General features: G+C 34.2%; 4 protein-coding genes across 6 annotated transcripts; 2 read left to right on the top strand and 2 right to left on the bottom strand.

The window, feature by feature from the left end:
- Positions 1-13,029: 13,029 nt before the first annotated feature.
- Positions 13,030-21,440, bottom strand: LOC145639049 (uncharacterized). Its single transcript, XM_081690159.1, has 7 exons — positions 20,883-21,440; positions 20,522-20,610; positions 20,189-20,327; positions 14,995-15,093; positions 14,738-14,860; positions 14,278-14,540; positions 13,030-13,580 (listed from the first exon to the last, which is right to left on the bottom strand). Exons 1-7 carry the CDS (start codon positions 21,049-21,051, stop codon positions 13,470-13,472), a joined length of 993 nt encoding a protein of 330 aa, XP_081546285.1. The 5' UTR covers positions 21,052-21,440; the 3' UTR covers positions 13,030-13,469.
- Positions 21,441-33,346: 11,906 nt separating this feature from the next.
- On the bottom strand, positions 33,347-36,470 carry LOC145640287 (PKS-NRPS hybrid synthetase cheA-like). Its single transcript, XM_081691586.1, has 4 exons — positions 36,399-36,470; positions 34,813-35,987; positions 34,067-34,755; positions 33,347-33,984 (listed from the first exon to the last, which is right to left on the bottom strand). Exons 1-4 carry the CDS (start codon positions 36,468-36,470, stop codon positions 33,347-33,349), a joined length of 2,574 nt encoding a protein of 857 aa, XP_081547712.1.
- A 1,183-nt stretch (positions 36,471-37,653) lies between these two features.
- LOC145637894 (uncharacterized) lies at positions 37,654-45,169 on the top strand. The gene is made up of 8 exons (XM_081688899.1): positions 37,654-38,163; positions 38,327-38,415; positions 38,745-38,808; positions 39,160-39,237; positions 42,098-42,174; positions 42,261-42,327; positions 42,416-42,523; positions 44,784-45,169. Exons 1-8 carry the CDS (start codon positions 38,092-38,094, stop codon positions 44,811-44,813), a joined length of 585 nt encoding a protein of 194 aa, XP_081545025.1. The 5' UTR covers positions 37,654-38,091; the 3' UTR covers positions 44,814-45,169.
- Positions 45,170-54,156: 8,987 nt separating this feature from the next.
- Positions 54,157-58,809, top strand: LOC145639047 (uncharacterized). 3 transcript variants are annotated; one of them, XM_081690156.1, is made up of 4 exons: positions 54,157-54,321; positions 54,726-55,061; positions 55,630-57,599; positions 57,718-58,809. In XM_081690156.1, exons 3-4 carry the CDS (start codon positions 57,423-57,425, stop codon positions 58,231-58,233), a joined length of 693 nt encoding a protein of 230 aa, XP_081546282.1. In that variant the 5' UTR covers positions 54,157-54,321; positions 54,726-55,061; positions 55,630-57,422; the 3' UTR covers positions 58,234-58,809. The 3 variants fall into 3 exon arrangements, with proteins under 3 accessions (XP_081546282.1, XP_081546284.1, XP_081546283.1); XM_081690158.1 differs by lacking the exon at positions 57,718-58,809 and having other exon boundaries at positions 55,630-56,084; XM_081690157.1 differs by lacking the exons at positions 55,630-57,599; positions 57,718-58,809 and having other exon boundaries at positions 54,726-55,359.
- Positions 58,810-72,089: the final 13,280 nt, after the last annotated feature.

Raw genomic sequence — 72,089 nt, 5'->3', positions numbered from 1 at the left:
ATCCCACTAGCTTGAACCCCACTGTGATCATACACTAAAGTACGGTGGCGTCCAAAAGTGAAGAAGATAGAGCAAAAGAGTCGCCAACAAGTTTTTAAGGAACTTGTAAACCGTTCACGAGGTGAAGGTTACACCCCTTAACGATCCAAGAGATCGTCAACTCCATAAGGTCATGAACCAAATAAGGGTTCGGGGATGATGGTACAAATCCAACCTAAAAGAGATTGAACCTGCCCTAATAATAGGCCTCTACTTTATTCTGCTCGTATTCATGTGCGCTTTCTGATTAACATACAATCAATAGTATTAACCCTAAACCTGTTTAATCTATGTTGGTTGAATATTAATGCACAAATAAACTATTATTGGCGATCACTTGAATTATAATCACAATTAACCTAACAAGATTATTAATTATCTTATTAAGCGTGATTGCAAATACCAATTCCCTTTAACATGCAATAAAGGTGATCAAGCAATAACAATATAAAATATGATACATATCAAGCAACATAATAAATAAATAATCAATATCATGAATAATAATAATAATAATAATATCAATCATAATCATAATAATCATAATCATGTTAAAGCATAGCAAGATCCTAGGCATGATACTAACAAGATTAATAACAAACCCTAGCATGTCACTAAGCAATAAAAATCAAGTCTTTAACCCTAACATGATACTAACAATCATAAATATTAGGAAGAAAATAAAAGACATCATACTTTTAATCATACTTGATATTAGAGTTACCCTAGACATGATACTAGGAATTAAAATAACAATCTAAGCATGATATCTATATCATAAAATCAATTAATCAATTAAAGCACTTACTTGGATGCCTCGTACCTCTTTCTAATAACAAAATACACACGTCAGTAACTTCAAGGAAAAATAATAAACAAAACAATTAAATTAAATAATTGAAATAGAGATTTGGGACCAAACCCTCAGAAATTAAAACCTTTCACGTCTAAGGCGAAGGCAACTTCGAATATAGCTAGGTGTTTCTAGATCTTGTGAATGCGGAATTTTGTATGAAAAAGCAAAGAAGAAAGAATGCATAAATTAATGTTATTGAAAATTGATGAATGAATGATGTAAAAAAGAATTGAATATTGGTAATTGAAAAAAGTGATTGTTGATGATTGAAAACGGAGTTTTTGATACGATATTTATAGAGAAAATCATCCAAAAAAGATAATTTATCAAAACAGAGTCTGAAGACCACAAAAACACATTGGCGCCAGCCCTGGCTCATTGGCGCCAGGACTAGTGGCTAGCGCCAGGCGCCAAGGCCTGGGGTTGGACGCCAATTCGGAATTCAACGCGTTTTCGAAAATCTGATAATTTTACCGTACTGGAAGATAAAATAATATAATTTCAGTCGAAAATGCTATTTGATCTAATTAAAACTCTGAAGAGTCCTAACTGAATTAAGAATGATAAAAACCTTCTAGAATGTTCTAGAAGACTAAAACCATTCCTAATTGCATTAGGAATGATAAATCATATTAGGCCCTCCCCTAGATCATTGGGCCGTACTTAAAGCTCAAATCGGGCCCAGTTTAGTAAATTGGCCATAAATTCCTCAATATTCATCGGAATTGGGCTTATAATATATCGTTGGAAAGGTCTTTGCAAACCCCATCCAACTACACCACTATTGGACCCATATCATGGACCAACCAAACTGTATTGGCTGTTTTCTTAAAATAAAGTTTTCAAAAATAGAGAGAAGAGAAAAGAAAAGAAAAGAAATAAAACTTTCCGCAACACTAGACCTTTCCACACTTTCGTTTCATTCGATTATGATTCGACGTGAAAGGTACTCATCACCGGGTTTGGTTTTGGGGAGACACAAATGGGTGTCTACAATTGAGTATGATGTAGAGCTTCTAGTCTTTTTTCATCAAGTAGAATTAGCTCCTCATATCTCGCCCTAGTCCATTCAACTTCATCGAGTTTACTTTCTAATGCAATGCGTAGAGATGGTATCTCTAGCTCTACAGGTTGTACGGCATCCACTCCATAAACCAAGGAAAATGGCGTATTTACAGTTGATGTGCGAATTGACGTACGATAACCCCACAATGCGAAGTGGAGTTTGTCAGGCCAATCCTTGTAATTTTCTGTCATTTTCTCGATGATAGTCTTTAAATTTTTATTAGCCGCTTCGACTACTCCGTTTGCCTGAGGTCTATAAGGAGAAGAATGATGGTGTTGGATGCCATATTTTTGTAACAATTCTTCACACTCAGCTTGAAAGTGAGTTCCATTGTCACTTATCATTTCATGTGGGACTCCATATCGACAAATAATATTTCTTGCGATAAAGAGTGCTACATGTTTTGCAGTGAGTTTAGTGTATGATCGTGCTTCGACCCACTTTGTGAAGTAATCAATTGCTACTAGGATATATTCGTGACCTCCTGTTCCTAGGGGAGTGATTTTAACAATAATGTCGATTCCCCATGTAGAGAATGGCCATGGCGAAGTGTAGGTGTATAGTAGGGATGAAGGAACATGTTGTAAATTGGCGTAGATTTGGCATTTAGGGCATCTTTTTACGTATTGATGACAATCTTTATTCATGGTAGTCCAATAGTATCCTTCTCGCATTATCTTTTGGACTAGCATTTTGCCATTTACGTGAGTTCCACAAATGCCTTCGTGGACTATCCTCATTGCTCTTTGAGCGTCCTTTTTTCCTACACATAAGAGAGCTCGACCCTTAGGTACCCTTTTGTGTAACTCGTTGTCTATGAGTACGTATTGGGAAGTCAAGAGTCTTAATGCTCGTTTTTCTCTTTTTTCAGCATGGGGAGGGTATTCTCCTTTGGTGACATAGTTAAGTATATCTGTATACCACGGTTCTTCTTCTTCTTCATCTTGGATCACTTCATCATCTTCTATAGCTTGAATATAAGCCGGTTTATGCCTTTTTTCTATAGTTAGAGGCATTTGCTCGATTTCCGGGAATCCTAACCATTGAGGCTAGTCTTGCTAAGGCATCAGCAAATTGATTTTCTTCTCTAGGTAGATACGTGTATTCCACCTTCTCTAACTGATTAATAAGAGTTTCCAGATAAGTTTGGTAAGGGGCTAGACTTTCGATCCTTACTTTCCATCTCTAAGAGATATGGTTGATGATTAATGAAGAGTCTCTGAATATTCATAATTTTTTCACTCCCAATGCCAAAGTCGTTTCAAGGCCTACCATGCATGCTTCGTATTCAGCACCATTGTTGGTAACATCGAAATCAAGCTTTATGGAGATTGGAATATGCTCTTCTTTAGGTGATACTAGTAGTACTCCAACGCCACATCCTTTTTGGTTCGAGGCTCCATCGAAGTATAAGGTCCAAGTATCATCCTCCGTGACCATCAAGTCTTCGTCTGGAAATTCATTGTCATGTATTGGCGTTGAATCTTCTATTGGAAAGTCCGCTAGAAAGTCTGAAACCACGGATCCTTTGATAGCTTTTTGAGGCATGAATCTTACGTCAAATTGGGCTAAGTTGACTATCCATCTTGATATGCGCCCATTGAGTGTAGACTTCTCGAATAAATATTTGAGTGGTTCCAATCGGGAAACTACAAAAACTGTATGCACGAGCATGTAATGTCTTAACTTGGTTGTGGCCCACACCAATGCGAAGCACAATTTCTCAAGTGATGTATAGCGTACCTCATACTCGAGCATCTTCTTACTTAGATAGTAGATTGCATTTTCTTTGCCTTCTACTTCTTGTGCTAGCATGGCTCCCATTGTTTCTTTGGTGACTATTAAGTACAACCTAAGAGGTATTCCCGGAAGTGTTGGTGCCAATACGGGAGGATTTGCGAGATAGGCTTTGATCTTTTCAAAGGCTTTTTGACACTCGTCAACCCATATTACTGGTACATTCTTTTTTAGATTTTTGAATATTGGTTCACATATTGTTGTCAATTTTGATATGAACCTGCTTATGTATTGCAACCGGCCAATAAATCCTCGAATTTGTTTCTCAGTTTTTGGCGGTGGCATTGACATGATTGCCTTGATCTTGGTTGGGTCTATCTCTATTCCTCTAGAGCTTATGACATAACCCAAAAGCTTGCCTGAGGTGACTCCAAAAGCACACTTGGATCTATTCAACCTCATGTTGTTTTTTCTTAGCCTTTCGAAGAATTTTCTCAAGGCTATTTGATGGCCTGGGCGATCTTTTGACTTCAAAATCATATCTTCCACTTATACTTCAACTTCTTTGTGCATCATGTCATGAAGCAAGGCAGTCGCTGCTCGTTGGTAAGTAGCACCCGCGTTTTTCAACCCGAATGGCATTACCGTGTAGCAGTAAGTACCCCATGGTGTTATGAAGGTTGTTTTCTCCATGTCTTCTTCCGCCATGAGAATTTGATTGTACCCAGCGTATCCATCCATAAACGAGAGAAGTTCATGATTCGTTGTATTATCTACTAGAATGTCATAGACGGCCTTGAAGGTATGAAGATTATTCTGGTATTTGAGATGCTTGGAGTACTTCTCTTGAAGGTTTTTTATGAATAATCTTACAGATTCTTTTTCGCTTGGTACTTCATTCATCTTAGCAGAGGTTTCTCTCCATTTGTTGAAGAAAGAAGTGAAACCTTCATTCTCCTTCTTCTTGAGGATTTCAAGTTCCCTATAGTCAATTTCAACTTGAATGTTGCACTTGTACCTATCAATGAAAGCGTTTATTATAGACTCCCAAGTAGAGGTTCTTTCTTTCTCAAGGGAGAAGAACCATTGTTGGCAAACGGTTTTGAGAGATAGGGAGAACAAAGAGGGAAACACCTTCTTGTCAATACCCTTAATACTCATTATTGTTTCGAAGCCTCTTAGGTGAAAGTAAGGGTTGTCCGTCGCTTTGAATTTCAGGATGTCGTTGGCATTGAACTTCTGCGGAAGAAGATCCTTGTCCACCGAGACCCCTTGTGAGCTAATTCCTTGAAACTTATAGTCACTAAACAGTTTTCTCAGACTTTCTTGCATGAGGTCCATCTGTTGTTGCTTCACAGGATCATCGATTTTGAGGGTTAAAACCTTTAACGCCTCAGTCACAGTAATCAATTGGTTCCTGAGCTCATTAACTTCCTCTTGAGTTGCCATTATTGTCTTAGCTTTCCTTTTACGATCGATCGGTTTGTCGAAAAGTTGAACTTGAATAAAAAGGTTGTCTTTGATCAAACGCCCTTCTTTTCTTGACCACGCGCTGTAAATTAAACCATTTTTGTTTTAATGACTTGACTCAAATTGACTTTGACTTTTACGTTTTGAAAAATAAAAAAGAAAAAAATAGGGTGCATATTTTTGGCAAAAATAAGGTGTACATTTTTAGGAGTTAAGTATAAGGTTCAAACAAGTGGTTTAATTGGAGGATTAATATCCGACTTACCCCCCTAAAAAATATGACGGAAAATACGCGCATACAAGACTCCCTTAGACATGGTCAAAGTGTACTATGTATTGGTGTGTGCTTTATATGGTGAGTGTAAGTGACATGCTTTGACTCTTGTGTAAGACCATGGGACTTAGTGCTTAGACTCGATTAATGACATGACAAGGTATTATTACCAGTAAAAATTAGCTGAATTGACTAGAAAATTGTTCAATTAGACATAAGGTGATGACTCGAGCAACAAACCGAACTGTCGCAAAAACGACAGGACTGGCGCCTCTCTTTGCAGTGTAGCGCCAGACGACAAGACTGTCGCCAGGCGCTACGCTCCACAGAGTGGCGCTGAAGTTTTAATCTTATCGCCATTACTGGAACGTCGATCTGGAACTGCTTTCGGTATTATTACTCTACAGGGTATGCCTAAAGTCGTACTAAGTCAACTCTGATTAAATTATTAGACTTTAATTACTCTAATTAATTAATTAGGCAAAGTTCTTTTAGTCATAAATCAGTTTATTTAATCTTAAAACAAGTCAAACAAACGGTTAGGAAAAACACATAGAGTATGCACAACCAATAATGCACAATTAGTCAAGTAGGCACAACATGATGCAATGAGTTTGCAACCTAACCATGGCTCTAGTTCTCTAAAGTTCAGGATATGGGTTAGTCAATAGAGGGTTCATGGTTAATTGTCAGGATGCACCGCGCGGAAGCCTAACCGTGAAGGGTTGGCGCGAGTGGATGGGACACCGCGAGTTAAGAAAAACTCGCTTCCATGGTTTGGTGAATTCAACATTCTCGGATGTACCCTTTGTTGCTCAGAGCGTTCAATCAGGTAGATGGAGCATGAATTCCCATAGGGTTATGTCCATATGTAGAACACATATGGGTTTCAGTAAAGTGAGAAAAACACAATCAGGAAGTAGGATCGAGCAAACAGTGATAAAAACTGGTCAAAATTAAAACGCATATTTCTGGCTCGGTATTGGAAGAACTTGGGGCCAGCAAACAGAGGCCAGCGCCATAATTTGGCTTTAGCGCCTAGCGACAGAAGTTGTCGCCTGGCGCTAACGTCAAATTATTGGCACTAGACTTTGTTCCCTGACGCTAGTTCATACATGCCTCAGCAGCTTTCTGTGCTCGATAAAATTTTCCAGTTTCGCGCAACATTATTTCGATCCTAGTTATGAAAGATATTCCTCAAATTTCCTACGTGTAAAAATCCTATGTTTTAACTCATTATGGATGGTCTTTCCAATGAGATCTTTTTTATGCATATGACAATAATGTTAATCAGAATTACGCACATGAAATACTTAGAACTTTTCGTGTCTCATCCACTCATTCTAAATCATTGCCGAAATAAATTTCAGGAATTAAAATAGAAATCCTCCCCAGTGGAGTCGCCAAAAACTGTAGGGAATATTTCAAGCATTACCCCTAGCTTGAACCCCACTGCGATCATACACTAAAGTACGGTGTCGTCCAAAGGGAAAGAAGCTAGAGCAAAAGATTCGCCAACAAGTTTTAGGAACTTGTGAACCGTTCACGAGGTGAAGGTTACACCCTTTAACGATCCAGGAGATCGTCAACTCCAATAGGTCTGGAACCATGACTGGTAGTTCAGGGATGAAGGTACAAATCCAACCTAAAAAAGATTGAACCTGCCCTAATAATAGGCCTCTACTTTATTCTGATCGTATTCATGTGCGCTTTCTAACTAACATGCAATCAATAGGATTAACCCTAAACCTGTTTAATCTATGTTGGTTGAATATTAATGCACAAATAAATCTATTATTGGTGATCACTTGAATTATAATCAAATTAACCTTAAACAAGATTATTAATTATCTTATTAAGCATAATTACAAGTACGAATTCCCTTTAAACATGCATAAAAGGCGTGATCAAGCAATAACAATAAATATATAAAGCAACATAATAATAATAATAATCATAATTATTATAACAATAATTATAATAACAATAATAATCATAAAAATAAACATTTTATGTTAAAGCATAACAATAGCAAGAACCTAGGCATGATACTAATAAGATTAATAACAAACCCTAGCATGTCACTAAACAATAAAAATCAAAGCTTTAGCCCTAACATGATACTAACATGAATATTAGGAAGAGAATAGGAAGCATACTTTTAATCATACTTGATATTAAGAATTTTTAGTTGTTACCCTAAACATGATACTAGGAACTTATTGTTGTCATTCTAAACATCAAATTAAGAAAAACATCCTAACATGATACTAGGAATCAAAATAACAACCTAAACATGATTTCTATATCATAACAACAATAAATCAATTAAAGTACTTACTTGAATGCCTCGTATCTCTTTCTAATAACAAAATACATATGTTAGTAACTTCAAGGAAAATATAAAATAATATAATTAAATTAAATAATTGAAATAAAGATTTGGGACCAAACCCTCAAAAATTAAAAACCTTTCACGTCTAGGGCGAAGGCAACTTCGAACTTGGCTAGGTGTTTCTTGATCTTGTGAAGGCGGAATTTTGTATATAAAATTAGAGAGAAAAGAATTCTTAAAAAAAAAAAAAAAAAAAAAAAAAAAAAAAAAAAAAAAAAAAAAAAAACTAGAGAGAATAAGAAAACTAGAGAGTATAAGAGAATTAGAGAGAATTGATGATAATTCGTGATGAAAAACAGAGGTTTTGGAGGCTATTTATAGAGAAAATGAGTCAAACGGATAAAAAAACAAATCAGAGTTTCGACGAGAATAAAACAGGTTAGCGCCAGACGCTGAACATTAGCGCCAGGCGCTAATGTCTGTCATCAGGCGCTAATTATTATTTTCACGCGTTTTCTTAATTCTGATAAAATTTAGCCGTACAGAGGGGCAAAATCGTATTTTCCTTAAAAACACTCTTTTATTCTGATTAAAACTCTAAAAAGTCAACCAAGTCAATCTATCAATGCTAATTGAATTAGGAATGAAAAGAACCTTCTAGAAGAATCTATAAGACTAAAATCAATTCTAATTGCATTAGGAATGATAAATCCATATTAGGCCCTCCTCTAGATCATTGGGCCGCATATAAGTATCAAATCGGGCCCAGTTTAGTAATTTGGCCATAACTTCCTCATTATTCATCGGAATTGGGCTTACAATATATCGTTGGAAAGCTCTTTTCAAACCCCATCCAACTACACTATTATTGGACCCTTGCTATGGACCAAACCAAACTATATTGGCTGTTTTTTTAAAATAGGTTTTCAAAAACAGAGAGAAAGAAAAGAAATTAAAACTATCCGCAACACTAGACCTTCCACACTTTCACTTCATTCGATTATGATTCAACGCGAAAGGTACTCATCACCGGGTTTGGTTTCGGGGAGACACAAATTGGTGTCTACAGTATGCAACTCATCAAATGACACAAATAACAATTGATTGAGAATTCAAATTATTAAAAAAAAAAAAAAAGGAAATTTATCCTTTGCTATTAAAGACTTTATCCACATATTCGATAAATATAATGTAGAAACTATTAATTTAATTAAAAAAATCTTTATTTCCCAGATTTTTGTATAAAAAAGTAGAATAGGAATTTTTTTATTTTTTATTTTTTTAATAGAGATCAATAGATAAAAAATTTTAAAAATGCATGATACAGACACAAATAAATGCATTATTAAAAGTTACCAACTAATGAAATAAGATATTCACATTTTATTTTGGGTTTTTCTAAGCTATACCCTTAAGGTATTCGAGTTTCTAAGGTGTATCCATGCTATTTCAAGTTTCTAAGCTGTGCCCTTCAACTCCTTATCAATACTAAAATGTACCCTTATTAGTTATTTAAAAGTTATTTGAGAGCGTGATTTCATGGCTTCATTTAACTTTAGATGACGTGGAAGTCCCAATGAGAGTACCATTTATTAATGGTAGTGAGTTGAGGGGCACAACTTAGAAACTTGAAAAAGCATGGGTACACCTTAGAAACTCGAATACCTTAGGGGTATAGCTTAGAAAAACCCTTTTATTTTAGAATAAAAAAATCAATCGCCACACGGAAAATTAACGAATAAGATTTTAGATGGTTTTATATGCTAGGTAAAACCACTATGAATTAATATTTTAGTAAAAAAAAACATTTTCTCTCGCCTCTAAAAATCCTTTGTTCTCTCTCCTCAAAAACAGCCCCTGAAACCTGGAACTCACGAGAGTTTCGGCGTCGTGGTCGGTTCTCCTTCCTTTTTTTCTAGTTTTTTAAAGCTCATGTTTGTGTGGTGAAGTTGAAGCGGAAACAAGCTCCACGAAGAGCTTTGACCTCCGTTTGGTGCTACCCTCTTCTCACCGGAAGTTTAGATTGTTTATGTTGGTTTTCCGCTAGTTAAGGAGACGAGGAAGCCTTGTTCCTCCTAGATTTATTTCGCATAGAAGAAGGATCTTGAATTGGTTACAGATCCGTGTGTTCAGGGGACAAAATCGACGATTTAAAGGTTTTGGGCTAACTCTAACGCCATCGTCTGGGGATTGCAGAAAAAAAGGGAATCGCGACGGTAATTGGTGAAGTTAGGGTTAGGGTCTCCTTGTTGTAGTCAGTTTTTGCTTACACTTCCTTGGCAGTGGGTTTGCCTTAAATACCAAGTTGGGTGAAAGTCATTTGTAAATGGCTCTTTATCTGTTAGGTTTGCGAGTGTTCGACCGGAAGGTTTGGTGTTTAGTTTCGTCGTTAGTTGGCTCTAATTTTTATCATTAGACTTCTTTAAGTTTTTTCAGGTTTGTGATGGGTTTTGTACTCATTACATTCAAATTTTCAAGTATGTGCGCTGCTCTCATATTATTTAGGGTTCATAAGTATGCTACGAATCATGTATTTCTTTCCTTTAAAAGAGAGAAATCAACTTATTGGTTACCGTGATATTACCTTCCTTTCGTTTCTTGCTTTGGTTTTGTTTTTCAAGCTCCACAAGTTACAAAGAATTTCTAGTCAATTACACAAGCTTCTCCCTTTGTGGAAAAAGGACACCGGGAATAACATGTAATGTAGGCTTCTACTCGCTAGAATCAAGGCGGTACATAGTGGTTCCAACACTCAGGGGATAACTATGAAAACAGTTTCTTTTAAGTTGCCTTGTTTTCTAGCGTTCATAAGAACAAGTGTTGCTCGTGGCTTTGTTGTAAAGGTCTTAATAGGCCTAGTTCTTATTGTTTTAGCATGAACTATTTCAATATATGCAAATTAATCCTTTGTCACAAAAAAAAAAAAAAAAAAAAAAAAAAAAAAAAAAATGTGAATTGTAAAAAAAGTTACATTTTATTTTAGAATAAAAAAAAATTAACAAATGATGTTTGAGAGTTTAATTTTATGTGGCATGTAAGTTATAAAAATAAAATTAAATAAATAAAAACCTTATGAATAGTGATTTAGGATTTAAATTATTTTATAAAATAGGAAAAATTGCAAATAATAATACAACCTTTGCCCGGTTCTTTTTGAATAATACAACCTTTGGATTGTACCTTAATATTACAAACTTTTGGGGGGTGTCCATTTCTAAAGGCAAAAAAACTTGTATCTTGTTAAACAGGTTACCCATGGCACGTGTTGGCATGTAATTGGTTTAAATATTTTTTGATATTTTTTTGATAAAATTGTTTAACCTTTAATTAAATTCTAATTAAGTTTTTAATTATCTTATTTTTAACAAATAAAATATTTTTTACAAAATAACCACCGACAGCCCCCGCCGCACCCTATCGGCTGGCTGCCGGCGATCAGCCTCCCCCATCGCCGGTCGACCCCAAAAACCCACCCATTCCCGCATCATAAACCAAATCCCCCACCATAAACCCGTTTAACCTAGAGCTCGTTGTCTTGGGTTTTAAGTTTTTTGGGTTAAATGGAGATTTGGTGGTTTTAGGTTGGGAATATAGTTTATGGGGCCGGAAAATAGGAGAGGGGTGGTTTTGGGGCTACGGTGGTCGGGCAGGGGTGGATTCGTGGTTGCGGTGGTTCGGAAGGTGAAGGTTGGTTGCAATTTCGTTTAGATGGCCGGGGAGAGGCGAGATGGAGGCTATGGTGGTCGGGGAGAGGGGAGATGGGGGCTACGATGGTTGGAGAGGGGAGCTGTGTAAGGGGAGTCGGAGAGGTGAGCTGCGTAAGGGGAGGGGGAGAGAGAAAGGTGGCAGGGGTGGGGGGGGTTTTCTTTTTCTTTCTTTTCTTTTTTTAATTTTTATGTTAATCATAATAATAAAAGTAATTTTTATTATTTTATGTATAATTAAAAACAAATTTAAAAAAATCAAATTAAGTTGACCAAACCAATAAACAATGACACGTGTCATGGATAACCTATTCAACAGGTTACCAACCGATTTTTGCCTGTTAAAAATGAAAATCTCCCAAAGATTATAATATTAAGGAATAATCCAAAGGTTGTATTATTAAAAAAGAATTGGCCAAATATTGTAATATTATTTGTAATTTTAACTAAAAAATAACCTTAAAAAATTTAATCCAAATATTTGACGAATGAGATGATATATACAATGAAAAAAAATTATATTCATTGGAAAAAAATGTGTGATTAAGCATGGATGGGATGTAAAAGTAAAATTTTGTCTGTTAAAAATAGGGTTATTTGTGAATAACTACCCTTTTTTTATTTATTTAGAACTACTCACAAGTTTTGAAACGTTTGAGTAGCACTGCCTAGTAACGTTTTCCATTCAATTAAAACAAAACTAGAGCCCACTTTTTCACTTTTCCCATCTAATTAACTCCGCCAACTACCTTCTACCCTCCTCTCTCCTCCTTAATTTATTTTCCCATCTAGTTAGGATCCAGCATCCTTGAAAGATATAGAGGGAAAGCTGATGTTCTTTCTTCCCTTCATTCCAATCAAAATGGCGGATATGCATTGTTAATTGGTAATTATAATGGCTACATCTGCGAATCTGGCTAGAAAAGTTCATCTTTTTAAATTGAGATTTTGAAGGGCTTATAAGTGTCATGATTTTATAATCCTGGAGCTGGCTGAATTTCCAAGTACGGTGTTGTGCTTTACTTATAAGATGTGAGATTGATTGTTTCTTTATGAATAATCTTCCTGTTTTGACTTTAGATTAACCACACCTCTTTGCATAAGAAATTCTTGTTTAAATGCTCCGTAACAAATAGCTAGATAGACATATTGAATACTCTTAAACTGCCATTAAAATTCTCACAGGAACAGTCAAAGGTGTTTGTTGATGATATGATAAAACAAGTCATACTAGAAGTTTTGATGGAAAAAAACAATTTCGTATATTTTTTTATTTAGTAATTTTTTTTCATAAAAGTCAATTTCCCACATACTATAACAGACGTTACTTCACGTGGCAAACCAACTTTACATTCTTACTTGTAAATACGTTAAATTAATATGATTTCAAACAAAATCAAATGAACTAAACAAAGCCTAGATTATACATACATTGCAAGCATTTAGGGTAGTAGAGTTAATTGAATGAGAGATCAATAGACAAGGAAGTAATTGAATATGAAATTTGTCACAGTCGATTTCATGCATCTAATCTTACATTCTTGCTCATCACAATATAGCCGAAAATACTTCAAAGTCTGAATTACTGTTGTTTGGATGATAATAATGGAATCATAAGATCTGACAATTGGCTACTTGACAAGGAAACCAAAAGTGAAAGAATTGCGCAACAGATCTTATATATCTTCAAAATGTTTTACAATGAACTATTTCAAGTTAAAGTGTAACCCTCTAAAAGGGTGCCATGATTCAAATTTAATGAACCAGCACCAGTAAACCACCAAGCCATGAGTTAACAAAAATTGACTCAGAAACCAAAGAAGCCTGGACAATGTAGTTCGAAAGCCCTCACTGAATCTAACAAGAGTGAAGCGAAATTTTCCAACAAAGCAGCAGCAGATGGTCTCTATTTTGACAATTTGCTGAAGGTTGTGTACTGCTAAGCCTGCTCCAATTCGTTGCATACCTTGCTGTATCCAATTCCCCAATCATGCACTCAACACCCCAGAAACCCATGGAACAACCAGGGGTGCTCCTGGGTGAGAACTTCTATATGATTCAGAATACTTGTCTTTGAAATTCAATTTGGGTTTTTCTGACTGCAAAACCAAGAAGCATGAAAATAAGTTACTACAAACAGCAGAGTGCTTAAATATGCTAGGAAAAACAATAAACAGCCTAAAATATGCTATTTATACGCCTAAAATTTATTCTCCAGTAAACTTATAAAGAGCATTAGATTTAACAATCCCTCACAAGTAAGAAATGTCATTGTGAAAAGTATTAGAAAAGTACTCCCTCCCCCAATAAACTTCTTACTATCACTTCGGTCTGTCCCAAAATAATCTTTCTGTTACCAAAGAATTAACTCTGCCATGCATTAAGGCCCGACTTTTACTCCGCCACATTAACCCTTTTTCTCTCGTAATTTTTAACTATTTCTAATATGCAATTGGTTCAGCCCTACTATCTCCTTGATCACCCTGCCACAGGCTGAAAGGAAGATTAATATAGGGAAGGAGCAAATGAACAAAAAATACTAAATAGGTAATTATGAGTTAAGAGCAAATGAAAAAGAGAATAAAACAACACTACTGAAAATTTAAGGACCCCGTTCATTTAAGACCTTTACAAAAATAAATAAATAAATAAATAAAATGATAATATCAAACCAAATTCTGTACATCAAAGCACCAAAGGATATGTCAACTTAGAAAATTTGCCAGTTGAGAGTTCGAATGCATCTTGTTTTCAGCTTTAAGAATAGCAATAAAATCACAATGCAAAGGCACTTACAAATTTCAGCCAGCACTCCTGATGCTTATGTTCATAGATGTCTGGAGAATAACAACCTGCTTCAGATGGGCAATAAACCCATACATTGCATTTCATTTCACCAGGCTTCGCTCGACTTGCCTGATCGAAGCAAGCCTGGCAACAGTCAGCAGCACTCTCTTTGTGATGGGTTAGACCCCATTTAACAGCAACCCCATCATAATCTGTATGAAGTTCAGCGTGACACTCGGGAGGAACAGGCCTTCCAGCTAAAAGGTCTTCTTCTGTATATGTAATTGTATGTCTTAGGTATTCATTAAACCAACAGAATAATAATAAAATTCTGCCTATACGGAGTACTACAATTTTTAAACCAAAAGATATTATATTGATATGACAATAATTTAAAAGGCAACAAATACACAAAAGACAAAAGGCATAGTTAGAATTAGTTCGACTGAGTGTCAGATTGATCATTTACCGAGCTCATCTATTCCAGGAGGCTTATCGTCATGCTCCTTGTGAATGACTGCAGGTGGTATCCACAGCCCAATTACTTCCATAAATGAAGACCAACTAGATTCCATGGCCTCAACTAACAATGCTACATTGAACACAATTAAACAAGAAGTTAACGAGGCAATCAGTATGATATTGCAAATATGTAAAATCGACAAACTATGAACAATTTAACAAAAAGAAAACCAAAAAGCATTTTCAGAGGAAAGAAAGTCTCACCAGCATCATTGGATGAAATCGTCAAGGTAACATTCTGTTCACCAAGGATCAATAGTCTTGCTTCATGCAATTTAGCGCCCCGCCAGTTTTCAACTGCTTCTGTAGTCATAAAGTGAGCAAAAGGTATATTAGAGGAAGCAACTGCATCATAAACACAACTTTGAACCCTTAATAATCACAACAGACCACAACATTAACAGGGGTAAGTGTACTCTCAATCAGTGAAGATCAAAAAGATTAAAACAAATAAAGCAAGGGCATGCCAGAGGAAATTGATCGCATATCATATTCTCTTAAATTTCATAGTTGATGATTATAAGCTTCACAGACAACAATTCCCAACTGTGCTGACCTCAAATATCGAAGTTTATGATCTGACAATGAAGCAAAATTTAAGAATCCACCAAGAAGCAAGAGCATTCATATACAAGACTCTAACCTGAGGATAAAGCAAGCTTTAGGATCTTCTCTCACATTTATATTCCTCGCAAAGTCATAAAAGTGTTCCTTTAAAATAAATAATATTGCGAAAGCTTATGGGGTTATCTTTAAGAAAACACTTTAAGATATCATGGGTGCTGATAATCATATACCTTGAAAAAACACATTGTCTGCTTTTGTTTCACATGCCACTGGGCTGAATACTAATATTTCCACCATTCCTGAAAGTTTGACTCACTACTCTTGTGGACAAAGCAAAACAACTTTGACAGTTATAATTTATATGAAAGAAAAATATTAGAATGTGGAATCTTGTTAGATTCATCTCAGCATAAAACTAAAAATTTTGAACTTTATTTATTTATACTTATTGTAATTTTTAATTATACATAGTTGAAACAGCTTACGGCCAAAGGTACACATAGGAGACCCATGTAAAAGCTACATTGTATAGGCAGACTTCTAATACTGCACAAAATTCAAAAGACTAGTGAAATAAACACTAGGGTTCCATAGCTAGGGTATAGTTTATCCGATTTCAGACATCTATCAATTCAATATATTCCAACCAAGAAGAGAAAAAAGAACAGCATCAAGATTGAAAGTTTTCTCAGAGAAGACTCTATCAGGCCTGCCAGTATGTTATAATGGCAGCCATGGGAAGATCAGAGCTTCCATCAAATAACAGAAATGCCAGCTAGAGAACCTAGAAGCTCATGTTGCTCTATTTAAGAAACAGCTTACTGAATTGGATCTCACTTTTGGAGAAAGCTTTAGAAAGAAAGAATGTCAGCATCTACATTAACCCAGTAGCATCAAAGAAACTCCCGTTCAGACATATTATAGTATGGGATGTATGCGACCTACCTTCATGACAGCAAAGAAGCTATATCATTGGGAGCTGCGACTTTAAAACCAAAACCAAATTGAGCATTTGCTATTTTACAATCAATTAAAAGTGCATTATTTAATGAGCCACTTTGACACTAGTCCAAATCAAAGTAAAAAACACTAAACATATTGGCTCCATTGAAAATGGTCAGAGGAGAATCATTACTGTGACTCACTTTAACGAAGGTAATTCTTCTTCCTCTTTAACTGGTGACCTTAGATCTGTGAGTGTCATTTAGGGGAAATTCTCGTGTCAATGCATGGACCGTGATTGGAAAATTCTAATGATAAAGTAAAGTTGCTACTGATACTGTTATTGCTACTGATTGGAAAATTTAATGATAAACTCTGGTGTCAAAGCTCATATTGCTACTGATGTTATGTGAAATAAAATATTAAAAAAAAAAAAAAAAAAAAAAATTGCAAATTGGCGGGATGTAGACAATCTCATCATCGATGTTGCACCGGTGTTTATGGAGAGAGAAGGGAGGGAGGTATATATAAGAGACAATCTCATTCTCATCACATTTGGAGAATTTTGGAACAAATAGAAAGAGAAGATTAGCAATGTTACTCTAACTCTCTATTACACCTAGAGTACTTTGACACGGATTGAACACTTGACAAGTCAATAAGACTACAATTATGAAATTTTAATAATAAATAGCCAAGTTCTGCGATACATAGACTGACATGAGTGTGCAAAATCATACAAGATAGAAGATAAAGTAAACAAGGTATATGTATATTGTATGTATATGACATGAGTATGCAAAATCGTATAACATAGAAGATAAAGTAAACAAGGTGTATATATATATACCTATAAAATCAATCAAGTGAGATCAAACACATCTTATCCCTTTATGAGTATTTATCTTGGGACTTCTAATATTTAGTTATATTGGGTTTTGTTATTGGTCATTCTTAGCTTCCTTAATGTGTCAACTTCCTCAGCAAGATGTAATTTCTAATTTGCATTGTACTACATATTAGTTTTGTCCCTATACTTGTGCCTTCTAGGGACAGGATCTCCATGTTTCCAAATTGTGGATCAAGACATGTCAAACAACTGAACGTACCCATATCTGACCCAAATCCACATCTAGGAGGCATTAGAAAAGATGAGACTCATGCATACATGCACAATGATGACGTAGACGCTAGCAGATCAGCAGATTATATTATAGTTCAATTTAGCAGTAGATGTGTAAGACTGAAAGATAGGTATCACTTGACCAGTAAGAATATTTCTGAAGTGAAGCAGGTGTAGGTGACAAAAGCTAAATATTTAAGCAAATGGCTGCTGATGCTGCCCATCAATCCACTATCTCATGAGAAGGAGAGGCCTAAGCCTACAGCTATGTGAATCTTTACCAAAGCTATTGAATACTGTCGATACAGGAAGGAAATGACATATAACTTCTCCATGACAGAAGAAGTTTGTGGCAGAAACTGATGCTCCTAGGGAAAGATTCTTGATGATGAACAGAACTTAAACAGAGCAGATGCCTACGTCTTCTAAATCAGATGATGGTTTAGAAAAGTCGAAAAATGTTCTGACAAAATTTTATGAGGCCATGGTAGTTGGGTACACTACATGAATCCCCCCCCCCCCCTCCTCCCCCTCTTCTTCCTGAAGCTATTGTTATCTTACAGCTGTATGTTTGTCAATTCCAACACTTGACTTAAGGCCAGAAATGCCCATAAAACAGTGTAACATACTACTCTTTTATTCACTATTACCATATCAATTAAAACATTGGGGTTTGTTGTTTTTTTAAGATTGATAATTGGCTGTCTAGATAGTCAATTAAAAGGTGAATTTAAGCAATCAATGGATCAATTAAATTTTATGAGGGTTAAAACAACTATTCCGAGATACCTTACCAAACAAGCATATGCAACTAGAAAGGAAGAATATGTAGTTATCAAATTGCACATTGAATCAGCAAAAATTACAATTTAGCAGCTCATTTTAGATTCAGCTAAGATTTTCTAGAACAACAAAAATCATGGGTCTAGTGCTGAGGCAAGGAGCTAAATTAGTCTTATCTCTTAATACAACCTGATTTAGCTACTGCATACTGTTCCTTGGAAGTTAATAAATAGAGTGGTCTAAACTCTTAAGATCAGTAAAGCAATTGATAACAGCACAGGTAATTACACTCAACTGCTGATATTTTTTTGTCAGATCAAAGCATAGCATGTCTCATTTTATTCCAACATAAAAAGTTTAAGATAGATACAGGAGTGAATTATAAAATTCCTTACACATCTTGCCTGTGAGATTTTAGCAAATGTCCCAACAAGCAGGAATAGATCTTATTTATATCTAACATTCTAACCACCACCAAAATTGTTTAAATCCCACCCAATTTTAGCTGAAGCAAAAAAGTCTCTGATGGAAAACTTTTCAGCACTGGATTACAAAGGGCTCAAAAATTGATTAAACTGTAATATACATCTTTTTCATATTAAGTAAACGCCTATGAAGTAGACGCCAGGAGTCCTTTGGGATGAAGGTTTCATCAGAAATTACTCCCATGCAACAGAGGAATAAGGCCAGAATTCCTAATGAAGTCAAAATTACAGAGACATCTAACTCCTAAATCCCAATCTTGACAAGAGCCTATTAGGGAAAATTGGACAAATTTTCGAAACGGTTCATATCTATGAGCTATATCTGCAGCAAATGAGACTAAAGTATGACTGATGACAAAGTTCTATACAGTGTATACAAAGAAGTGCCTATGGCACAGGCAATAGAGTAAAGTGCCTTTATTGGCCTTGGCGAAGAGATGCAATTTTTTATACATTTAATTCAATGTCAGTAAACAGAGTAGACAAAAAGCAGCTGCAAGCTTAGGTTAATTGGAATTGCTCCGCTGTGATAATGCTATGTTAACACCAGTCAAGGCCATATTATTAGAGCAAAAGGTAAACCAATGAAAGAACTTGGTATTCAAGATAGAGAAAATAAGTAGATCTACAATAATTCAATTATAACTAGAAGCTAACATAACTAATATATAGTAGCTAACATAGTAACAATGAATTATTCCTCCACCCTCCCGGTCCCTGGTTCTCTCCTTGTTGGTATGTAAATGTTGTTTTCCTGTTGTGATTTGTGAATAATGCTTTTCTTCTCTCCTTTTTAATAACTCATGAGAACTCCTTAGACGTGGACAGGCAAATGACAAAAGAACAGACATAAGCACATAATAGAAAAGACGTTCTAACAGCAAGTCACCAATGTTGCAGTACATAACAGGCGACGCGGTGAGGATGTGGATTCCTGTAGCAAGCAAATCACTGGAAACAGTGGAAAGTGAGATGGAAGAAAGGGGAGAAACTCTGCATCAAGGAAGGCAAGATCCAGAGTGATGAAAGGGGGACAGAATCAAGACCCAACAACATGGTCTGGCAGTGTAGCCAGGGTCCTGGCAATGGTGTTTTAAAAATTCATTTTGATGGGGCATAGAAGCGAAGCAACCAGAATGAGTGAATGACAAAGGATCCTGGAGAGAACATTAACTACCCGTGCCAAGCTGAAGGTCTGGCAGCACATCATGCTTTATTGAACATTGACTCCATCTGCACTGAAGTCATTTTGCTCACCAATTCAACAAGATTATGGCACACATTTAAGAATGTACAGAGTCCAATTCAGAGTCCAGTGCATAAAGATGGGAAAAGGGACAAATTGCACCAATAATTTCCGAACACAGGCACATTTAACAAGCAATGCTACATGCCAATCCTTGCGAGGGCATTTTTCTACATAGTATCTATCCGTTCAAATGCAACACCAAATATGAAGAAGAGATTAAAATTGACAATGAAGATGAGTAACACCAACCTCTTTGCTCGGTCGTATTAGCTTTAGCAGGTAGGGTTTTGAGCTTTTGCAGGATCTCATCTCGAATCATCTGCTTCAAATGTAGTGGTAATTTCGTGATTCTTTTTTGTTCAGCCAATACTGCTGTAAAATTCTCAACCTTCATAACAATCAGAAAAATCAACATCAGTCGCAAATTCAACTGACAGAAGATACTTTCTCAGTAGATAACATTCTTAACCCTCACATTAAAACCTAAATAACACCAAAACATCCCACAGAAACTTAAAACACAGTTTCAAAATCAGCAAAACAAAGTACCAACCAAATTCAAGTTCAAAAACCAATCCTCACCACTTTGACAAGCTCAATAGGCTCTGCTGCTTTCCTAATCCGAACCGACTCCTCCATTCTCCTCAATTGATCTGGGGTGTGCTTAACAACTGATCACAAAAACAACTCTTCAATCAATATCCACTACTTTAACACCGCATAATCAAATCAGCTCATAAAACCTTCATCAAATCATGCAACAACACTAAAAATTCATCAACTCAAAACCAGTTCCATTACAAGAAACCACTCCACCGTTGACCAAATTCATCAAACACCATTTATTTAATAAATAAATACATACACAAATTGTAAATAACATTCTAATAACCAAAACAAGTATAATAATAATTATTATAATCATAGAGAAAGATGAACTTACTATCTTGTGAAGAAGTATTAGCATTGGAGTAGTTATAAACAGAGCTGTAAAGGCAATGAAGAACATAAAGAGCAACAACAATATTAATTGAGCAAACAATTAAAGTAATCTTCTTATAAGAACAACCCCATTTCCCTCTTCCATGATTCCCCCAATCTATTCTCGCCATTTTTCCACCTTCTTCTTCAACACCCTTTCCTCCATACCACCATCTCTTTCTCTCTCTTCAATTTTCAATAATTTGGGGTGCAAATTTTTACAGATTTTTGGCAAATTTGGATTCTGGGTATTTCAGATCGAAGTTTAAATTGCTCAAATTTGGCAAAAAGTTGGAGAATCTGCAAAAAGATAGCACAGATGAGCTGAACAAGAACAGTAAAGTGGGTGTTGTTTGTTTGTAGTAGTTGTAATTTACTAGTAATAAGTAGTAGATCAGTGCTAAATCCAGGGTATAAGGATTTAAGAGATTGGATTAATGTCGGAATTTGCGGGCTTCTGTAAAAATTAGAGTATCTATTAGGTGAATTAAGAGCACCATTTTAGGCCAAACACCTTGATTTTCTTGCTTGGCCCACATTACTTAATAAATAATTTTGAAACTTTTTGGAAAAATATAAATTTTGCTTTTTAGGGAAATTTTTTAAAATTAATATTTGGCAATTGGGTTGTGGTGAATGGTGACTGCCGACTGGTGAGCTATGGTGGATTGGTGGATGCCGAGAGTTGTTTTTTTTTTCACCCGAATTATTTTTGGGTTAATTTGCTAGCCAAAAGTTTATTTGTAGATCGGGTCTATTTTAGTCTTTATAATATATGGGTAATGTTGTGTATGTGCCACGCGTATCCCTTCTTACATACACAATTGTTGTCATTGTTTTCAAATTTACCATGTAAAAAAATTATGAAGTACATCTGTTAAAGCGTCTAATATAAAAACGAAATTATTCAAAGTATCACTCGGGGTAAAGCCCGGGCCACACACTAGTTCAAGTTTATAAGTCGTATTTATAAAATTTTATAAAATAGGATACTTATGGTCTGTTAGAATATTTTATTTAACCCCAAAGTTAAATTGTTTTGAATGTTTTTAAAGATAGTCTTCCGCTGTGTGTGTTTGATAGTTGCCTTAGCCGTTTTTACGGTGGCGGTAATTTCTTATTTTCCTATTTTGAGTTTTAAAAAGAGCAAAACAGGTATTTTAAAGAAAAGGAATTTCTAGGGTGTTACATAGCAGTAGTAACATAAGATGATAATACTACCTCCGTTACAGGTTATGTGCAACGATTAGACATTTTTCCTCTCTGCTTTATGTCAAATCGTTGCACATAACCTGTAACGGAGGTAGTATTAACAAAAATAACATAGTAGTAGTAGTAGTAGTCATAGTAGTAGTAGTAGTTTAGGAAGCAATTTATTTGATAGCCTTAGGAGTTGCGGTAATCGGGGAAGATAAGGAGGGAGGTGGTGCTACTTTTGGTGGTTGCCGGTGATAGGAGGTGGGGCTACAACTGGTGTTTGGACAGTAGGGAGTAGTGGTTGTCGTGGTGGTGTTCATGGACAAAGGAAGAGGAGTGGGAAAATGGGGAAACAAAGGAAGGAAGGAAGGAAGGAAGAAGCTTGCAAATGAAATGAACAAAGTTGGCTTGGGGAAGCATATCAATGGCTTATTTATAGCCTTAATTGGGTATTGTTTTAGCTGTCTCAATTGATGCAAGAGCAAGTGGGGGGGGGGGGGGTTTGTTCCATTTTTGCCGATATGAAGGAGTTTAAAGAACAAGAAAACGAGCTTCTTATCGGCAGGCGTAACTTTTGATCTATAGAATCAAACAACAATCACACCTTTGAAATTGATGCTCTAGATGTCCCAAACAGCTGTCCGAATTTCAGCCAAATCAGACCAGGGCCTTGATCGGAATTGATTTTCGAGACTGCTCAAGTTTGGAACGTTTTTGACGATGTATGGTGTATAAGGGAGCTACGTGGAGCAGTATTGTGGAAGTTTAGAGTTGACTTTAGCATAGAGGAGATTTAATGTTTTTTTGCACTTTGTAGTATGACTCGCGAACAAAATATTTGGCTCGGGAACAAAATATTTGACTCAGGAACAAAGAGTTTAAAGGTTAAAAATTCGATTTTTGGGTACTACAACTTCAACTTGACTAGTATAATCAAACTCATTATAAAACGTAATTATAAATTTATTATTTGTATATAAGGACTAAAATAAATGATTTTGTATAATAATAACATAATATTTGAAATATTTCGAAAAAATCCATAGTTAATAATTAGTAAACGGGTTTACAAATACGGGGTATTACATAGGGTTACTAGGTTTAGTTTAGGCATGATAGATTGATGATTAATAATTACGAGATCTTATTCATTATTTTTAGCTTAGTTTTTTGCACTACTTGTATATTGCTATGTATTTCATTTTCAATGAATTTAACACAAAAAAAGTTATTCTTTCTTCTCTCTCAATTCTATAATTTAAAGACATTTCATTTACTCCGTAATAAATTAGGGTTGCTTTGTCATTTTTTATATATTTAAAAAAAAAAAAATTCATGTAATACCCTAGAACTTTTCTTCCTTTGAAAACTATGTTTTGCTCTTTAAAAAAATGAATAAGGAAATGACTACTCCTTACGGTTTTTTTTTAAGTGCTCCAGTTCCCAAAAATGGCTATTTTTACCGTAGTGTTCCATTACCAAATTTACACTCTTCTTTTTTATGTCACCATCATTTTATAATAATATAATATTTCTCCTTCTAGTATTATACCTTATGGTCCTCCATTTATATTTCCTTTATTACTTTTCCACAGTTTTTATTCTTTTTCATTCCCACTTATATATTATTTTTGTTCTTTAGCCTAAAACCCCGCACACACCCCAATGGGCTTTTAAAAAATTCAAGGGAGTAAGACATTACTACCGCCGTGATAACAACTAAGATATTTTATCAAAAACACACAATTCAAATTATTTTAAAATTTTTTTTAAAAAAAAAAAAAAAAAAGAAAACCCTCTTCCACCACCAGCCACCCCTTCCCCTTCCTCGGCGAATTGCTAACCCAGCCCCCGGCACCGGCCATGCTCAGATCTCCCCTCCCCAGCGCCGGAGCCGATCCTCATCCCCGCACGCCCCCCGTTCTCTCTACTCTCTTCCATGATCCCCACAAAACCACTGAAACCCTCCCTCCCCTAGAAAACTACCTAAAATCACCAAAATCCACATGAAACTTATCCCTTACCCTCGAAAAACCCTAAGTGAAATCTTAAGAAGGTAAGATAAGGATTTTTTGACGATGAGGGATGGGTTTTAGGTGGTTTAGTGTGGAAGGAAGGTTTCGGGTAGGTGGTTTGTGGGGAAGAGAGAACAGAGAAGGGGCGACATCGCCAACATGCTGCGCAGCCGGTGCCATAGGTCAAGTTGACAAGTCACCAGGGAATGGGAATGGGGTTGGCTGGTGGTGGTGGTGGAGGTCAGTGGTTTTTTTAAATAAAATAAATAAATATAATAATAATATTAAATTAAATTTAAAACATCAAATTAAAAAAATAATCATTTAAATTGTTAAACCAATATGATTATGATACTTGTCTCATTTAACTGGTTAATTTGGTCACTAACTCGTCATAACTCTTTTAAAGCGAATATCCTTAAAAGGTTGTATTATTTAGAAATAATCAAAAGGTGAACTTGTTTTTGGCAAACCGCTGAAAGGTAGTATTATTTTTTACAATTAAAAGTATTTTGTTGAGCTTAAATTGGTTATATTGATATAAAATTAACTTTACCAAGTAAACCTTTTTTTTAAATGATTCTCAATTATCTTTGTTTTTTAAAATTATTTATTTTTGTTGTTTAAAACTTATTTTTATTGAATTGAACTTATTTCAACTAAAATAAAATCATTTTTATTGATATTTTTTAGGTGAAGAGAATGACTTTCACTTTACAAAATATTAAGTAAAAAAGAAAAATTCAATTTAGTAAAAATATTTTCAGTTTAATAAAAATTCATTTTTAATTAGTAAAAAAAATAAGGCACTGAACAAATATACTTGGAGAATTAGTAAAAATAATTTCAGTTCGGCAAAAATAATTTTAATTCAATAAAAATAATTTTCATTCAATAAACTAATTACAGTACCACAAATATAAGGGAAAGAACAAAGCCTTAATCTATTCCAAATTTTCAATTTTTTCGTCTACTAAATTTATTTATTTTATTTTTTTTGACAAGAAGATCCATATAACAAAAAAAAAAAAAAAACAATACAACAAAACACACTGAACAACAACAACTACATTAAGTAACAAAACCCGAAAGGACCAATGCAAGCACGCTTCACAGGAGCTAACTTGTTGAACTCCACATTAATAGACAAAGTTGGACATCATTTTGAGCCGACTCAATCCATCTTGCAACCTAAGCTACTAACACCCTATTACAAAACATCTTACCTATCATCAGAGGACGAGAATAAGAAATAGTCCATTGTTGATTCAAGCGAGACCAAACCTTGAATATTAATGGCAAGAGTAAGGAACTTGGAACTCAGGTACCCAAAGACTACCCACGTACAAACCTTGGAACAATTATCCTTTTTGGTAGACTAAAACATGATTTATAGCTACATCGACTATTGACAATCGAGAAGCACTCAAGACCTTTGAGGGAATCGTTTGGTGCTTTGAGCCACAGAAAGGAGGAATCAAAGGAATAAAGGTATCTGCTTCTCAGGATTTATTACCTAGGGGGACCTATGTTTATGACAAATTTGACTTTTACTTATGACAAATTGTATCTGAAACTTCATCACTGATATAGACCTCTAATGATAAAAGCTAAACACATCACCATGCATAAGGCGCCGTAAATTAGATGATGTAATATGAAAAGATTAACCAAAACAACCACGGGATCGAAACCAATGCGGGTGCAAACCATTATCTGGCCACTTGTATTGACCTCAAAGTAGAATCGATGTTCAAATTGTTATAAGCTTTTTTTTTGTCAGATTAACCCCACTAACAAGGTTTTTCAACATCACATATTATCCCCATTGGACAACACTTTGGGAACGACCTCCATATCACAAACCCCTTGCTTTTTTGAAGAAGCAACTTCCCTTAAAGTGTGATCTACAAAAGAGGCATAACCCAAAAACCTCTCAGCCTCCTGTAATCCTTTTAATACTTCCATATTCTATTAACTGCCTTAAAAAGGTCAGATTTGGCGGATAGAGGATACCTAACCCCTAAAAAGCTAAGACTCTCCTAAATAAGCCTTTGGTATGTCAGGAATCATACCTCAACAGTACGCAAACATACATAATTTACTTTAGTATTGAGTTCTTGTAATTTCAAGCACATGCAACCAAATTGAGATTTAAATCCAAGGCTAAAGATCGAAATATAGCAAAAGCTTTTAGGGTCTCAACCTCCTATAATGCTTTTAATACTTCCATATTCTATTAACTGCCTTATATATGTCTGATTTGGCGAATAGAAGATAATCTAACCCCTTAAAAGCCAAGACTCTCTTAAACAAGCCTTTGGTATGATAATAATCATATTACTCAACACAAACATACATAATTAATTGAAAGGAATGGTGTCCTTCGAACAAGTGTATTATTCTGATAGCGGGTTCAGAATTATTAGAAAGCTAATATATTCAGTAAGGTCAAGTGATCGGAATGCCTGGGTGGAGGCCGCTTCCGATCAGTAATATTAATATAATTAATATTACAGCTTAATCTTGACTGAACCCTTCGGGTCACACCCAAGCAAAATATACGAACCAACTCGACGAATTAATTCGGAAGAAATTAATTCGTCGCCCGAGTGTTAAACATTTAGACGTCGGAAATTCGAGCTTGGAGCGTCGAAACCGAGCGTCGGAGAATCTCAAATGTCGAGCCAAAATTTAGGATTTGGCGAGACGGGAAAATGCATCAAGTAACAAGTAAAATCCTAGCCACGCGAAAGGCTAGGAATGCATGCCCAATAGGAGCATGCCACGTGGCAGCACACATGGCAAAACGCCATGTGGCAGCACACGTGGCCGCCACGTTGGCAGCCGCCAAGTGGCAGCGTGCCACGTGGCAGCGCCATGGTGGCGGCGCGCCACGGTGGCGACACATGTGGCAATGGCCGTGGACCCGGGTTGATGGGTCATGGACGCGGGCCAAAATAAAATGGGCCAACCGAACCCAACTTGGGGCTCAAGGTTGGGTGACACATGGTTAGTTCACATTGCATGTGAAATGCCTTGGGGACCAAGTGAGAAAGTGGTCCACACCTAACCATGTGACACTTGTTACTTGTTCCTTTGTTTATTTAACTAAGGGTTGAATTCACCCATCTTTCCATGTGGGATCTTTTTGTGAAAAGTCCCACATTGAAAGATGAGTGAAATTCACAAGGCATACTTCCTTATAAATAGTCATGGCATGGCTTGAGAATTCTTTGCTTGAGTGGGAGTTAAAAAGAGCATTCCATAATTTTTGGGAAAACTCTTAAACTCATATAACACTCGGGTTTTGGTCGGACCTTGCTAACCCCAAGGTAGCGGACCTTAAAGTTGTGTTCGCCTTTTGTGGGTGGATACCGTCGGAGGCGCGGCGCTTGACGTGCTCGTAGCTTTCAAGTAAGAGCCCCGGTTTTTGGGCGAAGCTCGCTTCGAGGGTAAGATTCATTATCTTTTCTTTGTGATTATTTAGTTATGCTTTATGATTTTAATTATTGCGAGTGGTTCCTCGGGTCGGGGTTTGTTTCCGCGGTGAGTCGGACTCACCAAACCCCAACATTAATATCAGTATCAAATTCTTGTAATTTCAAGGCACACGCAGCCAAATTGAGATTAAAGCTAAGGCTAAAGACCGAAACATAGCAAAAGCTTCCAGGTACTTTGACAAACTAAAATATAACGCTTTACTCGCTAAATCATACTTGGAAAAAGCAAGTTTAAACTTGCGTTCTAAGAACAAGAATTTACCTTTCTCGTTGAAAACTTTAAAATAGACTAACACATCATCAGGAAAAGCCAAGAAATCAAGGATACAAATAACGCACTTGTCATTAAACTTAGAGGATTATTGTTTTCTGCAAAAGTACGACACAAATCCATCCACTTATCAACTGGAAAAAGTACACCTGTAGGAGTAAAGATGGGCACGGGCCGTGCCGACACGGCACGACGGCCCACTTGTTATATATATATATATATATATATATATATATATATATATATATATATATATATATAATTAAAAAAATCGTGGTGGCCGCAGCCCGGCACGACACGGCCCGCTAGGCACGTGGGCCGTGCCGTAGGCTGGGGGTGTGCCAAAACTTGGCACGGTACGGCACGGCCCGCCGCCAAGCCGGCACGACACGACACGAGCCCCATTCCGAAACGGCCCGCGACGACACGGCAAGCACGACACGATGCCCATCTTTATATAGGAGTATAGGATATCACAACTCACTACCTAATTAAAAAGACCAGCCGCTCACAATGAATGACACAAGGCTAGCAAGGGTGCCCAAAAAAAAAAAAAAAAACTCAAGGAAGGGCAACAAACAACCACCCAAGATATATATATATATATATATATATATATATATATATATATATATATATATATAGTAGAACGATATAACCTTTGATCTAACAACGGGGCATTTGGTAGGAGGGATGAAATTAAGTGGGACAAGGTGGGATAAAAAGGTGGAATTAATAGATGAGATAAGGATAAAAATAGTGTATTCCATTGCTTGGTATGGATTGAGATTAGATTGAAATAACTAATAAAAATACAAAAATACCCTTACTATCCTTTTTTCACTCTTTTTTTTCTTTCTCTTTCATTAAGGGCAATAATGTCTTTTACCCATTAAATATTGGAAAAATTGCAAAAAATAATACAACCTTTGGCCGATTCTTTTTTAATAATATAAGCTTTGGATTATTTCTGAATATTACAACCTTTGGGGTGTTCATTTTAAACAAGACAAAAAACTTATAACCTGTTAAATCGATTACACATGCCACGTGTTGTTATGTAACTGGTCTAAATATTAATTTTTTAAATAAATAAATAATTTTTATTTTTAATAATTGATAAGACTGTTTAACATTTAATTATGCCTAATTATAACATTAATTATAATGTGGAAAGCTAAACGTCGCCCTCGAATATCTAACTAACGCCCGCAAAATAAATTAAAATTACATTCTTACCCTTTTTATAAAAAAAAAAAAAAATAACCCTCAAACAAAATTACCTCCCTCCCCCAACAAAACCCTCATTCCTTACTCACTCTCATTCTCTCTCTAAACAAACCACCACCACCACATCCACCTCCACCACCACAACATCCACCGCCGCCACCACTATCACCGCAGATAAAAGCGCCGGAGCAGTGGTTGAGCGCCGATCTACACCGTGATAATGCCGCGGAAGGACAAAGGCAAGTCAATCGCCGGCGGAGAAGAGGTTTGTGTTTTTTTATTTTTTTTATTTTCTGAAATCCAGACAAACGCCTGATTTTTTCGCACAACCATGGCTGAAACGCCTAGTTCGTGCGTACAGCCGTGTGGTTGTACGAAAAATCTGGGCGGTTGAGCTGAAACACCCAGTTTTTTCGTACAACCACACGGTTGTACGCACGAACCAGGCGTTTCAGCCATGGCTGTTCGAAAAAACTGGGCGTTTGCCTGGGTTTTTATTTTTTATTTTTAAATTCGTTTTTTTTTTTTTTTTTTTTGGTATTGGGTTTTAATTGCTTGGCTTTGAATTTGTAAATTCGTTGTTGTTATTATTATTAAGAACTGTTTGGAAATTGGAAATTAAATAATCAACTAAAGTTCAAGATTTTTGGGTTTTAATCAACTAAAGTGAAGGACTTCAATTGCTTGGTTTTTAGTTGTTGATTTTGGGATTTGTTAGTGTAGATTTAATTTTTGTAATGCTTTAATTTTAATTCAATCATAAATGGTTTTAGCATCTCGTGTAACAAAGTAGTGAGATATCTATGCTTTGTGCTCATATATTCACACCCTATACATTTTAATATGACTTTACAATCGGATTATAAATATGTAGTAGTTAGTTGTATTGTGTTTGAGAAATGACGTTGTTGGCAATATTTGTACTCTGTATATAATGGATTTTCTTTAAGTGCTGTTGGATTGATTAAGAGTTATTATTGTTTTAGATATTAGCCTCGTAGATGTTCCAACCATTACTATCTATCTCGATGCCCGTACAAAATTTCTTGGAAGTTTTTTTTTAGAATTTTCGTGATGTTTAGTTTGAAGTTTTGTTGATATTTTGGGTGGTTTGTGTTGATATATAGTTGATGAGGATTAAATATGATTTCGAATTCATCTATATGAAAATACTTGTTGAGCATTCTTGATTCTTTTTCATTTTTCAGATTTTCATACTATAAGCAATGGTTATTGGCTGATTTTTATATTCCTATACTTGTTGATCCTTTTTTTTTTTATCTACTATAAAGATGTGAGTAGGAAAATGGGTTTTGATTAGATTTTAAATGTTGCTTGCTCCGTTACTTCAAGATTGTCTTGACTTTACCCTACTCCAAAATTGACTAGAAAGATAGCTTTTTTTTACCGATAGAAATTTTAAAATCGGCAATTTGATTAGTTTATGTGCAAATTCCTTAGATTTCTCGAATTAACGTGAATGTGTAATGATAGTTTGGTTTCGGTCATTATTTCTTATTTCTTATAGTTGATGGTGATACTAGTATTATATCATTACTTTATGTCGGCTAATGCAAGATTAACTAAGGAATAATGTAGAAATATTGTTTGTTGGATTTTGTTATAAATAATTGGATGATATGTGTACTAGTTTATTATTTGGTTAAAAGTTTGAATATTTAGTTGTTAATTATTAGAAATTTGTTGGATTTTGTTATATATAATTGGATGATATGTGTACTAGTTTATTATTTGGTTAAAATTTTGAATATTTAGTTGTTAATTATTAGAAATTTGTTGGATTTTGTTATAATTAATTGGATGATATGTGTACTAGTTTATTATTTGGTTGAAAGTTTGAATATTTAGTTGTTAGTTATTAAAAATATTAGTTGGTTGATTTTGTTAGTATTAATGCCATTTTATTCTAAATTTAGAATGTAGTCGAGGGTTCTGGTCCACGGCATGCTAGATCACGCGGCATTAACGCGTCGGTTAGGAGAGATAGGGGGTCGGGGATTAGTATACGGGAAGGTAGTTCTTTACCGGAGCGCGATAGAGAAGTGGGTAGTTCTGGGACTTATTTGGATGAGCGGGAGGGAGCCGGTCCTAATCCTTTGTTGAGGACTACTAGCTCGGTTTCGGGTTCAGGTTCGAGATACGATGATGATGGACCTGAGGACGATGATGCTGATGCTGATGCTGAGGAGCAGCCGACTGTCGTGACGAGAGGTCCTGATGGGAGATTTACGAGTTCACGACCACCTCGATCTGTAGCGCCTTGGCTTGTTCAGGGGCCGATGGACGGTGGACCCGATGTTGGGACCGTTATTCCTAGTTTTGGGGCCCATGTTGCTCGATATATTTGGGACGGGCATGATCGACGGTTTTTGCGGTGTCATACTAGAGCTAGTGTGTGTAGATTGTTGAGTGAATGGATGGAGGGATTTACGGCAGACACTGCTACGCGGATACGACAGACTGGGTTGTCGCACCTGCCGAGCATTATGCACGACCACCTTGATTTTCCGCTGATTTCTGCTTTTGTGGAGAGATGGCAGCCAGATACAAACACCTTCCACCTACCTTTTGGTGAGATGACCATCATGTTGCATGACGTTTACCACATACTTGGTATTCGGGTTGAAGGTGATATGGTTGCCGAGGATCTATCTAGTGACCGGTATAAGACATTTGCAGCTGAGTTGTTACAGTTGACTACAGAGGAGCTACAGGTCAAGACTCAGACTGCCATATATAGGAATGGTGGCGTCCATACTGACCAGATTTTTGATAGGTGTCGTACTGTAGAGACTACAGAGGAGGTTCAGGTCATTGGTTACATGTGGGTCCTTTTGGGTAACACGCTCTTTACTGACAAGAGCGGTTGTCGTACCCACCCTTCTTTTCTCACTGAGTTGTTTGTGGAGCATAACCTGGAGAGGTTGACGAGATACTCCTGGGGTTCAGCCACACTAGCGTACTTGTATCGTCAGCTCGGGCATGCCACCCGAAATGGATGTGATTCTATCGCGGGTTGTCTAACTCTTCTCCAGTCTTGGATATATGAGTACTTTCCATGTTTTCGGCCTCACCAGGGTGTGTTGACGCGAGACGTTCCATATGCACGTGCAGGGTTATGGGATGTTGGTATGGCGCGGAAGCATCAACAGCGTCTCGTGTCCTTTCGTACTCGACTTGACCAGCTGGGTGACCATGAGGTATAAATAGATACGTAATACTATTTGTTTTACAATGCTTTAATTTACAGTTGATTTACTCTTGTATTAATTTGTAGGTATGCTGGTTGCCGTACGGAGCTTTTCCTGCATTACAGGTGCCTAGGACTGCGTTTACTGGATGTATTCGATATCGAGGCATCATAGAGCCATATATGCCCGGTCGAGTTGTTCGACAGTTGGGGTTTATACAGGAGGTTCCCGGTGACATGATTAGGCCTGATGATGCTCATAGACCAGTTAGTGTTAAGTCTTATAGGGTCAGTTTTTCAGCTCAGATGACTACTCGCATGTGGAATGGTTTTGTTCCCGGTGCTGCGTTCAGTCTTCTGCTTGGTGGATATACTAGAGTTCCGCCTGGCGGACATACTTGTGCACCTGACTACCTATCATGGTTTAGGAGAGTTAGTCATCCTATCGTCACTCCTAATGTTGAGGATGATCACGGTCTTCCTGAGAGGACCAACGTTGATTACGTAAGTTTTTTATTACTTGTTTTTTTTTATTTAATTTATTTTTCCTATTATTATTAATATAATTATAATTGTTTATGCAGTGGGTAGGACGATTCAAGGTTACAGCACAGCGATCACTTAGTGAGTACCCTACACTATCGAGAGACACCAGAGCAATGTTGGAGCTAGTGATTTCTGATTGGAATGCAATAAATGGACTTGCTGATTAGTTGTAATATTTATTTGTAGCTTGGACTTTATTTTTTTTATTAGACTATGTTTTGGATGTTGACTATGTTTTGGATGTTGTTAGTGGCCATTTAAGTTTTACACATTTGTTGGAAATAATCAAGTTGACATTTATGTTTGAGTTTTTTTTTATTTTTTTTTATTTTCTAATAGACTGTGTACTTGCTTCACAAAAGAAATGCTTAAAATAAATTAAAAAAATAACCATGTTTATTAATAAAGTTAAAATAAAGTTGAATCAAAATCCACAACAATACTCAACGGTACTCAAGAGTTGATTAATGTCTGCCACAATTGAAGCCTTCTATCGTACCTTCTCTCCCACCCGTTTACACTTGTCTGTCGAGCGTTAAACCACATTGGTGAAATTGGAGGTAGTGGGTGGTCATGTTCCATATGCAACCGAATGAAATGCGATCCACCAACAGTTCCAATCACAAACTCCCCAGAAGGCCTATCTAAAGGTCCACGATTGTTCAACGGCAAAACAGTAGTAGATGGATAGTAGCTCGACGGTCTATTTCCTACTCCATAACAAATCACCACCACATTCCATAATGTGGCAATAGCAAAAAAATCTTGTTGTGCTACCATCCAGTGCTCCTCTCCACACGCATCACCATCCCATCTAATCCGGTCTATCTCCCTTTGCAGTCCTGAACCAACCCCTTGGCCCCATATGTCGTAGTAAATCATGCTGTACAGCCAAGGGTGAGAACCAACCTCATTTGCCATTTGATGCCGAACCAATCGCCACTCCTCCTGAGTTCCGTACAATAAATCTGCTACGCAACGAAATCCGCAGTTCCCATCACCAATTACATCCTTAACACCTACGACGTAAGGCCAAATGATGTTGGGAATAGCGTAGCTGTATCTGCATTGGCGCATGTCGAACCCAGTACCTACAAAATTAAAAACATAATATGACATATAGTTAAATTAAAATTTAGGATGAATAAACATATTATTTAAATCGATGATCACCTGTATTAGATGGGGGCGGTCTACTTCTAGATCGATTCTCTCGCCCACTACGTTCAACATGCTCAAAAAATGAAGGATCCCGCCTATTACGATTCTCGGGTGGTCGTCCCCTTACACGGGGGTTGACTCTAGGCTCCTGAAGGTCATCGTAGTTAGGATCCATCTCACCCTCAATAACTCGTGACATGTGCCTAAGCATCACAGGATCACTGGCAATAACCTGATCAACAAGGGTGCGGAAATGAGCTCGATCCTCATCATTTTCATCAACTATATTAGGAATGTCGACACCATCTCCAATGACAAGGGTCCTCCAAAATGGATGAATATTCTTAGAATACAACCCCTTCCCTGCAGCAATCGAGTCATATATTTGGCACGCACAAGGTAAGCCGTGGGTAGTACGTAGAGCACACCCACAGCGTCGATGAATATCCGTACTCAACCCTCGCATTCTGTTTGTCTCACCGAGAAGAATAGACAGACAATAGTGGGATACCTTTCCGTTCAGCTGATGTAAAGGCTTATGCTTGTACTTCTGACCATGACTTGTTCTACATGCCTCCAATCCATTACGAATGGCTATGATCTTGTTCTCAATCGAGCAGTGCACTTGAGCCCAAACCGTGTCCAAAGAGCATGTTGAACTGTCAATCCAACACTTCAATGCTGAATGCTGGCTCTCAACCCTGCAGTTGTTAACATTGCCAAAGTGTAGTACCTGGTTTGTTCAAAACAATACAAACTTCTCCTTGTGTACGAGCCAAGTGTCCATAACATATTCAATCACTTTCGGCCATCGACTCCACTTGGTTTTCAGCACTGCAAGTTCTCTGTTATATGCCTCTTCAGATGTAGCATTAATCACAAGCCTCCACCTCCCATTTTTGAACTTGGCACCAATCTCCTTTTTTTTTTCAAACATGGAAGTAACCTTCGCCTCAACATCTTTGTTAATATGCCACACACACAACATGTGTCTTGTGTTTGGAAACACGCTCTTCAACGCTGCACAAAGGCCAAGCTCCCTATCTGTCAATAGTACCGATGGCTCTCTATGATAACCGATCAACAACCTCAAGCACTCAAGCACCCACCGATAACTTTCCTGAGACTCTGACCTCATGAATGCGTATGCAACAAGAAAGTTTTGATTAGTCGGTGTAACCCCAACAATCTCAAAGAATGGCATGCCGTATCGATTCGTCTTGTAAGTGGAATCCATACCTATCACGTACGGGTATGTGCGAAGCAAATTTGTCATGATCGGGTGTGCCATGAAAGCATGTTGCAACACATTGTTGGAATCAGTAAAAACCCAAGTGAGGTATTTGCTCTGTCTGGCCAAATGAAGCACCTGGTGAACTACTTCTCTTCCTTCAAATTGCTCCATTCTTATTTTACTTCTGCAGTTGTAGACATGCCTGATGTTAGGATGGTCTCCGGGAAACTTTTCTACAAGAGTTCTCATGATATGTCGAGGTGGCACCTGTGCCTGAGTCATGTCACGCACTACCTGCTTAGCAGCAATACTAAGACCACTAATTTGTCGATGTCCCTCGGGATAAACAACCAAAGAATGATTGTGAGTTCCGTTCAAGCAACTAAGCTTCCAACCATTTACTACTCTGACATACTCAACCTTGAGTTTGAAGGGACAATTGTTTGCCTTGCTTTTGGTGTCTTTGCGTATCGCGTTCATCATGTCTCTTATCATGCCCTTTTTTCCACGATCACAACTCACATATCGATACGGTCGACCACTCCGATCGGTCTTGTAAGAAGCCTTCACTAACATAAATCCGAGCGGTCGACAAACATTTTGTGCCCATAGAACAGCATCCTCAAAACTCGGAAACACTTCGTTTGTCAAAAAATGTCCACTATAGTCCACACCGTCACCATCCTCGGACTCAGAATCCTATATAAATATTAATAAAAGTTAGAACCAAAGAAGACGACTAATAGTAATAACAACAATAACAATACAACTAATTATAAAAAAAACTTTCAACCATAATAATGACAATAACAATAATAATAACAATAACAATAATAATAATAATAACTAATTTTAATAACAATAATAATTTCAAAAGTATAAAATCCAATGACAATCAACCAATACATGAAATAAAAAATTAAAAAAAAAAAAAAGAAAAATCGAAACCCAGGAAACGCCTAGGATTTTCGAATGACCTAGGCTAAAACGCCTAGTTTTTTCGAAACATCCTAGGATATTCGAAAAAACTAGGCGTTTCAGCCTAGGTCATTCGAAAATCCTAGGCGTTTTCTGGGTTTCGATTTTTTTTAAAAAATTAACGCAACGTACCGATTCTGATCGGTTCGACGAGCCTTCGGCAAGCGTCAAAGGTTGTGTTTCTGGTATTTCGTTGTTGTCCATAAGATCTAACGAAATTGATTTTGCAAAATTTATAAAATTTGTTTGATTTCACGGTGGTTGGGGTGGTTGTCCGATGAAGGTCGGTGGCCGTTCACCACTAGAGAGAGCGGTAAAAAATTTTGTGTCCAGTAAAAGTATGAAATTAAGGTAAAATTAATTATTTTTATAATCGTTATAATAAGGTTAAATACGTAATTTAATTTCATTTTACGGGCGTTAGTTAGAAAATCGAGGGCGATATTTAAAAACCCCCATTATAATTTAGTATTTTTAAGCAAATTATAAAAAAATATTATAATTTCACCATCCCCCTCCCCCTCCCCCATCCCCCATCCCCCACCACCCACCAGTCCACCACCACGTCTTCCACCACCCAGCAAACTCTTCCCCCTCTCCCCCACACGCATCAACTCCTCGGCGACGCTACGATCGGCGCCCAGCTTCGGCGGTCGACCCACCCTCTCATCTTTTCCTCCTTACCCCGACCTCACCCTTCCCTCGTCGAGCCACCACAACCAACGAACCAAACCCTAACCAAAAATTTTGTTTGATATTTTTGGTGATTTTGAAGTTTGATTCAAGATTTTTTTTGTTTGATTAAAATTTTGATTGTTTTTGGTTGGGTTTTGATTTGAGAGAGGAATTGATTGTTTTTTGTGGTAATTGGTGGGGGGGGGGGGCTTTTCGCTGCTGTTGGTGCGAAGATCGGGAACGACAACAGTTTGTGAGAGTTTGGTTGTGGTCCGCTGGCTGCTATTTGTGGGAGTTTGGTTGCGGTTCATATTCGCTGGTGTTAGTGGTGGAGGTTGGCTGCGGTGGTCGGGATGGGGTAGAATCGGGGCTGCAGATCGAAGGTGGTGTGTGTGTGGGAGTTTCGGCCTGGTCGGGGTAATAGGAGGTTGGTTGGCAGGCGGTGGGTGAGCTGGATATCGGCCGACCGATTTCTGGGCTGCGGGAGGCGAGCTGCGTGCAGGGTATGGGGAGAGGAAATGGTGGCAGGATGGCGGGGATTGGGGGAGGTGGTGGTTTTATTTTTTTTATTTTTACAATAATAATAATAAAAGTAATTTTTTATTATTTTATATCTTTTAAAAATTAAAAAACATTAACTAAATTTTTAAAAATTAAATTAAATTAACAAAACCAATTAAACGATGACACGTGTTAAGGTAACCTGTAAAATCAGGTTACCAACCGGTTTTGCCTGTTTAAAATGAACATCCCCATAGGTTGTAATATTCAGAAATAATTCAAAGGTTATATTATTAAAAAAGAACCGAACAAAGGTTGTATTATTATTTGCAATTTTTCCTTAAATATTTAAATGTAGTCCCCATCCCTTATACCACCCTCTAGTTACTAATTTGGAGGAATAACTCCCTTTTAATTCCACATCCTATCTTCCTTCATAATCCGCGTCCCTCTAAACAAATAAAAGACTTGTTTAATCCCTCCTTTTTTAATCGTATTCCCTACACCCCCCAAAATTACTTCTCACTCAATACCATCATCAAATCACCTCCCCAAAATTTCATTAACGATATTTTCAGATTATTTGACATTTCCTCAAACAAAGGTGGAAGAGAGAGAAATTGTCTTGTGAAGAAAGAGAGCAGAAACAATGATCGGAGTAGGGAAGATCAAGCAATACTCAAATGTTCTCGACAAACCCTTAAGCAAAGGAAAACAAGAGGTACTTCACTTTAATTTCTCTGATTTCTGTATGCGTATTTCTTAATTGTTGATTGATTGATCGATCCCATTTTCAGCATTTCAATTTTTAATTTTGAGGGTGTTTTTGTATTAATGGAGGTTTGATTTATTATTTGATAATTCGATTTGTTATTCGATTGCAGGTTAGCTTAAGTGCTTTCGCCTTCTTGTTTTCGGAGCTTGTACAGTATAATCAGACTCAGGTTGATAATATTGCCGAACTCGAACGAAGGTGGTGTTGTTATTAATTTTGCATTAGTTGTTATTGTTTTTGTTCGTGTTTGATAGCTTCATTTTGTGATCACCTTGCTCAAGATATAAACTATGTTGCTCGGACTTTTCATTTTGTTTAAACAACTTAAGTCGAGTATTCGAGACATGGGTATAAGCACATTTCACATAACACTTTAATTCAGACCAAAATTGTGGAAATTGACAGAATGCTAGTATGACAGTTGAAAATGTGCCAATATGTGGCACTGATAACCTCTGTGTGAGTAGTGTAGGAATTAAGGGTTTGCCTTATTTGCCTGACAAAAGCCGGTACTAATCTTTGTGTAGGCTAGAAGATGCAGGCTATTCTGTGGGAGCACGAGTTCTTGAACTTCTTTGCCATAGGGATAAGGTAAAGCAGCAATTGCACTGTCAATTCAATGACTACCCTATATTTGATTATAAGAAACCTTCCTTTTTTGGATATAATGTGATTTTCATGGCAAAATGGTTCAGCGAGCTGTCATGTCTGAATTAGTTGCAATTGAATATGTGAACCACTGTTGTTGGTGCATTTTGGATGACAATAATAAACCGTGGGGAGTTCCATGAATTTCTAACATACCTTTTGAATTTTTGTATTTAGACTTGGAATTTTTTTGAAACTGCAAATAGATTTGAGTTACACATTAAAAGATGCAATTTAACAATTTGATACTTATGAATAACCTCTTACATACCTTGATATTTGTAAATTTTATAGGGTAACAGAAGGGAGACACGCTTGCTTGGTATTCTATCTTTTGTACACAGCACTGTTTGGAAGGTGCTGTTTGGAAAGGTGTGTATGTCCCAAGTTCATTCACTTTATTCTACCTTTTGGTATTCTTGTGGGAAAAGAGGGGGGAGGTGAGGGGAACTATGATAGCAACAGTAACAACTTTTATTTTGGATGGTTCGAGAACATTAGGACTCATTAGGCTTTTTTTTTTTTTTTTTTTTTTTTTTTTCAGTTATATGACATTGATGCTCTTTTGAAATTAATAGGATTCATTTGCTACTTCCTCCATTTTTTAAAAAATTGCAACACTTTGACCAAAAAGCTCTCACTTTTTAGTCAAAGTGTTGCAATCATTTTGAAATGAAGCAAGTATTAGTTGGTAAGGAATATATATTTGGTTTTGAAGGATTCTGGACCCTTATACTGCCTCTGTTTTTCAAAGATTTGACACTTTTCTTTTTCATCAACAGTATCCAATTGACTTAGGGCCTGTTCTGTTCCGTTGAAATTCAATTCAATTCAGTTCAGCTCAGCTCAGCTCTTAATTTATGTCTAATGATATTGCTAATGATATGAAGCCAAATTTCATTCTTTTAAGCTCTTATTACAACGACAATATCAACAAAAACAATAATAATAATAATAATAATAATAATAATAATAATAATAATAATAATATTATTAATATTATTATTATTATTATTATTATTATTATTATTATTATTATTATTAACAACAACAATAATAATAATAATAATAATAACAATAATAATTGAAATAATAATACTAATAATAATAATCAATAAATAATAATAATAATCATCAATAAATAATAATAATAATAAATAGTATATGTGTTTAAAATGTTTAGAGGTTTCAAGTTTTTAATATATTTTCCATACATTTTATAATATATTTTCCATACATTTTATAATTATAATTATATAGTATATTTTTCGTAAATATTTTATTATGTACATTTGTATATACACATATGTATAGTAATAAATAATCAAAGATCACTAATCCGTAGTTAAAAATCACTAATTAATAAGCTCAGCTCAGTTCAGTTCAGTTCAGCTGAGTTCAGTCAATCGGAAGAGGCCCTTAGTTTATGATCAAATAGTAACTGTTAAATGTTAATAAATGCAATTCCTACTATGCTGTTGTTCGGTTTTTTTTTTTTTTTTTTTTTTTTTTTTAGAGTTTAAACACCTTTAAATAGCTGAGGCAAGCAGCTAGAGTAATTGAGAAGCAAATCTCCACCTACAGCATACACTGGCTCTGGTAGCCTTCCCATGCCAAGATATTCTGTATTTAGCATTTATATCAAGAACACTTACTTATGAAGAATAAAAAATAAGCCCAGTAGGTGTGGGCTTTCTAAAGAGCAGAATTCACCAACTGGCATCTCTCTGCGTGAGATGATGCCCATGATCCCCACAAACATAGTCGCACTGTAGTTCTGTTAGCCAATGGCACTATCTGAGATGTAGCTTTGTACTAGAAACATTAACCCAAACTTCCTTAACCTTTTCTGCTTGTCTATATTATTCTGTTGCTTGCATATTGAGCTCTCATGTAACAATCTTTTTGCAATCATTACACCATGCTGGCTTCCTTTTATAATGTACATATGGAACCCAAGTGCTCCCATGTTCAGTCTCAAATGAGACTTGAGAAAGGCGTCTGGTCTACTCTGATTTCCACCTTGTATCAAGGTTCTCTATATTTGTTCTGTAGCAGTGTCTGGTTTAATAGGATTCCAAATATAAGTCTCGATCCTAGGCGAACAATAAAGCCCCCAATCCCTCACAGGAGCCTTGGAAACCAAATAAATCGGAATCTTGGGCACTTTCAATTAGGACAATTTCATGGCTTTACTGCAGGTTTTTGCTGTTTTGTACATAAAGCATGGATGCCATGAAGGATTTGCACATCTGACTCAATGCAAAAAGTATTAGAAAGAAGCACTGTTGTAGACTAGGAAATTCAATTAACAATTGTAATTTGTAATTATAAACATGACAATGAAGATGGAAGCTTGAATGCTTGATTTAATTAACTCTGGCAACGGTTACAAAAGGGGTTTCAATAGCTTGAGGCTGTCACTCTCACGGTAGCTTTAGGCTACTAATCCCTCTCAAGAATTCTCTAAAAAAATTCTGCATTAAAACTTACTGCTCTATTACAATCTCTTTATATACTCAAGCTCCATTTACAGAAGGTTCCCTAATTTTTAATTGCTTTTGTCTTCTACTGCTTCTCCTAACCAACAGCATCTCAGACCAAGGTTGCCACTCTCTTAGTGGTTTCTTAATTGTTTTTGTCACGGTGTGCTGAAGTGTCACCTGCTGCTCGATTCTTGTCCCCTTCTTTTGCTCTTTTCTTCCTTGCATACACCTTCAAGGGTGGCTCATGGGAGGTGGACACTGGGTCTATAACACCAATCTATTTTTCATTTATAATGAAGTCTCCGCTCTCTCCTCCCTCCTCTATCGTTGTGCTGTAAGAGTGTGTTTGGATTGAAGGAAATGGGGGAAAGGAACGGAAGGGAAATGGAGGGATGGAGTACCTTTCATTTGGATAACAAATGAAGGATGAAGGGAATTGGAGGGGAATAGAAATGGTGGGATTAAATTGTAAGAAATTAATCTCTCCAACAATGGAGAGATTTGAAGGAAAACTAGTTATTATTCCCTCCCCTCTTTTTCCCTTCTCTCCTTTTCCCCTCCCTTCCCTTCATTTCCTCCGCTTTTCATTACCCAAATAAACTGTAAAGGTTTTTATACATGATGATATATTGGGATTTTGGTTAGCTGAGTGATACTTATTGCTGCATAACCTCTTGGTTAGGGATGTCGTACTTTCTTGGTTATATCCTTTGCTGACTTTCTGCATTCCACTCTATCAATGGCAGGTTGCTGATTCACTCGAAAAGGGTACTGAACATGAAGATGAATATATGATCAGTGAGAAAGAGCTCCTTGTGAACAGGTAAGATTAATTTTCTTGTGCTGGATTTCATTTTCTCTAGCTTTCCTGCCAAGCCTAGATCTATCATTTGCGCTGTGACATCTCAGGTTTATATCAATACCTAAAGATATGGGAACTTTCAACTGTGGTGCATTTGTTGCTGGAATAGTGAGGGTATCTAGTCTAACTTTGTCTACCACTCTATTTGATGACTGTTTTTTAACAATTTGAATGTTCTACTGACAAGTGTTACCCAATGCAGGGTGTCTTGGATAGTGCAGGTTTTCCAGCTGTTGTAACTGCTCATTTTGTTCCAGTGGAGGGGCAGTTGCGGCCAAGGACGACCATATTGATTAAGTTTGCTGAAGAGGTACCTGCTATGCTAGATATTACCACATTCTTTCATTCATTTAGTTTGAATATTACATTTTTCATTAATTTCGCTTGATCATATTGAAAGATTTCTGTAGGACCGAGCAATAAATATTAATATCAAGGCTAAAATTAAAGATGCATTATAAGTTTATTAAGCTACCAACGCTATAATTCATAGGCTGCTTTGTGTATTAAGACTTTTAACTCTTGTTGCTGATGCATTGGTCTTCCCATCTGGTATATCTTCACACATCTCTTGCTTAGCTGGCAAGGTTCCTTAACTAGACATAATAAAAACTTGCTTAAAAATGCAGAGTGACAATTATACTTCTAATTTAAAATCACATGCTTAATTTTGTAGAGAGTTTTCATAAATGTTCAGGGTTGATGAAATCTGAGTGCTTGCTGCTTTCTATCTGATGTTCTCTCTCCATATATTAGTTCCTCTGAAACTTTGGTCCTGTAGCAATTGCTGTTACTGCATAGATGTATCATATGTGAATTGAAACTCTCTATGTGGTTTACTTATATGAAACTTGTACTGAAGGTTTAGTAAAACCTGATTGAACAACATATTCAATATCATTGAGAAAAAGATATAAATAGAGCAAGATAGAGGATAAACTCACACGGTCTATGCTTATAAATGTGCTTGAGCTCAGAATATCAACTAGAACTAGCTAACAAATCAACTTGAAAAGTATATGTTGGATATGTTTCAAATATGAAGGCGTATACACATTCAATACTATGTTTCATAGCACATGCCTTAGTATCCATGTCCAATATAGAGATCATGTCCATAAATTTTAATAACGTGTCTTACCCTTGGATATGTACTTGTATCTGACACTCGTATCTGTGTCTGAGTCTTGAGGTGTAAATGTTAAAATCTTTCGCCACCTCTTTCTTTAGCGGGCTTTCTCTCAGAAGTGACGCTGTTCATAGCAATTATCTTGAGGTTTATTTATTTATTTATTTATTTATTTTTTTGACACAAAGCAAAGAGCAAGATTTATTAATCAATCAAAGCATCAGATATTACAAAGTTCATAGCAGCATTAGGAATATCTTCAATCCAAACACGCAAACTATCAAAACTTTTACTAAGATGAGCTAAATAATGTGCCACCTTGTTGCCATTTCTTCCCACATGAGAGTACTTAACAGCAGTACACTCTTTAGCTAGCTCAAATATGTCGTTGATGATAAGCTCAAAGCTGGAAGACTCTCTTATATTGCTCCTTAGATGGCTGAACACCTTCATGTTGTCTGTTTCAAGCACCACATTAGTGAGACCAACCTCAAGAGCAATTTGTAAAGTCTGTTTTGCTGCCAAAGCTTCTGCGACCTCAACATTATCCCCTCCCTTCACACACAGAGTATAAAATACTATTAGGAGGGAATATAAAATACTGTTACTTTTACTCTGTGACATCAATGAAGTTGCATATTGTAGATGCCCATTTTTTAAACAGCGTATCTGAATTGAGTTACTTTACCAATACATTTTCATATTACATTTAGTGTTGGTGAATTGCCCCATCAATTATTTTACAGGCTTTAGTTAGGGTGACATGAGCTAATGATTTACTTCCCTCTCTCAGAATAGTATCATTATGTATAATTTGCTTTAGCAATGGGAAACTAAATCCAGATGGATGTATTAGATAGTGGTGTGGTCTTTAGGACCCTGACAGCCATCCTTACCATCACTAGTAGCCCCTGGCTTATCTATACTTGGCATCATGTGGCATCATGTGTTATTAGAATTTTGCAATAGTTAATTTTTTCACACTCCATTCTTATTGCAATGTTGACATCTGCATGAGTCACTTGCATTCCATATGTGTGGTATTTATCAAACTTTGGATCTGCAGTTAGTGTTGTTTATTTATTCTTTTTTTTTTTTTTCCTTTATTTCTGATGGGTTAATTGATACGAAGTATAACTTAGACACTTTAATATTTTACTCCTATCTCGTCTTAATACTTCGGTTAACTTGTTAGCCACTAAAACAATATTATATAATTGAAATGTGAGTTTTCTCTCCCTTTATCATACTTCAACCTTTGCTTTACTTTCTTCAAGGACTTATTTTCAATATGTTTGGTTTTAGTTAGCTAACAAGATAGATGAATAGTTTTTCTTTCTGCATGCAAATCTTGATAAATTAACCTTCCGATTGAGGTGCAAAGTGCTGAAGTTTGACGACTACAAGGTCCTAATTAATCTGTTTACTTATCTCAATGCAGGTGCTTAGAAGGGAAGCAAGATTAGGTTGATCTCTGTTGACATTACAGGTTGAGGGGCAGTTGAAATATCCTGTCCAGTTGATCCATCTTCTCTAAAAGTCGCAAGCTTAGTTGGCTTCGTAGTGTTTCAAAGGAGGTTTAAATTCTTTCCATTGCAGTCCTGATGTTTAAACAGAAGCATATTTTGTTATTTTTTTAACTACATCAAGTGCAATTTGTTTTTCATGGAAGACCTCATATGTAGGCAGTTTATGGATTGTCACTTGTCAGAGTAGCTGCTATTTTTGAGAAGCTATTTAAGGTATGATACATTTGGCAAAACTTGTCTGTAATTTACGACGTAGCAGAAATTTGATTATTATGTCAAACAGAATATATTTTGACAATAGGGCTATATGGAGAGAGGAATGAAATCTTGTGCATCTTTGGATGGAATTGAGGGAGGCTTTGTTGCTCGTCTTTATTTTGCAGTACGTATTGTTTTAGACCATTTTCAGATGGATATTGGTTCATCTGGTTCAAGTTTGTGTTGTATTTGGTAAAATCAGATATATTGCCGATTAGTTATATTTGGATGGGGTCAATTTATCTTGCTAGGGTCATTCAAGCCAGGTTATTTAGGGCTAGGTAAAGTAACTCATTGAAACACAAGAATACGTGAATTCAAGAAAAACAACTTGCATTCATTTCACTATCAAATACAGGGGGGTATCAGGTAAACTGCCTTATAATTCGAGAGGCAAGTAGTTAAGTTTATTCACTAATTTCCTCTATCATTTTCTGTAAGACTTACAGAGAGATAACAAACCAATAACAAATGTATAAGCTATCAACACAAACAACTAATTTTTACAGTGTATACATCAACACAATAACCCCTTCCAAAGATTAATTGTTGCCATGAATAGGATCGAGGTGTGCATGGTCCGACTTATGTATAGGGAAGTATCACACACTATAAGCTCGCTCCCTTGTGTAAGTGTTAACCGATTTGCCTCTATGTAATTCTATTAAGAACACTACTATCTCTTCGTTTTTCTTTTTAAAAACAACTAGTTTTTGGTTTGGGCAATACCCCGGGTTATTATATATAGGGAGAGGCTCATGTGAGAACACCTTTCTTATGTGAGAAAACTTTATATGTGAGAACAAATCTATGTTCTAATATGTTAAGGTAGATGTTTTGAAAATAAATTAAACCCATCATCTTCAACCTCAACATTCTCTCTCCTCTCCTCACCAACACTATCCAATCTCTAGTTCCTCTATCACCACCACCGTATGTTCCATAGCCTTTATGCCGTCACCTCCACCACCATCACTCTTTCTCTTCTCCCCGACATCATGGCCAACACTCTCTCTCAAGAATTTCATGTGTTTTGTATCAACTTTTGAACAATTGTAGTCAAGAATTCAAGTTATGAAACTTAATTAAAGGAAAACCAAGCTTAATTGACAGTTTAATATGTGAAATCAAATTCTTTTCATTCAAATCAATCAAATTGGGCAAATTATAGAATTTGAAATTTCAAGGAATTTTAATTGAATATAAGAAACTAAACAACAATTCATAGTATGTTTTTGTCACCTTGGAAATCAAGAATAAACTGATTTCGAATCAATTCGTTGTAAAAATAGAATTTTAATTCGTGTTCTATATTAACGAATTATGTTTAAAAAAATTTAAGTATGTTCCAAAAAATGTTACATATGTTCTAAAATATGTTGCATATGTTCTAAAAAATATTGCATATATGTTCAGATTTGTTTTTGAGTTCAAGGTCTTAAAATTTGAATATCATGTTCCAATTAAAACTACATTTTGAAAAGCTAAGTTTATTCTTCTAAGAACTATTACATATGTTAAGAATCATTGAGTCTAGGTTCTAAATTTCTAGGCATTTTGTTCTGAATGCTATGCTACATAAAGTTAAGTATGATGTTCTAAATTTTTACTCACATGTTCTAATTCTTAAATCAGATGTTCTAAATTATTACTCACATAAATGTTCTAAATTTTAATTTGAGACACATGTTCTAAATTTTTACTCACATGTTCTGAATTATCAGTTCTCATATAAGTATGAATTCTCATATATGGCTCTATTCTCACCGGATATATATATATATATATATATATATATATATATATATATATATATATATATATATATATATATATATATATATATATATATTTATATATATATATATATATATATATATATATATATATATATATATATATATATATATATATATATATATATAATATTTGTTTTAAAAAATATGTGATAAAATACAAATATAGATTAAATTAATCACATTTGTTGTAAATAAAGGAGTAGTCTAGTACAAACAGTATAAAAATATTTTAGTAAGATAAAAAGATAATCTCACAAACAATGGAATAAAACTGAGCATCTATGGTATCAGAATTAATGGGTGATCGTCATGCTTAGGGTAAGTTATACTCCAAACTCTGTCACATCAGATTTTCACTAACTTTTAATAATTTTTTTGTTATTCAGACTCATACAAGATTTTCTCCAATTTCACACATTATTCCAAAACTCATTATAGATTTACTTATCCAATTAATATTAATAATAGGGTTGTCAAACAGGTTGTGTCGTGTCGAGTTTGTGTTCATGTCGATGTTAAACGGGCTGAAAAACCCTTGACCCAAACCTAACCCGTTTATTAAACAGGTTGAAAACCCTTGACCCAAACCTAACCCATTTATTAAACGGGTTACCCGAGTAACCTTTTACCCACATATGTAATAAACTAATTAATATTTAATTCAAAAATAAAAAAGTCTAACATCATTAATTTATTAAAAAATACTACAACGTATAAATGGAGTCAAGGTAATTCACAAAATTACAAGTTTTGAATAAAAAAATTCAAATTTTTTACTACTTAATTTATAGATTAAGCGTGTCGGGTTCGGATTGACGAGTTGTCGTTCAACCCATTTATATAATCGGGTTATGCGTGTTAGTTTCGGGTTGAAAATTTCAACTCAAATCTAACCCGTTAATTTTGTGTCATGTTCATGTTGACCCAATTATGTAAACGGGTCGAGAATTCTTGACCCAAACTCGCTTATTTCGTGTTGGGTTCGTGTCGGGTTACGTGTTGTGTCAGTTTTTGACAACTTTAATTAATAACATTAATTTATTTATATATTTATTTCATTTTAAAATTATTTTTAAAATGGTGAGTAAGTCAGTATTGGACAAAATAATTATTTTTGTCCTTTTTTATAGTATCAAGATTCAAGACTATGTAGTCTTGGTGGAGATTATTGTTAGAGTCTTGCTCAAGACATGTCTAGAAACTCATATTAAGACTAGGGATAAACTTACCCTTATATTTTTCACTTTAGTTTATGTAGTTCCACACTTCCATGTACTGCCCTGCTGCCCACAATTTTTTTTAGATTTACGTGCAAATTTAAATGTTGCATGTATTTAGGAACAAAAGAAGTATAATTAGAATTATTGTCACCAACATTACATAATGATAGACGATAGATGTATTAATTTGGGTCATTGGTCAGATTTAGTTGAGTAAAGTCATGTTAAATTATGGGTAATGTTATATGTAGCCCTAAGGGCTATATATAAGCATTAAATATACTCTTAGAAATTGTATAAAATTAGGAATTCAGGACAAAAACACGCGTAAATTAGTGTTATTAGTGTTTATATTTTGATGATTTCTTAACTTTTTACGATTTTCAAGTGTAAATCTAATCTAATATATATAAATAAAGTAGGCATTTTTGGAGAGCATTCGGCGCGCCACATAAGCAAAGGTATATTTTTTACCAATTAAAAATTAGAATTTTATTTTATTTTAGAATTAAAAAATTCACTTGCCACCTAAATAAAAGCGACGAATGAGATTTAAGAAATTTGCCACTTAGGTAAAAACAACGAATAATGATTTATGAGGATTTAATTTATTTAAAAAACTAAAATTTATCTCTTAAAAAAATCATCTTAAGATAATCTTTATAGTGTTTATGATAAGAAATAAAAATTATTATTTAATTGTAATTAAATTAAAATTTGTGATCCCTACCACTATAAATTGACGCATTCTACGACACACATAAAATCTCATATCAATACAAAACCAAATCAAGCGAATTTTGTGTCTGTTTTAGGTCATCAATGGTTGCGTAATTCTTAATTAGTTTAATTTTTTAAATTCCATGTGTTAAATGTATATATTGTGATTATTGCTTACATTGTGTTTATTTGGAAAACTTAATGATCATATGTTTATGTTTTGTTTATTGAATTTTATTTTTACATGTATATCTAATTAAATCAGAGAATTAAATTCAATCAAAAATGATTGGAAAATCAAAGTGCGAAGAGGTATTATATCTTTATAAATCGTTTACATTTTTTAAATTTTTTATAGACCTTTTTAGTTTTTATTAATTAATTTTATGATTAAAACAATTTTTTGTGATTATGGTAGCATAATCAAGCCTTCAAATTAACTTAATTTTTATTTTTAATTACATTGCGTTCATGCCTCAATTAAAGCCAACTTTATACAATTTCGTCCAAAATAAATTGAAAGAAAAGTTCAGGCCATTAGATATTTTTCAATCGTTACAAATAAGAAGAAATATCGCACAACAACAAAATAATGATTTAATTTTTTAAAATATTATTGTTCGGGCGATTGAGGATGATGATAAAATTCAATGTATAGATCTAGATTTGATTTTGTACAATTAAAATTTTTAGATCAATTTCACAACAATTTTTCACTTCCCGATAGATATATATATTGATTTATTTTATAAGACTATAAAGATTAATTTTATATGAATTTTATTTTTGCTAACATGTTTTATTTATCCATTTTGATTATATGGAAGCGATATGGGTGTGAACGAAGGTGGTGATTTTATCTAAATAGAAGATAAATAGTATACATGATTTTATTATTTTTTTTAATATTTTTATCTTTTAAAAAACAACGAATAATGATTTAGGATTTTTATCATTTAAAAATAAAAAATATCTTTTCATATTAAAGATTTTATCCCAATATGTAATAGATAAAATATCACATTTACAAAAAAAAAATAAAATTGAAAGATATCATATTTACAATTATTCATATTTTTAAATTCAGTAGTCATATAATTAACAACCACAATAAAATACAAAACAACAATAAAAAAAAAAAGTCGAATTATAAATTACATTAAAAAAAAAAAACTTTTTGTAATAGGCAATAACACTTTAATTAAAATATTATGTGTTTTTTGTCTGAAATTATTAGATAGTAAAATAAATCATATAATTAAAAAAAACATTAGAATCTATTCGAAAATATATTTTCTTGAGATTTATATATAAAAAAACCGTGCATCGCACGAGCTTTCATCTAGTATATATATATAAAGGGGAGTTTTTTCCCGAGTTTTTAGAGAGCCACGTAGGATCTAATTTTCTCAGCGCGCCATGTAGGATTATAAATCTTAGTAGTAGCCAAAAATAAGAGATTATTAATTTCTTTTAGAATTAAATAATTTAAATGCCATGTAAGCAAAATTGGCGAATGAGATTTTTAAGTTTAAATTAATTAAATATTATATATTATCTTTTAATATTAGGAATTTTATCTAAATATATAACAAATTTTAGGCTCATAAATACAAAAAAAACATTATTTTAAAAAAATCAAACAAACCGTGCATCGCACGAGCTTCATCTAGTTTAATGCTTATATGTAGCCCTAAGGGCTACGTATAACATTTTCCTTAAAATTGGATCACTCTAGATAAGCTCCAGTTGTTTCAAGTCAAGTCAATTTTGATTTGATTCATCAAAAATCCCATACAACTTTTTTTTTTTTTTAGGAAATCCCATACAACTTAATATATGTGACTTTCTGTTTTTATTTATTTATTTATTTTTTTTCATTGTCAGTTGTGAATAACAAGTGTAGTATAACTAGTATTGTTAATCAAATGAGATTTTTGTTACAAAAAGATAAATTCAAATTGAAGTTTATTTTCATTACAGCAATGATCGATTACCTACCAAACAAGATAGTAAGGTCACAAATTAATTTATTGTTTTGAGACGATTTGAGCAATGATACAACCACTAATGTACAAACACATCAAGCACAACTTGCTAATAATAGTCAAGCATTAATGTAAAGCATAACGTTGTACAAGGTTTATCCCTTATCTTTACAATAAATATTGGGGGATGATTACGTGAGAATGAGGTGGTAGACAAGGATTGGTTCATTCTTATCCCCAATTTCTATGAATTTGTAAAATTGATAAAAAGTCGGTTGTTGGAAGTGACATGACACCCAATTGTGTATTTTTTTTTTCATGAGTGTTGTCTCAGTTCCATAATCATAAGCTTTAAACAAATTACTAGTTTTGTGTCCCTGCGATGCCCGGATTGTTTATTGAATTTTAAGATATGTTTTTAATTTATATGTCAAAATTTAAAGCATATCATTGATACAAAATTAGTTAGTAACTGATGTGTTTTTGTGACGATTTAAACTTGTAGACGTGTAATGACTAATAATAATAAATTAATAATATTGGTGAAAACTATTTCTTGACCTGTAACCTGAAATAATGACTCGTGACTGACCTGATTGACAGGTTTACACACAGTAATAAAATTGTATTAGATTGTGAAGTATATTATTTTAATTGATTAGAATATATTATAAACAATAATGGATGTGGTACATTTTGAACTAATTCCTTCACTCCAAAAAAAAATCATGATACAAAAAATAAATTTATATGATAATAATGAGAGTTATAATCTAATTATTTTTGAATAAAATTATAATTCAATATGTACCTATGAAATATTGTTAATTTATCAAAAATAAAACTCTAAATTAACAATTTTAACCTAAAATTCTATCCAAATTTGATTGAAAATAAAATCCTAACACTTTTTTATCCTACAAATTGATTCTATATAACGCTATCCTACATGGCACGACACTTGGCGAAAAGTTAAAACACCAGGTGTCGCTGCCTTGTCGCCTGATTAAAAGTTTAGCTTTATATATTAGTTACTAGTTTTGTGCCCCGTGCGATGTCCGGGTTGTTGATGAAGTCTATTTAAATCTAACCAACGTGGCGCGACACTCAAATTATATTTTATCGAAAATAAAACTTTAACTAAACAATTTTATCCTAAAATTCTATTCAAAATAGAATTCTAAACTAACCTTTTTATCTTATGAAGTCAATTTGAACCTATCCAACGTGGCGCGACACTTGGCGAAAAGTTAGAATGCCAAGTGTCGCTGCCTCATGACCTGGCTAAAAGTTTAGCTTTATATATTAGTTATATGATTAGATTTATTTATTTATCTTTTAAAAAAAAAAAAAGAAAAAAAAAATATCACTCACAATAAACTACTCCCATAGTCCCATTAAATTTTTGACGATAAGATACGGAGAGTCCCCAGGCGGGGATGAGGAGCAAACTCTCATTCGAAGGGAGATTGAAGAACTTACTATCTTTTCATTCCTTGATCCTCAAGACCTCAACTAATCCCATCAATTAGTAATTCAATGGCTTTTATTTTTACTAGTTTTGTGTCCCGTGCGATGTCCGGTTGTTTATGGACTTTTAAGATAAAATTATTTAATTTTATAATTCAATTTGATTAAATATAGAATTCTAAATTAACTTTTTTTGCTACAAAGTCTATCTATATTTATCCAACGTGGTACGACACTTGGCGAAAAGTTAAAAACACTAAAAGATGATGTTGTCTTGTGGCCTAATTATAAGTTTATTATTTGGTATTTTATCGAAAATAAAACTCTAAACAACAAACTTATTCTAAAATTCTATCCTAATTTGATTGAAAATGGAATTTTTAACTAACGTTTTTATCTTATGAAATCTATTTAAATCTATCCAACGTGGCGCGACACTTGGCGAAAAGTTAGAACGCCAAGTGTTGATGTCTCGTGACCTGGCTAAAGGTTTAGCTTTATATATTAGTTATATGATTGTTATTTTTTAATAGTATATTAGTATTTTCTTACTCTTTATTCGTTATTATTCGTCTGTAAGAATAATCATTATTCAGAGTAATTTTAATTATTTATGTGGGTATAAGTCACCCATAAGGATAACCCCAATTTATTCTATAAGTAACATCAAAAACTACAATTATTATTTTTTTCTTACAAAAGTAACCTTATTTGTTAATTCGAGTAACATACCTTCTTTTATTTTGACTACCAAAATAATAACTCCACCTGTTAAAATGAGTAACTCTATTTTTACAATGCAATAACTTTTTATCAGTCAAGGTAAATTCATTTGATCGTCGACGTATTCACATAAGTCCGTAACCCTCACTACTTATTAAACTTCTTAAATAAAAAGTGGTTAAACAATGTGACTAACCATATACAAAAATTTGTGTAACCCAATTTAATCATCTCCTTGTGTTGTACTATACTACGCATTACTCTTATCCTATATTATAACAATCTACGGAGTAAATATTAATTATATGAAGTAATTATGAAAAAAATAAATTATCCATGGCTTTTGTGAGTTGTGAGTCTTGTGACTCTATATATACTCCACTGTGAGTCTGTGACTCTCAAAACTTGTGATCAAATATCAAATTATGTTACCCGTTATCAAAATTTGTTAACATCATTGCATTTTAGGAGTCTTTATGACTTTACAGACGAAAAAAATATGAAGTAAATTGTTATAAGGATTTAGGGCCTGTTCTGATTTACTAAACTGAGCTGAACTAAATTCAACCGATTGAAACTGAGATGAACTGAATTGAGTTGAGTTGAGCTGAATAGAATTGTTTTTGAGAGAAGGAAATTAGGAACTGAACAAAATTGAACTGAATTAATTGGATCTGAAGTGAACTAAACTTCAATTAAGAGGCCTTAGAGCAAGTTTAGCCCCAAGTCTTAAGACTTGGGGTGACATCATCATTTTGAGTCTTAAGATTTATACTTCAGACTTTTCCCAATTTTCTTCAAAAATCTCAAGCAAGTCTCAAGTTGAGTCTTGAAATTTCAAGACTCAACTTAAGACTTGAGATTGGGACCCACTTCACCCACCTCACTTTTATTTTTATTATCCCTTTTTTTATTTTTACACTTTTCTACATATAATATGTCAAATATTTAAGTCTTAGGACTAAAATGATAAATTTGTATAAGTTTTAGTGAGTTTTAATAAGAATTTGATGACATCATTTTAAATGAGGACCACCAATAATGATGTCACATCAGTAATAAATTACTATTAGGAGTAATAAATTACTACTAACAGCATAACTTGGCGGCAAAGTGAAGAGTTGAAGAAGACCACTTCCTAGTGACCACCGCCCCTTTTCGAACATTCTCGCATTCCTGCCGACCCACCGGCCACGCACTAACCGCAACCCGCCCGCCCAAACACCCCCGACTCAACTCACTGCTTCTTCGACCATTCTGCTTCCTGCTTTTGTAAGTTATAAATTTTTCCAAATTTACCATTTTTTCTGGGAATTTGGATAATAATATATTGGCTTTTAAATGGGTATTTCCTTTTTATTTTTAAAAATATTTTCTGGGGAAAAATGGTTATGGTTGTATTTTGTTGTGGATTTGTTAAAAGAAAAAAAAAAATTCTATGTTTTAGTACAGAATTAATTAATTGGTTGTTGTAATTGTGTTGAGTTTCTCCATTTCGTTTCATCTATAACCAATTTATAAAAGATTTTAGGTGAATATACTATGGAAAATGGAAAAATATACAATTAATACAAGCAATTGAAGATTTAATGATAAAATTCAACTGAATGTTTAGCTGAACTGTTTTTAGTCAATTAAGCATGTTATAATCTGTTTATTCTTATTTTGATTTGCAGGATTGCAAAGATAACCCAAACCCGAATGTGGGTAATTTAATCATTTGTGTAATGGAAGCATAATTAAGGGTATTTGTTATATTGTAGACATGTGTTCTAATGAAGGAAGTGTTGGGTGGAGTGTATTTGATACTGTGAAGTTTCTGCCTTCGACGCCGGATGCTCTTATGGCAGAGATAAATGCAGCTATAGCTGCACTAGAATATACTCAGGTTACTGCACGCCTCGGTTCTTCGTTGATGAGGGCTAATGGCTCGGTTCGAGGTTCAGTTTCTGTGTATGATGCAGACATTGCTGAGGAAGCTTACCAGTTGGGGTGTGCAGCATTGTCTGAGGGTAAGGTTGATGCAGGGCTTGAATCTTTGCATATTTCTCTGTCAAAATGTCCTCCTGATCAAATTGATGCTGTTGCCAAAATTCGGTCGCTTATCTCTTTTACAGCACAAAAGCTTCAGAAGTCTTCCAAGTGATTTTTTCAGTTTTTCACAACATGCTAACTACTGATATGTGTTTCTTGGCTGCTTGTTTTAGTGAGTATTTTAGTTAGATAATTGCTTTTGTACTATCAATTTGTAGTTAAATTTGACAATTAGTAATTCTTCACATTATTGATGTGAATTTCCATTATTTTTCACATGATCTATAGATTTTAAATGCTGCTAATCTGCAACAATCTGTTTCTTGTATATATTAGAGAGGCCGTTACCTTTGTTGTGAAGCAATAACATGAAAAAGAAAGAAGAATTTGTAGCATTTAGGTTGCTATTCTTGAAACTATTATTTAACATGTTCCCAAGTTATATAGTGTGTATTTTCCGTGCTACTATTGCCAAATAAGTTAGATTCTGCATCTGTGTTTTCACGCAATTTATGGTTTCTGAAAGCCACTGTTTCTTGTTTATAGAGAGGCTGCGACTCTAGCTGAGCTGCAATATCTGACCTGAAGTTGATTGAGGAATGTATAGCATTTTGCTTGATAATCTGGGAATTACTTCATCAGCATGTTTATAACTTCTACCATTACTTCATTAGTGGTATTTTCTTTGCTAATATTGTGGCCAAATAAGTTTCACTCTGCGATTGTGTTTTCACATGATTTATAGTTTCTGAAACCACAGCATCTTGTATATATTAGAGAGGCTGCAACTCTAGTTGACCTGCAGTAAATTACTTGAAAATGGACGAGGAATGTGTACTGTGTAGCATCTTACTTGATAATATGGCAATTATTTCATCAACTTGTTTGCAACTTTTTATCCTTAGTGTGAGTATTTTCTGTGCTGCAATTGCCAAAATATGGAGGAAAAAATAAAAAATGTACTCGTAGAATTTTTGCTTGATATACTGACAACTGCTCTGTCTGCTTGCTTGCATAATTGTGTATTGTGAATTCTTTTTGCTTGGAATCAGGACGTTTATCTGTGAGCAATATTTTGGGAGTTTGGAATTGACATAAACTATATAGTTATTTGAATTAACAACTTAATTGTTTACCAGTGCCTACTGCCTAGTTAGATGATTTCCTAGGTTTGGTCAAAAATTACAAATGAAAGTGTGGGAGTGATCTCAATAAATCGCATTTGATTTTATTGTCTTGTTAGCTGTCAAAAACGTATCCAGCTGCAAAAAATTCATCTTCTCTTTGGATTTCTTTATGTAATAAAAGCATAGATAGCTTTACAGAATCATATTGGAATATATTTTCTGCACCCAAAGAAGGTTGTTCGTATGAAATATTTCATGATTCCTCTTCCTGAAACATCATATGCAGCTTCAGTTAAAGTATCTTGAACAGAGTGGATAATATAGTGCAAAATATGAAAAATTTCATGATTCAGGACTTATTTCTGAAATATTCCAGGATTTCTTTCCATTGCTTCAGCTAAAGCAACTCAAACCTAGTGGATTCTTATTTGAGTATATTTTTGTGTCTTTAAATATATGAGTAATTAGGTTATTAGAGGTGACTGACATTTTCATGGAGCCAGTTTGCACGTCCAAGTGTCAGTCGTGATTATATACTTGGTTGAAAACAAAGTGTCAAGTGTACGCACCTCTATCAGAGAGTTGAAGATCTGAGATGTATAACATGTATTGTTCAACATAATGGTCCAAAAAGATTCAATCTACTCTTTGATATAACTTCTGTCAATTTACCCATTATTTGGTTGTTGTAGTGGTTAGTCATTGTCAAAACAAAATTTATCTGGGTTGTTGTAATGGTAATGTCTTACTGATTATCTTTAATTCTAAATAACATACATAAATGGTGTACCTGTACCACTCAGGAAAAACCCAACAAAATACAAATAGACTGTTAGGTACCTTGTCTTATTGTAACATTTAACTTTACCTTGAAGTTTAGAGATGAAAACTGCAAATATATACAGATCAACTTAGAAGTAACTGTTCCAAGAAATATACGTATTAGGCTTTATGCAATTTTCAGCTGTTAAAAGATACATTAAGGGTAAGAAAAAGGTTAAGGTGAACTATTTAGATATAAATCAGTCATTTTCGTTTATACTTTGTCTTTACACCAAAGGATTGGACATTTCAAGATTCTGAATAAGACTAGCAGTTACATTTCAACATTCAGAAGATGGTTTATATTAAACAGAGTCATGAACCCGAGCTGAGCAGGTAGTATTTCCTTCAACTTGACAGCATCATCCTCAGAAAACAAGCCAGAAAGAAATGGCAATACTCTGTCTGGAACACCTATCGAATTCTGCTAAGAGGTGCAGATTGTTCTCTTCAATCTTGAAGGATCCGTTTTCCAGTTGCTGTAATTGCAACCAAAGCAGTCTATCTTGCTCCGTTCCTGAAGAAGAAGAAGAGAATCCCATCACAGATTTCAACGATGTGCAGGAAGTACATAGTAGCTGAACTATTTGCTATATTTTCATTCTAATTTCTAAGCACTGGCTTATATGTCGTTACTGGTTTTCTTGTTTTTAATTGTATCTTTTTTTGGGTAATTTATGTGCAGGTAGTAGTCTCAATGATCCGTAGCCGTGCAATGGAGGCCAGGTTTAAAAGAAAAGGAAGCATGCTGAATGATAACTACTCATTTGTTCTTCATCCAAAATCTGGAGTGCTCTTTGTCAGCAAAGCAAAACAACAGGCGCATGATGATCATTCTGCACAGCAGGAAAACAGTAAAGTTAACGAAGAAATGGATGATTTTGCATCTGTCAACAGCCACTTCTCCCCGTGCATTGCTACTGCTGTTGATGATAGTGAAGTTTATTTCTCGGTGAAAACTGATTTCTCATGCTGCTCAACCTTGAAAGACCCGGATTTAGCTGAAAATAGGTGGTGGGTTTCAGAAACTTTGGATAGTTCTGAAGTTAAGAGGCGTGCAATCATCCAGGAAGTCTGTCATTGTGAGGGCTGGCCATTTGGTCTCTGCCGAAGGGCATTGTTACTTCCACCTTTGCCAAAATCCCCCTCAGAATCTTGGTCATGGTGTAAGAGCTTTCCGAAAATCATGAAGACAATTTGATAACCTTCTGATTAATAAATATTAGCTGACAAACACTGCTGAAATGCCTGTGGGACTGCAATTTTGTATTTGCAGTTAACCTAAATGTAGTTAAGACACTTGAGGAATGTCCTTGTAATAAAATAAGTACTGCAGAAACTTGACCCCTGTGAGGCACCAGTGTGGCAGAGCAAGAGGCAACTGGTATTAGCGAGTAAGAATTCTCATCACTAAGAATGTTAAAGAGTTGTAATAGCACCCATATTCATTTTGATTTTCATAGTTCATAAAAATTTGTAAAAAAAAAAAAAAAAAAAAAAAAAAAAAATCAGAAACAAATAACTGGTTTTTACCTATAAAACCATGGGGTGTTTTCCAGAATCCAGATAGACAATGTTTCAGATCATACCATGATGATATCATTGATATGCAGCTCCAACTTAGGTTCTTTACTAAGGATGCATACAATCCAATCCCCGGCAAATTTAAGTATTTCACAACTGCTGTCCTCTTTGCTCAACATATGAGCCAGAAATTCCATAAGTTTTTCAAGAATTGTGACTGTGACTTACTTAGGCGCTGTTAACTTCTCCTTAAAACAATGGGAAGGAGTGTTTCTCTAATGACATTTATGAAATTATAGCTCATTGGGAATAGTAAAGTAATAGTATTTTAATGAAAAGAAGTGCTGACTAATGTGACTATAGCATTCACTCATACTGGTGATGTGGAACCATTTAGACGGTGTGAAATGGTAATTAACGTCGTTCTTCAACATCCATTCAAGCTATCGTTACAACCAAAGTTACTCCACATAATTTTCACTTACAGTACAAGGTTCCAGATCTGATCGGAAAACTTGAACAAAAGTGAAGTTTAGTTCAAATTGCCGTATGTAGTTGTCTGCCGTCTTCAACCTCCTTAGTCTTCCCGGCGGCTTCGCCGCCAAATCAAACGAAAAACCCTAGAAAAAAATGGAGAAATTAGGGATTGGTTAACCCTTAAGGGTAGGGTTTGACTTTCACCTTCATTGAAGATGTGCCTGCAATTTGATATCTCCATTGATGGAGGTGAGAGAATGGATGGAGGAAGAAGGAGAACGTATACAGGAGGCCGTGAAGGGGGAAATTCAGGAGGGTAACTTCTTTAACAGGAAGGTTACCTCATTGACGGAAGACTTAACGCCTGGTAACTTCAAAATAAACAGAAAAATGAAAAAGTCACATTTACCCTTAAGTTCCTGCGCAAATGTACAAGTTTAACCCCTAAGATAAATAAAAAAAAAATAAAAAATAAAACTATAGCAGGCCACTTCACTTGATAGTGGTCCTTGGTACACATTACGCCTCCATAACAGAGATGGTAAAAGTACTTTACGTGCAACCTACCCTAAAATTTGGGAATAAACCATAGAAGTCTAAAAGTAGTACGAATCTTATCGTTGTCTTCGCTAAATCGTATAAAGGTGTTTCAGATAAGCTTCATCCCTAACTCTGTATCGTTGTACTAATAATAAATCACCGGCTAACTCGACCATATAGCATTCTTGACTAAAACCCAACCCTACCTTGCTAAAAGTAGGGAAAACAATGGAATGACAAGGCTTGGCATAAACAGGTGAAGAAGGGCTAAAGTCAACCATTGCACTAGTTTCACAACATGTAATCAATCCATTAAGATGCAAAATCAACACTATTCCATTCCAATACACCACATCAATAACATAAGGGAATTTTTCACCGCTTGTTATAACCTTTGTCCATCTCCATGTTTTATCTCCAGGGCGAGATAACGCTAATGAATTATTTTTAGACGTGTACGGGGTAGACTCTAAGTTGTGATGATAGATTAACATTACAACAAAGTCGTTGTCATCGATTTTTAATACAATCGCCTTGAGTATTCTAAACTCAATGGGTTCCCAAATATCCAGTTTTCCTCTCTCCATGATTTCATACCTCATAGAAGAATTCCGTAACACTGGCAAAGATGCAAGGCATGGTAGGGTTAGTTGAGCTTTAGTGATGGGATTAAATAACGAAACTTGGTTGTCGTCGAAACCTATCATCACAATCCATCCATACTCAGAACCAAAGCATTGCCTCCTATTTGCTTGTGGGATATTCAATTCTAAACCCTTTACTTTGTTGATTTCAAAGATTTTACTACGACGCGAACAAACGTCGAGTTTGTGATCGTGCTTGGGGCTGGGATCGGCTTGCAGTAGCCAAGGTGTGGCTGAATTATTCCACTCTCAATTAAACACGGTGAACACATCATTCCATGAACGACATACCGCGGAAAAATAAATTAACTCATTAATGTAATCAAATTTTAGTGCAATTGCAATGAGAAGATCAGAGGGCAACTTAGACCAATCAGCCATAATCATACTGCTGGAGTAGTTCTCTTAACACGCCTTAGCCCTTAGATTTATTTGCCGATTTAAATATTGTAAGTAATGATAGACTTTGTATATTTGGTAAATATTTAGTTTACGAACTAGGATTGGAAACCTAATTAAGTAAACTAAAAAAAATTAAAAAAAAAATTAAGTAAACTAAATATTTTACAAAAATATTTACCAAATATACGAAGTCTATCCCTTCAGGAATTCCAAGTATCCGGAGGCATGCATATTTTTTATTAAAAAAATTTAAAAAAACAAACTTTTTTGTTGATATTTTTTTTTGAAAGAATTGAAACTAATTATTTTGTGTACTATTATTATTATATACCCATAAAGTTAAAAAACTAATCTTGATTCTTGAAGATTATTTTAAGAAGAAAAACTTTGGTATACACTACACTAATATGTACATCGAACTTTATAAGGATAACTTTTAGCTAATTTTAGGATAATTTTTTGTCTTTTTTTGATAACTTTAAACCTAATACAATTTTTATACTTCGTATAAATAAACAACAAGAAAAGTTTTATAAAGGTAACTAGTTTTGTACCTGTGCGATGCCCGGATTTATTGAATTATAAGATAAATTTTTAATCTATATGTCAAATTTTAAAACATATCATTGATATAAAATTAGTTAGGAATTGATGTGTTTTTGTGATGATTTAAACTATATAGTAGGCATGTAATGACTAATAATAACATTCGTGAAAAACATTTCTTGACCCGTAACCTGAAATAATGACCCTGTCCGAAATGACTCTAGATTGTAAAGTATATTGTTTTAATTGATTAGAATATATTATAAATAATGGATGTGGTGCATTTTGAGCTAATTCCTTCTCTCCAAAAAAATACTATGATACAACAAATAAATTTATATGATAATTTATGAGTGTAATAATTTTTTTTAATAAAATTATAATTTAATTTGTACATATAAAATATTGGTACTTTATCGAAAATAAAACTCTAAATTAACAATTTTATCCTAAAATTCTATCCAAATTTGATTGAAAATAGAATTCTAAATTAAATTAATTTTTTGTCATACAAATTGAATTCTATATAACTCTATCCTACGTGGCGCGAAACTTGGCGAAAAGTTAGAATGCCAAGTGTCGATATCTCGTCGCCTGGCTAAAAGTTTAGCTTTATATATTAGTTATATATGATTTAATTACATTTAATCACTAATAATTATATTTTAGTCATTTAAAATGTGATTCTTTATTATATACTTTTTATTTGTATTGGGTTACTTCTATGGATATTGGGGGTAACTTTTATTTATTTCAGAGATAACTTTGATCACTTTATGTTATCTTTATAATGGATGTACAATAATTATTGAACACCTGATATTTTCAAAAGGTTGTGTTTTAAGAATTTACAGGACAATTTGTGAGCTTTGTGAGTTATATGGGATATAAATCTCATACGAAGTAATTACTATCTAAAAAATATATTTGTGTGATATTTTTTTTTGTGGTTTTTATATTAAGATATAATAAAATTTTATTATATTTTACATCTCTAACTAGATTAGGGTCCGTGCACGGTAATTTCACTTTCTTTAATTGGAAAAGTAATAATATATTTTAATAAATATATCATAGACAAAAGAACTACTCCGAATAATATATTTATTGACACGACTCAACCCAACTAAAAAAAATCCTAATAAATTGCGAAAATTATGATAAATTTATTGAATGATGCCAATATTTGTTCATATAACACGACAACATGACATAAACCGTAAACCCATATTAAAAAAAAAAAAATCATAGTGATAAGTGAAAATCAGAAACAAATACACTGGTTTTTACATTTAAAACCATGGGGTGTTTTCCAGAATCCAGACATAAAATGTTTTAGATCATAATCCATGATGATATCATTGATATGTAGCTCCAACTTAAGTTCTTTACTAAGGATGCATACAATCCAATCCCTGAAAAGTTAAAGTATTTCACAACTGTTGTCCTCTTTGCTCAACATATGAGCCAGAAAGAAGTTTTTCAAGAATTGTGACTGTGACCTACTTAGGCCCTGATCTTTTGAGCCTTTGGGCAGAGCAGAGCAAAGCAGAGCAGGGGTCAGCAGAGCAGAGTAGATTAAATTTCAGCAGAGCAGATTTCAGGATAGCAGAGCCGAGCCGAGCAGAGCATATTTCAACATTATTATTGATACTATTATTAATGTTGCTGTTATTGTTATTGTTATTGTTATTGTTATTGTTATTGTTACTGTTATTGTTACTGTTACTGATACTGTTACTACTTGTTATTATTACTTTTATTATTATTATTACTGTTATTATTACTGTTATTATTATTACTATTATTATTACTTGTTATTATTACTGTTATTATTATTACTGTTATTATTATTACTATTATTATTACTTGTTATTATTATTATTATTATTATTATTATTATTATTATTATTATTATTATTATTATTATTATTATTATTATTGTTATTGTTGTTGTTATTATTGTTATTATTATTATCATTATTATTATTATTATTATTATTATTATTATTATTATTATTATTATTATTATTATTATTATTATTATTATTATTATTATTATTATTGTTATTGTTGTTGTTATTATTGTTATTATTATTATCATCATCATCATTATTATTATTATTATTATTATTATTATTATTATTATTATTATTAATGTTATTATTATTAATGTTATTATTATTAATGTTGTTGTCATTATTATTATTATTATTATTATTATTATTATTATTATTATTATTATTATTATTATTATTATTAATTTTATTATTATTAATGTTGTTGTCATTATTATTATTATTATTATTATTATTATTATTATTATTATTATTATTATTATTATTATTATTATTATTATTATTATTATTATTATCATCTCAAAAACAAAAAGTCATACAACCTACAATAAATTAGTGGGAAGCCGAGATACAATCTGGGCCTCCACTCCTCTAGCTATAGCAAAGCCTACCCTAGTAAAAATATGAGCTGCAGCAGGTGCTCCAATGCCTTGCGTCGTCGAGAACCTCTGAATTCGCTAAGCAACGCAACAACCTCCTTATCTAATTCACCAAACGAAGAAAAGGAGAAGAGAATGAACCCATATCCAATCGCCTGACAACGAGCCTCATACTTAACCCGCTTCCGATGAGCTGCATCAGCCACAACCCGTCCAGGAATAAAGTCAGATAGCCCTGACTGTGTCAAAGGAGAAGATCCTATCAAATCTACACAGACATTGCGACCACGATCGATCCCAAGAATAAAGTAACACATCAGCAGGTCTGAGGGCCTCGTCGTTCCCTCCAGACAACCCAATGTCAACCTCTTTCCTTGCTGAAATCCCAGAACGATAGCAAACATCAACTAGGGTATCCAGAACAACATTATGTCTATGTTTAATACCCACGATACCAGCACACGACACCGCGTGATCGCCAAAAATATCCCCTGGAAAAACCCTCGAACAAGTAGAGCACGGTGTCGAGGCAGAGAACAACGGAACACCCAATCGGTAGCATAACACACATCGGTAAGTCTTTGCGTTCATAGTCTGACCCAATCCTGAAATAGGAACGGCCCGAAGCCAAGCAGACGTGTGATCTCCTTGCTGAGATTTCCACAATGCTGATTGACGAGGGGATAATGAAAAGGTGAATTCTGCAGAATCGGTAACCTTCGTGAAATATATATCTGCCAATTTCTTCATGAGTTTCGGGGCAGCGACCTCACTGGGATTACTTAAAAAATCAGACTCCACCACGCCATTAAACAAACCCAAAGCGTCTTCAAAAGCTCAACCATGACCAACAATGGCAGCATGTCGTAGAAGCTTTGTCTGCAACCCAGTAGACTGTAACCGAGAAGCAAGAAAAGCATAATGCCGAACATCACCTGCAGAATAAACACCAAGCCCTCCAAACATAAATGGTAAAGTGGCAAGCCGCCACTGCCAATCGCTAAACCCAGGTCCTAAAGCAGTAACAATACGCTCCAATGAAGATCGAAGAGCCTCGTCAAAAGTGCGCTGAGCCGCCTCAAAAGTACTAGGGGGACAAGTACGCAACGTAAGTAGAGTTTAGAAACTCCGGTACAAGCACTACTACAAAAATGACCTAACAAACCACTCTAAAGGCACCGTATAATATAAAAATCCGGTTTCTTAGATAAAGAAACCTTATTTTAAAGATATTCGGTTTCTTAGGTAAAAATAAGACACTGTATATCCTTACGCTCTGGTTTCTTAGATTTTATATGAGTTTTTATATTAAAAATAGGAAATTTTGATTTTTACCACCTTCAAATAACGACTTTATTGAATTTACCACCTCCAAAAAAAAAAAAGATTTACTTTACCACCTCATAAAAAAATTAAACATCGGTTTTCCCACCTAAGCCTAACTCCGGTGACGGAAACCGCTAGTGGGGCCCGCCATAACAGCTAGTTTTTGAAATTATCCCCAAATTCTCCCGATTTCCCTTTGATTTAAACCTAACTTCTTCATTTCTACATCTATTTCGTGAAGATTGAAGTTTTTTTTTGCCATTTTCTTCACAAATTCTGATTTTGGGTGATCCTTAACAATCCCACATCCTCAAATTATCAAATTATTGAAGATTGTACTCGGCCCTGAATCAATTGAACTGTTCGACGACAAACAGCGAAAAGGTAAGCAATTTTCATGAATTCTGTTGTAATTTTTTGCAATTGTTTGCGTGATTATGTTACAATTGCTAAGTATAATTGAAATTGCATGTTTTCTGTTATTAATTCAACCCCAATTTCATATTGTAAATAATAAGGGTTCATGTAAGTGTAAATTAATTTGGGGGTTTTTGATATTTCAATTGGGCAGTAAAATTAGGGTTAGATTATGGTAATTGTGTTCAAATACAATCAACTTCAATGAAAATTTGGCAGTAGAAATGGTCACACTACCTCTGAATTACGAGAACAATTTTTTTTCCAGAAGTCGGATCTATTCTTCGTCGCCGTCTGTTTTCTGAAACCTCTGTCATATAACAATCAGGTTCAGGAAACAGAAATTGAAGCAGCTCAGGTACGAGTAATTGTTGTTGCTCATCCACGGATTCGGTATTTATAAGATCAAACACGTTTTTGTTTGCAGTCCTTAAGCCATTAAGGATACAAATCAGACCAAAAACCAAGCTATAAGCAAATTATAAGATGAACTTTGGCTCATTTACTACCCAAATTAAGGATTTGTGAAGAAAATCGCAAAAAAAAACTTCAATCTTCAACAATTTGATGTGGAAATGAAGAAGGTTGGTTTAAATAGAAGGAAAATCGAGAGAATTTGGGGATAATTTCAAAAACTAGCTGTTATGGCGGGCCCCACTGGCGGTTTCCGTCACCGGAGTTAGGCTTAGGTGGGAAAACTGATGTTTAATTTTTTTATGAGGTGGTAAAGTAAATCTTTTTTTTTTGGAGGTGGTAAATTCAATAAAGTCGTTATTTGTAGGTGGTAAAAATCAAAATTTCCTTAAAAATATGATATTCTTAAAAAAAAAATAAAAAAAATACATTGAAAACCTAATTAACCCTATAAACTACCCACCCCAGTACCCCACTATCCCAGCCGTTCTTCACTTCTCACCTCTATAATTCTTCTAATTTTTTACTCACTGTTTTCTCAGTCGAACAAATTACGCTTATTTACCAAAAAGATTGATTCAGTTGTTAAATTTTAGCCTTTCAATAATCTTGTTTGCCTTTTCTCCATTATATTCGCCACCGCGTGCTCACCGTGCTGTCATATTCATCGCCGTCTGCTCGTCCTGCTATTGTACCCATCGTGTTGACGTATAACTTTCAACCATTAAGATTGGTAAGAATATTTCTCCAACCAAATTCAATAATTTCTCATTTGATTTTATTTCTTTCCGTTTCTAATTCGCTTATTTTGTGAAATTGGATACTCTAAAGAATTATTATATTGTTAAATTGTGCGTGTTTCGATATCTATAAAAAATGAAAAAAAAAATCAAGTTAAATATTTAGTTTCATAATGTTGCCTCGGTGAAATTTTGATTTTTTTTTTTTTTTTAATAAGAAGTGTATTTCTACAATGATTATGATACTAGATATTTTTGAAGTGATTTGATAATTATTTCCCATTTATCAATTTTGCAGGGAAATGACATTGAATTTGGTCAAGCTCCAATTTAAAGGTCATATGCATGTGCAGCGGAAGGAAGTTAAACAAAGAAGATTGTGCTAAATTGTTAATTGGGAGAATAGTTTTTTTTAAGATGGAGGTTGTAATTTATGTATAATTATTGTTGATTTATAGTAGTATTATGTAATTTTGCTTTTCATGTAACCGAATACATCTTATATTCCCTTAAAAATAAGAATACTTCTTATGAAATGAATTTATTATACTGTATTTTCTTTGTGCTCTACCATTTACAATTTAAGGTGTAATTTTTTTTTAATTATTCATTTGTCTTTGTAATTCTGGAATTTCAATTTAATTGCAGCAACAAATTTGAATCAGCATCGTAAATTTTTTTCTTATGAAAGGCAAAGAAACTGGATATATATACAACCTGAGCTCTTAGAATTTATCAAAGAAACCAGTAACCCAAAGATGTACGGTATCTTTGTCTCAGCAATTTAATATGCTTTTTTAAGGACCTAAGAGACCAGTTGTCAGGTATGACCGGTCTCTTTACTCAATCTAAGACACCGGAATAAAATTACAGTCTCTTATGATAAGAGACCTACTACCTAGGCACCATATATTTTATGGTTTCTTAGCCCTATTTTGCACGGTCTCCTAGGCCATTTTTGTAGTAGTGAAGCCCTAAGTAACAATAACTCACACTGAGGATCATCCAGCGTAGCAACCTTATCCATAAGCGCAATGGTCTTGCATTGGTCACCCTATGCATCACAAGCTCACTACTAAACCAAGAATCAGAACTAGCAGGACCACCAAGCAACTTAACACCACGCGAAGGTCGAGCAATGTTAGGTGGAAAGACACCCACAAGCCTGCTTCGGGGGTCTTCTGTAAGGCAGAAAACTTCAGTTTTGTCCACGTTAAGATGTAACCCAAAAAGAGGCCCTTCCTCAATCAGCTGCAAAATCTTCCCCACCACCAATGTGTCACCAATAATAGTGCCGTCATCTAAATACCAAGCCTGAAGACATACATCAAAAGTATATATGATTTTACACACCAAGGGTTGTAAAACCAAAGCAAAAAGCAGAGGACCAAGGGGATTAATATTAAATTTTTTTTAATAATTATTAATAATTAATAATAATTATTATTATTATTGTTGTTGTTGTTGTTGTCGTCGTCGTCATTCTACTATTACTACTACTATTACTACTACTACTACTATTATTAAGTGCATATACCATTGATTTAGGTGAGTGAAAACATAAATATATGTATACCATATTTAACATATGTTAATAGTAGAAAGATAAAAGACAACGGTTTACTTATATTTATTCACAAAAATTTTAAAATAAAATGATTTAATGATTAATAATGATTTTACTTATAAATTTGTCTTAATCATATATTTTTTAACCCTAAAAATAATAATGATATACAAAGTACTATGAAAACAACCTTTTTTTTTTTTTTTTTATTCTTAAATTGTATGGAAAGATTTGAAAAATAATTCAACTCAATGAATTAACAATCAATACCCACATACACAAAATGTCTCTACACATTGTGATTCTAATATCAAATGTTTATAAAAGAAATTGTTATTAATTGTTATTTATTTTTTTGAAAGAATTGTTATAATTATTAGAAATGATTAATTAATAATATTATTAAATATTAATTCTTAATAGTTTGAATTATTAAATATTAATAATGATAACTATTATTATTAATTATTATTATGATTAATAAATATTAATTATTATTAATATTAATAATTATTAATTTTTTTTAATATTAATAATTATTATAATTATTCAAAATAATAAATTATTATCATTAATATAATTATTATTATTATTATTGTTATTATTAATTATTATTTGAAAATAGAGCAGAGTAGATCAGAGCTGATTTCTTTTGAGCAAAACATATTTGATTTGAGCAGAGTAGGGCTCAGCAGAGTAGAGCAAAGCAGAGCAGAGCAGCTCTAAAGAACGGGGCCTTATGCCTTATTAACTTCTCTTTAAAAAAAAAAAATCAGTAAACGTTATGAAATATAGTGTCCGCATTGTACTCCTTGTATTATTCTAGAATACTAGATAGGTTTAGGTTTATATTGTTATCTTATATTGTATTTATATATACCCCCATCATATGGAATAGAAACATACTGATCGATTCACTCTCAATCTCTCTAACATTTCTCCTAATTTAATAACACGTTATCAGCACCATGGCTTTACCCGAACATCATATTAAAGATCATGATTGCACCTTGATAATCTTGCCAATTTGATGGAAAAAGGTACGATTTTCCTCCCAATGGTTTGTTAGTCACCTATATACTCAGTGTTAATTTGAAATTTGCTTTTGTATTGGTATAATGTGCTGAAATTTTTTTTGGGTGATTTGCTAAACTTAAAAAGATTATTAATGGTTGAAAGATGGCTAAAGGCATAATTTTAATGTGTCGTAACTCATATTTTGAATTTTTTCGCTCTTGGGGGTTCTCGACTTTTTGAGTGTAAAATTCAGTAAAGTGTGTTAGGAATTTTTGGTACATATTTCGTGTGAGATTCATTGTGCAACTATAGATAATAATAATAAATTTATATTGAATTTTGTCGGCACTGTATCCATGAACTAGTGAATTGCTTTGATTAAATACATATGCTTACACGACTAATGGTTTGCATAATTGTCCTATATGGAAAATATTGATCTGATAGTGTATTGCGATGCGGCATATTATTGATCGAATTCATTATTTTTGATCAAATGATTATTATATACGGAGTATTATTTATGAGATATATTATTAATATAATGATACTATAATCCAAAGCATAGGATGATTGGTGATTGCTTGTGAGGTTACGCTAGTAATATCTATGGGAATTTTACTTCTAATTAATTTGTTACTCTCTATGACTGTTATCATATTCATATTAGATTTATTATATGGAATCTTAAATCTTAAATAAGTCTAAGAGCTATAAGAGCTATTTGGTACGACTCATTATATCAAATTATAAAATATACTAGATGAAACCCGTGCGATGCACATATCGATCTATTTTTTTTTTAAAAAAATTATTCATATTTATGTAATTACATTTGTTATTTTATTAGTTGTATGTAATATATCATTTTCTCCGTATTTGTTTTAAAGTATTAGATAAAATTTCTAATCTCAAAAGATAATATTTCGTATTTAATTAATGTAACCATTAAAATCTCATTGGTCATTTATTCTTATGTGGCACTTGAATTATTTATTGGATATAACTATAATTTATAATCTTACGTGGCACGTTAACTAATCTTAGGTGGCATAATCCAATTGTAGCGTTTTAAAAATATTAATCCTGTGTGGCGCTCTAATAATTTTTTAAAAATAAAAATCCTACGTGGCGCTCTAAAATCTCGGGAAAAAACTCCCTTTATATATATTATATTTGTTTAGTTTGATTGATGGATAGAATATACTGATGTGATAAAGGATAATATTTTCATATATTCTTGAACTATCGTTTTGGTATGGTATCTTCGTTTTGATAGGCCAGAATATCTTTTATTAAGTATATCTTTTATTAGGAAACTAACAGCTTTGATGAGCAAGGCTTTTGTTTTCTTCCTTAGTATAAATATTGTGCCTGATACATCAATAAACTCCAAACATTGTACGTATACGTAATATTGTGCTTGTGTTTTACTTTACTCCAATAATTTCTTCTATAGTAGTTTTTTCATGACTTCATAGCATAAATTTATAATTTAGCAATTGCTTCATAGGATAATTAAATCCTTTTGTAGCACAAATTCTTATTTTGGATGGATATTAAAACTTCTCTTTCTCTTTTGTTGTTGTTGTTGTTGTATGGTAATGAGCTGAGTAATTGAATCAAACCAAAGGGCTCGTTGATTTATAACTAGAAGATCATAATTGAGGATATATGAGTTACTATTGCAAGACTAATTGTTACTTTGTATTATTTCTAACTATTCCTCCGTAGGAGTTTTTCTTTGTATTGCTTTATACCTCTAGTGAATGAAGATGTAAATGAGGAATAGTTACTTCCATATTAGTTAAAATATGCTTTAATTTGTTACATGATTATGTCATATGCCAAGTTATATTATTAAGTTACCTTGTTTATTTTAGGCATTGATTTATGATTATCATTGCTACCTTATTATAATAAATCATGATATAGGTATTACTGTGAGATGTTTGATTTTATTATTTTGATTGCATATTGTAGGGAATAAATTCAAGCGTTAACCCCTAGCTTGAACCCCACTGTGATCATACACTAAAGTACGGTGACGTCCAAAATGGAAGAAGATAGAGCAAAAGAGTCGCCAACAAGTTTTAGGAACTTGTAAACCGTTCATAGGATGAAGGTTACACCCCTTAACGATCCAAGAGATCTTCAACTCCATAAGGTCTAGAACCAAATAAGGGTTCGGGGATGAAGATACAAATCCAACCTAAAAGAGATTGAACCTGCCCTAATAATAGGCCTCTACTTTATTCTGATCGTATTCATGTGCGCTTTCTGATTAACATGCAATCAATAGGATTAACCTAAACCTGTTTATCTATGTTGTTGAATTTAATGCACAAAAAAATCTATTATTGGCGATCACTTAAAATTATAATCATATTAACCCTAACAAGATTATTAAATATCTTATTAAGCATGATTACAAGTATCATTTCCCTTTAAAACATGTATAAAGGCGTGATCAAGCAATAACAATAAATATCAAGCAACAATAATAAACAATATCATGAATAATAAAATTATAATCATAATAATAATAATAATAATAATGACAATAGTATAATAATAATAATAATAATAATAATAATAATAATAATAATAATAATCATGGGGCGATTAGGGTGCGATCAGGTTTCTCGTCCTCGTCAATAATCCGGCAGTTTCCACGTTAGTTTTCCGGCAGGTTCATCGGCGGCTTCTGCAGCGGTGGTCCGGCATATATAGGGGCAGCAACGACTCTGTTTTCTCGTTCAATTTGGTGCTGTTTTAGGGCGTAATTCAGGCAGTTTCCTGGCGGTTTTCAGGCGAATTTTCTGGTGTATTTTTGGTGTAGCGTCGGGTTCTGTGATCGTCATAAAGCGGCTTTCTATTCAGGTCTATTTTCTGGTTTGTTCTGGCAGTTTGTGGGCAGTTTTGGGTGCAATTTCAGGCGATTTTCAGGCGAAAATTGGGTGTGTTTCCTTGCTGTTTTCTGGT

The sequence above is a fragment of the Chenopodium album genome, chromosome 7, assembly GCF_948465745.1.
Source record: "Chenopodium album chromosome 7, dcCheAlbu1.1, whole genome shotgun sequence".
In the NCBI taxonomy this organism is placed as follows: domain Eukaryota; kingdom Viridiplantae; phylum Streptophyta; class Magnoliopsida; order Caryophyllales; family Amaranthaceae; genus Chenopodium; species Chenopodium album.
The sequence above is the reverse complement of the archived record's forward strand: the minus strand, read 5'-3'. Positions and strand labels throughout refer to the sequence as shown.

What these genes read in the sequence shown, in the direction of transcription:
- LOC145639049 (XM_081690159.1), bottom strand. Translation starts at nt 21,051, where the DNA reads ATGGCGAGAATAGATTGGGGGAATCATGGAAGAGGGAAATGGGGTTGT. An exon ending in TAATACTTCTTCACAAGATA is followed by an intron (nt 20,611 to 20,882) that starts GTAAGTTCATCT and finishes TTTTGTGATCAG; the next exon opens with TTGTTAAGCACACCCCAGAT. An exon ending in TCCTGGAATAGATGAGCTCG is followed by an intron (nt 14,541 to 14,737) that starts GTAAATGATCAA and finishes TTACATATACAG; the next exon opens with AAGAAGACCTTTTAGCTGGA.
- LOC145639047 (XM_081690156.1), top strand. Translation starts at nt 57,423, where the DNA reads ATGGCAATACTCTGTCTGGAACACCTATCGAATTCTGCTAAGAGGTGC. An exon ending in ATTTCAACGATGTGCAGGAA is followed by an intron (nt 57,600 to 57,717) that starts GTACATAGTAGC and finishes ATTTATGTGCAG; the next exon opens with GTAGTAGTCTCAATGATCCG.
- LOC145640287 (XM_081691586.1), bottom strand. Translation starts at nt 36,470, where the DNA reads ATGGACAACAACGAAATACCAGAAACACAACCTTTGACGCTTGCCGAA. An exon ending in TGGCTCGTACACAAGGAGAA is followed by an intron (nt 34,756 to 34,812) that starts GTTTGTATTGTT and finishes TAACAACTGCAG; the next exon opens with GGTTGAGAGCCAGCATTCAG. An exon ending in ACCGCCCCCATCTAATACAG is followed by an intron (nt 33,985 to 34,066) that starts GTGATCATCGAT and finishes TTAATTTTGTAG; the next exon opens with GTACTGGGTTCGACATGCGC.
- LOC145637894 (XM_081688899.1), top strand. Translation starts at nt 38,092, where the DNA reads ATGATCGGAGTAGGGAAGATCAAGCAATACTCAAATGTTCTCGACAAA. An exon ending in GGAAGGTGCTGTTTGGAAAG is followed by an intron (nt 39,238 to 42,097) that starts GTGTGTATGTCC and finishes TATCAATGGCAG; the next exon opens with GTTGCTGATTCACTCGAAAA. An exon ending in AAAGAGCTCCTTGTGAACAG is followed by an intron (nt 42,175 to 42,260) that starts GTAAGATTAATT and finishes GTGACATCTCAG; the next exon opens with GTTTATATCAATACCTAAAG.